This window comes from Eptesicus fuscus, chromosome 13, assembly GCF_027574615.1.
Source record: "Eptesicus fuscus isolate TK198812 chromosome 13, DD_ASM_mEF_20220401, whole genome shotgun sequence".
NCBI classification, from domain to species: Eukaryota; Metazoa; Chordata; class Mammalia; order Chiroptera; family Vespertilionidae; genus Eptesicus; species Eptesicus fuscus.
The window spans coordinates 79,527,215-79,588,162 of record NC_072485.1 but is presented as its reverse complement, the minus strand read 5'-3'; the positions used below and the strand labels follow the sequence as shown (position 1 = coordinate 79,588,162).

Here is a 60,948-nt window from a genome sequence, read left to right as displayed (position 1 = left end):
AGCAGTCCCCCTGGTTCCGGGCCAGCGGGGCGCCTCCTGCACCCTCAGCAGTCCTTCCAGGGCCACCGACAGGAACTGCCTTGTAAGCAAGCGAAGGGCAATGTGCACGCGTCACCACTTCTCCAGCGAGAACCGCGCACAGGCCCCCCCCCCCCCCCCGCCCCGAGCTGCAAGGGAGGATGGGACCCAGCCCGGCTCAGTGGCCACGCGCCCTGTGGCCATGAGATGGCGAAGGAAGGAGGGAGAATGACTTGCCGTCTGTGACCCACCATCTGGTGAAGGACAGCTCCGATAAGCACCTGGCAGGGCTGATGCTGGCAGGTCCACCAGGTGAACTTGAACTTAGGTGACTCATGGGAGACTGTCAGTGCCCAGGGAGAGCAGGTAGCAGAGTAACCGAGCTCTGCTCTGGAGTCGGGGGCTCAGATGCATCCAGGCAAGTTGTGTGATGCGACGTACCAGCTGTGTGGCCCCGGATGCGTTACCTGCTGTCTGAGCGAGGCCACCTCTGTCAGGGTGATTAGAGCGCTCGCTTGTTTTTCTAGGCAGCGAACGGGAAAGGGCAGGGATTCAGGCGTTCAGGTCACTGCGAGGTGGGCCCAGGTTGACCAGGTTGATCTCAGACAGATCAGGACATTAGTGGGTACAAACTCTGCTCAGCTTTATTGCCAGTTACATGAACCCTCAGCCGGTTTTCACGCCCACTCTGCAGGAAATGGCCGGAGAGAAGAAAGCCTGTGCCCTGGGTGGGACCGGGCGAGGCAGACACCCTGCTGCTGGCACCCCCCCTGGGCTGACCCCGGAGGCGAGCTCTGAGTGAGGGGCCGGCGGGGGCAGGGGCAGGACCAAGGAAGCAAGTGGGGTGGTTGGAGTTGGCGAGAGGCCCGGAGCGCAATGCCACTCCCTTCAGCGGCCATTTACCCGGCTGCTCTGAGCACCGGGCTCAGCTGGGAAATGATCAGACGTGCGACCCCTGCCTCGAGGAGCTCCCAGTTTAATGGGGCAGCTGAGAAGTCAACCAGCCACCAGGACAAAGGTAGGGCTGTGGTCAAGGGGGGCAGGGGACCTGCAGACCCCAAAGTCAGCCTGGGGGAGCCGAGGAGGGACCAGGAGACAGAGCTCAGCCCGGGTCTGGGAGCGGCCCAGGCAGAGGGATGATGGAGTCACCCCTTGGCGATGCCGTGTGGGCCGGGAGGGACTAAGCCTTCCAGGCTGGGGGTGATGAGGGCACAGCTTGGTCTGGGGCAGGGCTAGGCTGCTGAGGGAGGAAAGCTGGTGGAGGGAGGTGCCCCATCAGGAGGGGGTGGAGTTTGGGCTGTTCCCTGGAGGGGATGGGAGTCACTGAAGGATGTGGACAGCCTGGAGATGTAAGGGATTTGGGGAGTCAGCGGGGAGAGGTTGGAAAGGAGATGGGGTGGGAGGCGGCTGAGGCGCCGCCCTGGCGTCCCGGGGAGAGTTAGCAGGCGGCGGGGGGATGGGGGGGGGTGGGGGGGGAGGGGGAGCCTAAGAGCTCTTGGAGGGGAGAGTCACAGGTGGGCCGGGCCCAGCACCACTGCTCAGTTGTCTAGGAAGGAATTGGGGCCGGGGGCGGGGCCTGCTCCTCACCACCTCCCCAGCCCCCTCTGCACCTTCCAGGCCCGGAGGTGCCTCCACAGGAAGGCTGAGACTCTCGCATTGAAATCTCAACCTGGTGCTTCAACTCGGCCTCCAGCCTGGGCAGGTGGGTGGCGCTCCGTCCCACCGGGAGCTGCGGGCAGCGCCTGCGCAGCCTCATCCCCACGCGCGGAGGAGGTACTCATAGCTGAGGAAGGTGACGGCGTTGACGGGAAAGGCGCGGGCGCTGTTGATGGTCAGCCCCCGGAAGAAGACCCCCAGGCCTTCCTGCCGGGCGCTGCTCACCATGCAGTCCAGCAGCCCCTGGTACTCCCGCTGCTCCAGCCCGGCCATCTGCATCCGGGACTTGATCACGTCCAAGGGGGTGGCTGTCACCCAGGAGGCGATGCCTGCGAAGCCCCCTGCCACCAGCACTGTGGTTGAGCCTGGGGTCGAGGGAGGGGGGGGCAGGGTCAAACCGAGAAACACCCTCCCCTGCCCTCCTCGCTGGACCAGCTCCCCACCTCACTTACTGGGGTTCTGGCCATCTGGTGTGGATTGGCGACAGAGCCATTCGTAGGTGACGAAGTAGATTCCCAGTGTGGGGGTGTCCCTAAGCGTCAGAGCCCAGGCTCCCCGGAACAGCCCCCGCGGCCCCTCCTCCTGGAAGATGGAGGCCGCACAGTGCACGGGCCCCCGGTACCGGGGTGGGCGGCTCCCCTGCCGTGCCCTTGGCTCTGTCTGGTTTTGTAGCCGAACTTTGATGAGGTCAAAAGGGGCCAAGCAGTAGGCCTGTAGGGAAAGAAGTGTGAAGGCCTGGGCGGGGCCGGCTTGTGCTAAGGAGGAAGAGGAAGGCAGAAAGGGCATCTTCCTACAGCACCTCAGCTTCTCACACTCCAAGCCGGGGGTGGGCCAGGGAATCCTCCCCAAACCCAGCACTGAGCAGTGACTGGGTCTGAAGAAGGGGTGCAGTCCGCGCCCACGCACCAGGGTAAGTAGGTCACCGCGTTAGTGTTGGGGTCTCAGCTTCAGAGAGCCTCCCTCCCCCACCTCCTGTGGACACCTCTCAGGGGGGCAGGCGCTGGGCCCCTCCTGTCACCCAGCTACTGGTGCCCAACAGAACGGGGTGGCTGTGAGATCTGCAGGTCCTAGAGCGCTTACCGCTGGCTCAGGCACCCGGGACTCAGATTCGGGGTGGTATTGGCACCTAGGGCGGCGCTGGGAGGGCATGGAGGGTGGTTGGGGGAGGGGCTGGGGTATGAGTCAGGGAGTCAACCAGGTCGAGATCAGCTGGGAGAGAACTGAGGTCACAGCGGAGGTTAGCGCAGCATTTGGGGGCTCCATAAGATGTGGGGGGGGCGGTGTTGTGGAAGGTGTGAGAGCTCAGTCTCTCAGCCTGGAGATGGCTGGTGGCAGAGGAGACTGGTGTAGGCTCTGGCAGTGACCTTTAGAGGGTGGAGGCCAAGTTGGCCGGCTTCCTCCCCTGAGAGAGGGCAGTGGGCTGGGGATCCTCCCTGTGAGCGGGGCCCTGATGCCACCCTCCCCCCACCCCGAGTTACTGGCAGTGCCAGCTGAGCGCCTCTGCAGGGGGCAGGCTCCGGAGCTGAGGAGATGGCTGGGCCGAAGGTAGGGTGGCAGGTAGGGGCCACCCTCCCCAACCCATGTCGCCGACGGGGACAGCGGAGACATCAGGCTCTGCTGCCCTGGGTGACGGGGTCAGCCTTCGCCAGCCCAGAGCAACTCTTGTGCCCAGCAGAGGTTGGCAGTCTGCCCTGTGCTAACCAGCCTCCTGCCCACCCTCCCGCCCACCTCCACACAAGACACACTTTCTGCTCCAAGACGGAAGTCAGAGGCCCCACAGCAAGCCGGCTCCAGTCGGCCCCTGGATCCAGTCCCCATCACGACCCACAGTCCCCAGGGCTGTTCTCTGTTCTACTTCCAAAGAGCTGGGGGAGGCTGGCTCAGGAGCTGGGCCTGGAGCCTCAGTTTCCTTCCTAGTTTCTGGGGGTGCCAGGTCTCAGGACGTGGGAATATGCAGGCATGCGCCCTGCAAAGAAGGGGCAGGAGAAAAGCAGGCCCTTCTGAGGTCTCATGAATATTAATCACCTCAGGGAGCCAGCTGACTGTTCTTTTACTTGCTCTCTGCGGTGAGTCTGTCAGGAACCTCAGGGCAGAGGCCAACTGGAGGGTGACCTGAGGCGCCTGGCGGGGTGTGGGGCGGAGGCAGGCACACATCCCTCTGCCTCTGTGCGCAGAAGCCCCATTCAGCTGGGGTTCCCCTGGGTGCCTGGAGGCCCCTCTTCCCTCCACCCGACCTCAAAGGCCCAGGTACTTAAGTGCTGAGAACAAAGACCAAAAACAAATGGTTGGGGTTCCTTAATGGTTAATACCTGGGACCCCTCCCAGAGCCTGTGGGGCGAGGCTGAGGCTCCCAACCACCCAGGCTGCAGGCACGGGCTCAGCAGGGCAGGGCTGGGAGAGCCAGGACCACATCAGGATGGGGCTCACCGTGGAGGGCTCCCCACAGCCCTGAGGCTGGCAGACCCCGCAGGCGGGCAAGCCCTGTCCACCTCCGAGCGGGGCATCGGCTACTCTATGGTGTCCTCTCGGCACCATCTCCCTCCCTCCCCACTGAGCTCTCTCTGCTGCTGGCCCCGCTGTTCTCCCCCCTCCAGGCCTGCGGGGGGCGGGGGAGGAAGTGGGGGAAGGCCGCTCAGCCAGGCCGGGCGGTTGGGAGCAGCAGGCGCTGCCCGCGTCCCCTCAGCCTCTCACATTCCGAGGGGGACAGCCATGGTCTGCAGCTGTGGGTCACCAGATGGGGCTGGGAGGGGAAAGACCGAACTGGCCACCTCTGCCCCCGCGTGTGCGTGTGCGTGTGCACGTGCCCCCTGCCGCCCTGACCTGGAGGAAGCCCCCGGTGCAGCCGGCTATGAAGACGTGCGTGTAGCTGGGCGGCTGGAGGCGCCGCTCGTGGTGGGAGGTGGCCGTGAGCACCAGCAGGGCGTTGCTGTAGACCCCGAACAGGACCGAGTTGACCACGGCTATGCTGGCGATGGGGAAGCTCATCCCCTTGAAGAAGCCCAGGATCTGCAGGGGGAGGACGCACGTGGGTGGGTGGGGGGCCTGGGCCTCCCCTTTGCCCTTCCCAGCCCCGGCCCGGCCCCCTCCGGCTGGAAACCACACTGAGCCCGCGGAGGCTCTAAGCTACCGCCCAGCCCCAGACTCGGGTCTGCTCCCTCCCAAGGGCAGAGCCCTGCTGGGAGGAGGAAGCTGGTACTGACGCTCAGCTGCCTCCCACCCCGAAGCCCCACAGAAGCAGGCCACCCACCGACTCGTGGCGGTAGGTCTTGACCATACAGTCGATGATGCCTCGGTATGTGCTCTGGGTCTGCAGCCGCACCTGGACGGAAGGACGGACAGAGCAGGCGGGCGGCGGGCCTGGCAGCCCAGCTCAGGCCTCTGCCCCTGGGGGCAGGACGCCGCGGGGCAGCAGAGGCAGGAAGGAGCCTGTCAGCCGGGCCCTGCCCTCGGGGCGTCCTGCCCTTTGGTTCAGGTGACATCTTTCCTTCCTCGGGCGCCTCCCCACACTCACCTTCACGGTGTCGAAGGGGTGTCCCAGCACCAAGCCCAGCGCTCCTGTGGCGACAAGAAGGTGCGATCAGTGAGGCCCAAGCGCCAGGCCGAGGGAGCAAGTCTGCGCTGAGCGGGAAGAGGGGTTCAGGCAGGAGAGAGGGCAGGGCCTTCCACGGGCTCCACAGACACCCCGCTGGCCCCGTGGGCCCTCCGCACCGGGCGCTGGGCTGGGAAAGGACGGGACCAGGGACAACAGGAGGGAGCCCCAACCTCGCCTGAGGGCACACTTGCAGAAGGGAGAAGCCAACCACAGACATGGGGTCCTCCCTGGGCGCCCACACTCCAGTGTGTGCTGGCTTCTCTAGCCATGACTCTGGAGGGGTCTCCATCGCTCCTGCCTCCCTCCTTTCCTTCCTTCCTCCCTTCCTTCCTTCCTTCCTTCCTTCCTTCCTTCCTTCCTTCCTTCATCCATCAACTCACAACCGCTGTCCAGTCTGGGGCCTTGGTCCAGTCCAGGCCCTGCCCCACTGGCGCTCTGCCCTGTCCGCCTGCAGTGCAGAGCCGGTGTCCTTAGGGGAGTCTCGCTGGCCCCAGGGGCAGAGGGTCCAGCCCCCGGCCACCTCCCCGCCTCCTGGTCTTGCTCTCTGCAGCAGAGCTGGTCCTGGAGCCTTGGGAGAGGTCGCATCCTCGGAGGCAGGCTCAGAAAGTCCCTCTATTTCTCCTAAGAGAAGTGTCCCCAGAAGCTGAGCTGGGCCTGTAGCACAGCAGGCTCAGGGTCCAGGCCTCAGTTCATTGCCAGGTAGGGCACAGGCCGAAAGGGGAACACGGGACAGCAGGTGAGGTCAAAGGTGAACTTTCTGAGCCCCACACTCGGAGAGTGGGGTTCGAGGTGCAGGTGCTGTGGGTGTCTCAGGGAGACGCTCACCTTGGCTCCCCCTCTTGGCAGGTGTCAGGCAGCATGGCCTTGGGACAGCACCTGCCACCTGGGCCTCCCTGTCCTCTTCCCTCGGACCACTCCCAGCAGGCTCTGGGACCGCTGGCCCCGGACCCCCCGGGGAACCAGGACTTTGGCCTCAGCTGCTCCTGTCACCTACCTTCCCCAGGAAGTGACCCACCATTGGGGGGACGTGACAGAAGGAAGATATCTCACCGGAGATCCAGCCGGCCACAAACTCCTCCACAGGCATTGTCCAGCCAGGGGCCGGTGGCTCCCGCAGAGCAGACGTGGTGAAAGTGTAACTACCCTCTCCCTCCCCGAACCCGACTGATAACCTCCCACTAATGTTTAACCCAGCCCTGGGCACCCGGAGAGGGGAGCAAGCCAGCTGGGGTGGCCCTGGCGGCCTGGGAGGTGTGCAGTGTGAAATCTCAGGGGCCCGATGATGGCCCACGCTGACCTGCCAGCCAACGACGGCCTTGAAGTGTGACCAGGACGGGCCCCTCCGGGCTGCCTCGGCCAGCAGTGGTTTAATGAGTCTACTGGGGACAGGGTCCTGCCTGGCCCACACTCCCATTGGTCCCCCACAGCACAGACAGCAGGCCGCCGGCTGAGGAGAGCGAGCACGGCCACCAGGGGCAGGCCTGGGCCCGGGTCCGCCTGGGCCTTGAAGAAACAAGGAGCCGGCAGGGTGGGAATCGCCCCCTGGAGTGACTCACCGGGGCCTGGGGCCTGGAGCCAGGCCTCCGCCCAGGGTTGTTTACCACCCGCTGAGTCACCCACAGCCTCCCGCTCCTCTTCCTGAGCCTCACGGGGGTGGGGGACTGAGTGCGTGAAGGGTGGAGCTCCTCTCTGCTTTGGAGTGTGAGGCTTTGCCTGCCACTTCTCCTTGAACAACTGCAGCCCAAACTGACAGGGCAGGGACCCGAATCCCTCTCCTGCAGGATGAGGGAGCAGAGGGGATGGAGAGGAGGGGGCTCTTCTTTTTTTATCTTCTTTTTAAAAAAAAAAATATATTTGTATTGATTTCAGAGAAGAAGGGAGAGGGAGAGAGAGAGAGAAACACCCATGGTGAGAGAGAATCATTGATTGGCTGCCTCCTGCACATCACGCCCAGGCATGTACCCTGAGGGGGATCGAACTGTGACCTCCTGGTACATAGCTCGATGCTCAACCACTGAGCCACACTGGCCGGGCTAATGTTAGTTATCTTGAAGGCTTAGACAATGTGTGGCACGAAGTAGACACTCAATAAATATTCATGAAAGAACGAATGAGTGGACGAGTCAGGGGCAGCATCAGTGGACAGCCCTGCACCAGCCCTCAGTCCCAGTTCTCTCCCCCCATCTCCAAAGGGCCGCCAAGAATGTGAAGGCCCAACAAGACCCCTCCTGCCCCCCCAGATCTGGTTGCAGCTCTTAGTTTCCCATCAGATGTCCAAGGACCAGTCCTGCTCGCCCTTCTCTCCCTCTGCCAAAGCTGATCCCATCCACCCACTACTTTCTCGTTTGGGGATAGGTTCTAGGAAGCAGGGTTTCATCTCTGACATCCTCCCCCTGGAGCTGCCCGGGGCTCCTTGGGCCGCCCCAAGATCTTCCCGAGCACTGGCCTCTCGCTGGGCTGGGCGGCCATGCTCCTTCTGCTGGTTCTCTCTTGAGTGACGGTGGAAAACCCCTTCTGTGGGCCGCAGAGTGCTTAACGCTTGCAAAAGTAGGGGACCAGCCCGCTGATGGCTGAGTCTAAGGCCTTGGCTCTAAAGGTCAGCGCTCCCCAGCGCCTTGCAGGACTGCCTCCCTGACTAGGTCTTCTCCAGGCCTGCAAGTCCCACCAGGTCAACCGCCTGCCTGGCAGAGCAGAGCTCTGATCTCGTCACTGCCAAACCCACCACACTCCCCCACCCTGGTATCCCCCCCACCCCATAGGGTGCCACCCACTTCCCAGCCTCACCTGCTGCGCTTTGATTGCCCAGCGCTTCCCTGGTGTCCTAACCTTCCCCTGCAGCTCCCACTCCCCGAAATGCCTTCAGGATCTCTGCTCCTCCTTCCTGGGCCTGGGTTTCAGCTTCCTCACCACCACTACTTAACCTTCCTGATTCTGTGTTATCATCATAAAATGGAGATACATATTCAGTGTGTTATAAGGATGAAAGCACTTAGGCTGGGTCTGGCATGGTGTCTATGCTCCACCGATGGCAGCTACTCTTACTCTGATTTCCACTCCCGGGGCCACGAGGAAGCACGGAGGGGGCCTCCCGCACAGGAGATGCTCAGGAATGAGGCGCGTTCCCTTCCTGCTTGCGGCATTTTACATTTTTTAAGGCAATCTTGTCATCTTACGTAGTTTAAAATGTGTTTCAAATTTCACATTGATGCTTCTCCCTCCCCCCTCTCTCCAAAATCAATAAAAAATATATTTTAAAAAATTTTAACACTTTAAAAAATAAATAAACCATAAGCTTCCAAGTCTCACCCAGGCCTCCCGCCCCTGCCCCAGCCCGGGCCCCGCACGCAGTGAGCACTCAGCTGCACTGAACTGTTGCTCCACTTTGCTCCAACAGGTGTAGGGAGGCCCCCGAGCCAGTGTCCTGGTCTGAGGGTCAGAGCTGAGGACCAGGACGGAGATGCCTGTTGCCACTGCGTCCTCTTCTCCAGCTCACATCTGAGCTGCCTGAGTCCTCGGGTCATTCTGGTGAGGAGGACATTGTAATGGGCTCCATTGTGGGGCAGTGTGGGTCCTGAGAGCAGGCCAAGAGCTGTTTCAAACACGAGGAAATGAGGTCCGAGCTAGGAGCTGGGGCTACCTTCTGATGCCAGGGAAGCAGGGCCTGGTGACCCAGTCCTCCCCCGCCCTCCCGCAAACCCCTCTTGGTTCTGCTGATCACCAAGTTCACTGCGGTCACTTGGAACAACCTCTTGTTCCTCTAGTTCCGGAAGGCGCCCCATGGACCTGTTTTTCTCCCTGAGATCCACACCTCGGGCACAAAGCTGGCGTTGCCAGGGCATGTTGGTGACGTGGCCCCGGGGACAGGCGGTTTCACACCTGCTCTTCCAGCCCCAATGCCTTTCCCAGCCTTGGGAAGGCCTCGCGGGCTCTGAGGCTGTGTGTGTAAGATGGCCGGGGCTCGTGGCTGCTCCTGGAAAAACAAGTGTGCCGGCCGGGAAGGTCCTTGGAGGGCACCCTCCTTTCACAGACGAGGAAACAGGCCCGAGGGGAAGGGGCTTGTCCGGGATGACAGGACAGGGACGGTCTCCTGACCACAGCGAAGGGCCCGTCACCCCCCCCCCCCCGGGTGCTGCAGTAAGGCGGCTGCCTGGGTCACCTTTCCCCAGCACCCAGCACAGTGGGAACCCCTGACGCCCCCAGGAGGCATCTCCTTTTCACAGGTGAAGGGAACGGGCTCAAAGTCACTACGCCCAGATCCCCGATTGCCTAGAACCTTCCACACCTTGTTAGAGGCCATCGGTGTGGGGGCCACTCGCCCTTGGTCACAGGGGTTCGCAGCGCGGCCAGCCCAGGGTGTGACCAGACTGACCAAGCGTGTGACCCAGGCGGGCCGGGCCTGCGCATGCGCAGGACCGCGGGCGGCCGTGAACGCGCGGGCACCGGGCAGGGCGCGTGCGTGGCGGTCCCGAACTCCAATTGGCTCCCGCGGGCCGGGGAGGCGGGGCTTGCGGCGCAGCGCTTCCTCTGCCCGGGCTTCCGCGTCGCAGCCCGGGAGCTGGAGCCCGAGGCGGGGAGTCGGAGTCCTGGCGGGCGGTCGACCCGAACCGGAGCCGGGGGTCAGAGTCCAGGCAGCAGCCGGGGCTGAGGCGGCTGGCACTGCGTCCCTGCGAGGTGAGAGCGCGGCGACGTCTGCGCCGGCCCCCTCCGAGGTTGCGCGGTGCCCTCCCTGCCTGGGCTGGCGGCGAGCCGAGCTTCCACCCGCTCCTGACCGTCAGGCCTGACCCCTCCCACCAGCCCTGACCTGGAGCTAGTGAGGACCCCCGTCGCCACCCCTCTCGCTGCACACCAGCGCCTCCGCCACCATTCGCTTTCGCAGATCAGCCCCGGACCCCTTCCTTCCTCAGTGAGAGGCCCCCAACCTTCGACCCCCAGTAACTGCTCTTTCTCTTTCCCTCCGCAGATGGACGGGACAGAAGGCAGTGCCGGGCAGCCCGGCCCCGCTGAGCGGTCCCATCGAAGCAGTGTGTCCTCCGTGGGAGCCCGAGGTGGGTTCCTGTCCCCATCTCCCCGCTATACCTTTCTAGGGCCCCAGCCCCGAGGGAGTGGCCCTGGCTCCTCATCTGTTCCATTAAAGAGAATCTGTGTTAATTAACAAATAAGATATGTTGAGGTGTGGAAGAGTGACCCAAGTCTATCAGAGGTCCTGGGTACTGTTACTAGGCTACAAGTTGGGTACTCTTTTTTTTAAAAAAAAATTTAATTGATTTTTAGAGAGAGAGAGAGAGAGAGAGACATTGATTCGTTGTTCCACGTATTGATGCATTCATTGTATGTGCCCTGACCCGGATCAAACCCACAACCATGGCATATCAGGATGCCACTCTAACCAACTCTGCTCCTCGGCCCTGGCTGGTACTCTTCTTGAATCTCCCTTCCCTCATTTGTAAAATGAGCTTGTCACACGTAGCTGTGCAATTCAAAAGTCTTATGAATGAAAAGTGACACATTCACTTTCTTTGTTGGATTTCTTTTACACAAACACCCTTTTGAAAGGGATCATTATTTTCATCTCATAGGAAGGAAATTGGGCCTTGGAGAGGTTGTGTCAAGGATACCAGACCTTCAGTGCCTTGTTTTCCCTGCCTGAAAAGTGGCTCTGAATCTCGGCCTCCTGGGGATTATTTTATGATCTCCCAAGAAAGTAGCTGCTGCCTCCAGCGAGGCTCGGTGGTTGAGCGTTGACCTATGAACCAGGAGGTGACAGTTCAATTCCTGGTCAGGGCACATGCCCGGGTTTCGGGCTTGATCCCCAGTAGAGGGGGTGCAGGAGGCAGCTGGATCAATGATTCTCTCTCATCATCGATGTTTCTCTCTCTCCCTCTCCCTTCCCTCTGAAATCAATAAAAATACATTTTTAGAAAAAGAAAGTAGCTGTAGGGGAACAGACTGGGTATCTAAAAAGCACCTTCCCTTGTATTAATGATAAACTACGCCCTCGCCTTCCCCTCATTTGGTTCACAGCCACTCTGTGAGGGAGGGGTGTTAGCCCTGCTTTACGGGTGAGGCAGCCTAACTCACACTGACCTGCTGAGGTCAGCCAGCTAGCCAGGAGCGGGCCGAGGACTGGAACCGGGATATACTGGCCTCCACGCTCAGTGCTCCTTCAGGGTAGCTGCGGTTCCAGGGTTGGGGGTTTGAATCTGGCTGCTCTTCCAAGGGTCTCCCTGTGGCTCTGGGCTCCAAATAGGAATCCCAGAGGCTGTCACAAGGGAAGGCTCAGCTTGTTCTTCCCCTGGCCTATCCTGAAAGCCATGGTATTGCGTTCTGAGGCTTGAGTTCAAAGGAAGCTGAGCCCTGGATCTTGCTTTGCCCTGGGGTGTCCTTGAATCCTCAGTTGTCATCTTAGCCTGGGCCAGAGAGAGAGACAGCAACTTGCCCTAGGACAGTGGTCGGCAAACTCATTAGTCAACAGAGCCAAATATCAACAGTACAACGATTGAAATTTCTTTTGAGAGCCAAATTTTTTAAACTTAAACTTCTTCTAACGCCACTTCTTCAAAATAGACTCGCCCAGGCCGTGGTATTTTGTGGAAGAGCCACACTCAAGGGGCCAAAGAGCCGCATGTGGCTCTCGAGCCGCAGTTTGCTGACCACGGCCCTAGGATAATAGTGGGTCCCCAGCTCTCCCCCTCCCAACCTGATACACCAACTGCTGTAACCTGATGGATTGAGCCTATCTGCCTTCATCCCCACCGATGGAATGTTCTCCTTCATGGAAGAAGCACAGAACAGTCCTTGGGGCCGCCAGGGGAGTGTGTGGCCAGCCCTAATTTGAACCTTTGGGGGTTAGGGACAGTCCCTGGGGCGGAGTTGCTGGATTTCTGGGTGGCTTGAGCATCTTGAGTAAGTCCTAACAGACAGCATCTTCACAGGGTCCTTCAGGGACTCTCTCGAATGTAGCCTAGGCCCCCCATGGGTGTGGAGTGGGGGCTCCCGCCCCAGCGGGACGTGCCTGTGCCTGCGCGCTGGCCCAGCTGACCCTGCCTGGCTTCCGTTGCAGCAGCTGATGTGCTGGTGTATCTGGCGGATGACACCGTGGTGCCCCTGGCCGTGGAGAGCCTGCCGTCCCTCAGTGCCCACGAGCTGCACCGCGCCCTCCGCGAGGTCCTGCAGCTCCCGGACATTGCCCTGGAGGTCTTCGCACTCTGGCTGGTCTCCCCTCTGCTGGGTAAGGCTTGGCAGCGAGAAGCCCAGGCGGGAGGGTTGGAAGGTTGCTGATCAGCTTCCAGAACCTGTGGCCGCTGTCCGTCAGGGAAAGGCGGGACTTGTGTGGGTCCTGGAGCTGTCTGCCCACCCTTTTGAGGACCCAGAGCCCTGAGGGCATGCCTGGCTCCTCTGCCCCATCTCCTTTCTGCGGGTGGCAGAGGCGGGGCCGAGCTGCCAGCAGCCTCAGCAGTCTGGAGCCTGGGGCAGGAGACGGGAGACAGGGAGGGAAGGGTCTGCATGCGCCGAGCACGTGGTCTGTGCCGCCACCTGAGCTGGCATTTCCTGAGCAGAGTTTCACCTTATCCTCATGGCCCAGCCCTGACTTGCAGATGTCGAAATTGAGGTTTGGGGTGGTGGGACCAGCGAGAGGTAGGACAACGTCAGAGCAGAAGCCTGGGTGGCCCCCAGCTGACCTCTTTGAACTGCATCTGCTCTTGAGGGCAGGGAGCAGGGTGGTCATCAGCCCGGGAAGCTGCCACCGCTGACGAGACTTTTCCTGAGGCTGGGAAGGCAGGACGAGTGGGGACTGACTGCCCTGCCGCCGGGCCTCTGGCCGGCCTGGGTTCTGGCCTGTGACCACCAGTGTCCTGCCCTTTCAGGCTGAGGTTCCCAAGACGGGGATGTTGCGGGATTGAGGGCAGTGGCTCTCCAGACCTCAGGCCTGGGAGGGGAGGGCTGGGGTTCCCTGGGCCTCTGAATAGGGCCTCCAGCCTCCTGGCTTGGACAGGGGGAGGGCCCGGGGAAGGAAGCACCCCACCTGGAGCCAGGGCCAGGCATGTTTTCTGAGCTTAAACTTTCTCTTTCCTTGTAGAGGAATAGGGACAAGAAGGGGGTGACTGGTGGGAGTGGGTGGGGGGACACATATGTAATACCTTAATCAATTAAAAAAAAAAAGGGGGTGACTGGTCCCAGGGGCCCCTAGTGGCTGGGGTTTGTGCCTCTACCCTGGTGGGGGTTATCAGCTAGCTTGGTGGGAGAGTGGGTGCCTGTCCCTCCCACACCCTGCCCAGCAGTTGGAGCTTCCTGCCCAGCTGCTGCTCTCGCCCACCCTCTTCCTGCTGACCATTCTCCTCCGGCTGCTCCCCACCCGGCTCAGCTGCCCCTCCTTCGCCCTCCAGGCTGCTGGGCAGGACTGTGGGCCCCTGGGCTTGTGTCTTTGAAAAGCTGGGGGGGGGGGGGTTCCGTGACCGGCCCTGCCCCGGGCTCCTGGCCCTACAGCTGGACAAGGCTTGTTCCCTCCTCCCACTTCCTCCGCCCCCTCCTTCCCCATCACATTCCTGCTCCCCCTCATGGAAGTGAATGGCCCGCCTGTGTGGCCCTGTGGCCTGGTCGCCCTGGGGACCTGCCTCGTCCAGGAGGAGGGCGGCTAGAGGCCCCAGCACGAAGTCAGTGCCCACTTTGTTCCCTCGCTGGGCTCAGGGAGGCTGAAAGGCCACTTCAGCTTTGACTCGGCCCCTCAGAACTTTGCCCCACCCCCACCCCCAGAGCGGGTGAGCACTCACGGATGCCCAGGGCTGTGAGGCAGGGAGGGGGTGCCGTCTGCCAAAGCTGCTCTTCCTTTGAGCTGGATGTTTGGAAGAGTTTGGCCTTCTCAATGCCATTGTCACTCTCCATGGAACAGGGCTCCAGGGACAGTCTGTCTGTCTGGGTGACAGTTTCCAGGCAGAAGGGCCCCGTCTGGAAGTGGGTCAGACCACGGGTCAGCATAGTCCTGTTCTGAGAATGGACGTTCTCTGAGCTGCTGGGCCTGGAGTTTAAGGCTGGTCGGGGCTGGGCCATAGGCGGAAGGAAGCACCCTTGCCTCAGGTCCTCGCCTCCAGTGTGTCCAGGGGGCGCAGCTGGTCAGTTACCTCATTCATCTCACAGGTGCGTGCAGCGCCCACCCCTCGTCTGGACAGCCATCTAGAGGCTGGGATTACAGTGGGGAACAGGGTCAGAGGTGTGCCTGCTCCCAGGGAACCTGCAGTCTGAAGTGAGGGGCAGCTAGCCGGTGTGGCTCAGGGGATAGAGCATCAGCCTGCGGACTGAAGGGTCCCAGGTTCTATTCCGTTCAAGGGCACATGCCCTGGTTGTGGGCTCGATCCCCAGTAGGGGGCATGCAGGAGGCAGTTGATCAGTGATTCTCACTTATCATTGATGTTTCTATCTCTTCCCTCTCCTTTCCTCTCTGAAATCAATAAAAATATATTTAAATAAATAAATAAAAATGTGGAGCAGGAGGCTCAGTGGGCAGAGCTCTGTTCTGGTTCAGCCACTAACTCTGATGGCCTTGGGCAGGCCCTGTCCCTCTGGGCTTCAGTGAGTGTGCTCAGAGGGTCCGGCCGAGCGTGTGGGGTTGAGGGAGCCCTTCCTGGAGGGAGGGGGTGCTGCTGCACGTGGCATGTTCCCCTGGGGAGTGGTGGGGCACGGGGGGGTTACACGTGGGTGTAGCCAAGGATCTAGGTTGGAAACGAGGGCCTTGGAGCACCAGGAAATCTGGACCAGAGAAGTCATGGGCGAAGAAAGGGATGTCAAGAAGCTGAGTGCAGCTTGGCTGGTGTGGCTCAGTGGTTGAGCGTCGACCTGTGAACCAAGAGGTCCCGGCACATGCCAGGTTGCCGGCTCAATCCCCAGTAGGGGGCTTGCAGGGGGCAGGCGATTGTTGTTTTTCTCTCTCCCTCTCCCTCTCTGTCGCCTTTTCCTTCTCCCTCTCCCTTCCTCTCTCTCTCTAAAAATCAATTTTAAAAAATTAAAGTGGCAATTATAAAAAAGAAGCTAAGTGTAGGGGTTGGGTAGAAGGCTGTAGGCAGGGAGGGAGGCCACTTTCGAGGCTGTGGCTACTGTTTTGCATTAGGATGAGGATCCAGATGGAAGTCCGGGGAACAGAGACAAGGACCCTTGTCAACAGGCTGGCAGGACAAGGCGCCCGGCCCTGTGGTGGGAGGGGCGAAGGAGGAAGATAAGGGTCAGGAGGCAGGGGTAGCTAGTTGATGGAGTGCATATTGCCATCCCCCCGCCCCCTGGCAGTCATCCTCAGTCATTACCAGATGGTCTTGAAAATGGCCTCAGACTTCTCCCAGGCTGCGCGCTACGTGTACAGATGAAACTGCTGTGTCATTCCTGGACTGAGCTGTTGAGTCCTGGGCCGGCTGACAGTTGGGGTTGAGGGGCGTGTGGTGAGGGCCCCTGGTGGCCAGGGGTACAGCAGTGACCGGACAGGGCGCTCCTGCCCTCAGGGCACTCAGGCTCGGGGAGCACCGACAGTGCGGTGATGTCAGCTAGTGCTGACCACTGTAAAGTCAACCAAGTGGGGTGCAGTTGGTGTGATAGGTGACGGAGGGGCTGCCTTAGTTGAGGGCCCAGGGAGGTGACACTTGAACTGAGACCCAAGCCAACCAGCCATGTGAGGTCCTGGGGGAAGGGTATGAGGCAGGAGGAACAGCAAGTGCAAAGGCCTCAGATGAGCTGGGAATGTTCGAGTGAGTGAAGGAGGCCGGAGTGGGAGAGGGAGCAAGAGAAGGGGAGGGGGGGGGGGAGCGGGTGGCCTGGCATCTGTGGGCATGGAGGCCAGGAGTGTGCAGGTCGGAAGGTCAGCTGGAGCTCCCCGGGGAGAGGCTGGAGGTGGGGGCTGGTGAGGGGGAGACCCAGGCTTTGCCAGGGCCAGGGGAGGGCAGCCCCTGATTCTCAGTTACCAGCTTCGGGCTCTGCTTCCTAATGGCAGTGCCGGCTGCACCTGTACCGCCACCCCACACCCGCCCTCCGCGCAGCCTCGGCTCCGGCCTACCCTGGCGCAGTAGAGAACAGTCAAAGGCTGCCTCTGCTGTGTGACTTGGAACAAGCAACCTAACCTCTCTGAGCCTCGTTTTCTCTCTGGATGCAGTGAGGATGGGGCATTGCAGGGTGTACCCCTAAATGGTTCTGGACTTTTCGTGCCTGCTGGGTTGACATTGACCATGACTCCGTCATGTTGCGGAGGGGCGGGTGGCAGTTGCGCTTGAGTGTGCCTCGGGCCGTGCACTCGCTGTTCCTCCCGCCGCCCTGGCAGAGGCTGCATGGCCGCTTCCCTCTCGCCTGCAGAGGTGCAGCTGAAGCCCAAGCACCAGCCCTACAAGCTGGGCCGCCAGTGGCCAGAACTGCTGCTGCGCTTCACCGACGCCCCGGACGATGACGTGGCCACAGGTGAGGTGCTCCTGCGGCCCCATCTCGGGGCCACCTGGGCTGGGGCACTGGCTCCCTGGCCCCGTCAGCCTCTCCTGGCAGGGGAGCCGGGGACCTGGGGGGAGCCCAGGAGAGGATGGGCTGGGAGGTCAGCGAGCTTGTCGAGATAACCACACCCCCCACTCCGCACAGCCCTCAGGCTTTCTCAGTCATGGTTGGTGAGCCTGGGGGTCGGGGACTGGCCAGTCGGGAGAGGGCTGGGCAGTGACCCCAGCCTCTCCCCCCAGATGAGCCTTCCCTGCAGTTCCGAAGGAACGTGTTTTTCCCAAAGCGGAGGGAGCTCCAGGTGAGGCCGCGAACCCCAGGCAGGTCTGGTGCCCTGTGTTCAGCCTCCCCTTGTCCCTAGATCCCTGGCCTCTGGTGCCCTGACCTAGCTGAGCAGCCCCTCCCTGCCACACAGGTCCACGACGCGGAGGTCCTGCGGCTGCTCTACGAGGAGGCCAAGGGCAACGTGCTGGCGGCGCGGTACCCCTGCGACGTGGAGGACTGCGAGGCCCTGGGCGCCCTGGTGTGCCGCGTGCAGCTCGGGCCCTTCCAGCCGGGCCAGCCCACGGCCTGCACCTTGAGGTGAAGGCCAGCGTGGCTGAGGCAGGGGTGCAGGGTGGGAGGGTTGCCCCAGAATCCTCCTTGCAATTGGTCTTAGGTCTTGCAGGGTCCCGGCGTCAGGAGGCCTCCGCCCGAGGGCTGGCCCTGACAGTGACTGTGGGTGAGGCCTCCCCTCTCTGAGCCTCCTTTTCCTCGTCTGCCCTGGGCTGAGGGGCCCGTCGGGGAGGCGGGTGAAGTACGTCTGTGGGCGCCCCCAGCCCGAGGAGCCCTAGGTGTGCCTGAGGAGCCAGCCTCCACCTGAGGTCGGGAGGGAGCTGGGCTTGCTTATTGTGGTCACAGTTAGGGACTGTGTGGGGGCACCCATGATGACAATGCCCACGGAGACCCCCCTCACGCCGCCCTGCTGCTGGGCCTCTCCTCCCCCTCCCTTCCCCATGGCCGGGCTGTGTGGTCCTCCGGAAGCCAGCAGGGACCGCCCCTCTGTCAGAAACAGCTGCAGGGATACTTGTTGGACACACGCTGTGCCCTTCCGTGGGTGTAGACACCAGTGTCCTTAGGTTACACGTGGGAGGCCGAGGCTCGGCGAGGGCGCTCAGCGCTCCAAGACCGAGGCCAGCTGTGGCCTATGCAGAACCCCGGTGTGCGGCCTGGAGTCCCGGGCTGCCCGGTGGGCGGGACAGTCACGCCCAGGCTCTTCCCTCCTCTGTGTGAGTGAAGTGCCCTCTTGCACGAACCTGCACCCGTGGACTGTAGGGTGGTGTTTGCTTACACCCTGTTGGGCAGAATAAAACATTGGTAGCTCTGGGCCACTCGTACCATTTTTGGTTGTGAAAGTCCCACTAGTTCAGGGATCCACATCTCCCTTACTCACCACCTGATGTTGCTGTGGAACTCTCCAGCCACAGCCTGGTCCCGGGGCGGGCCTGGCTTGGGCTCTTCTCTCCATCTCCCGACTTTCCCTTCAGGCCTCTCTCCCGTCAGGTGTGCTGTTGAGATGGCAGCAGTGGGATCCCTTGGCAGCTCATGTCTGCCCCCGCCCCCCACCCCCGCCCCCGTGAGCGTGTCCGAACCTAAGGACCTTGGCATGTCAGCCACGGAGCCTCATGCTGAGCCTCATCTTCCTCCCTCCACAGGGAGAAGCTGGACTCCTTCCTCCCTGCCCACCTGTGTAAGCGAGGCCACGGGCTCTTTGCTGCCCTCCGGGGCCGTGGGGCCAAGGCTGGGAGCAGCGAGCAGGGCCTGCTCAGCGCCTACCGCAAGGTGAAGGAAGTGGTCAGCAGCGACAGCGAGCCTGAGGCATCCCTGAGGCCCCACTACCAGGCCTACCTCACCAAGTGCCACGAGCTTCCCTACTATGGGTGAGCACCGTCCCAGGCAGCCGCGGCCCTGGGGGCTCCTCTGTCCCTGAGACGCTCGCTAGATACCCAGGTGGCTGTTCCGAGTAGGCGTTTTGGTTTCTGGGTCTAGAGTTCGGTGGTAACTGGTGAGTCATCAGCACGTGGATGGTGTTTGAAAGCAGGGACCCAAAGGGACGGTCAAGGAGGTGCGTGTGGACGGAAAGAGGACCCCAGCCAGCCAGGCGGGAGGGTCTCTGCAAGCCAAGCAAAGGGAGGTGTCAGGGAGGGAGTGACCAAGCATCCCATGCTGCTGCTTCACGGTCAAGTTCGACATGTCCTGTGTGGCTGACGGTTGCTCTGGCTCCAGCATCGTGGAGGAGGCAGCGGGTGGAGGAGAAAGAAGAACTTGGAGGCAGTGAGTGTAGCCAGCTTTCCCAAGGAGCCATGCTGCGGAATGAGCAGCGTGTGGGTGCGGTGGGGACAGAAGGTTTTTAATTCAGTGACAGGCACAGTGTGTGCTGATCGGGGTGGCCCAGTAGAGTGACAGCTTGAGATGAGGGTGGCGAGTGGCCCTTCTGGTTGCTTCAGTTTCCCCAGCCCTCGGCCAAGCCTGTGACGTCTCCCCGGCGTGGCACTGCGGGCGGTGATGGAGGCTGCGCTCAGTAATTGCAGGTGGTGAGCGCTTGTCTTCAGTCCTGCCCACTGCGCCGGTGCAGGCAGTGACAGAGGTGGGACTACCTAGGACTCTGGCTTAGCCAAGGGCAAGGCGGGAGGGCCAGGGCAGCCACAGGAGCGGAGAGGACACGGCCAGGCAGGAGGGAGAGGCTGGCAGCTCAGTGGGTGGCATCCTAAGGCCACTCACCCTTTCTCCTTCTCTGTGCCAACCCCTGAAGCTGCTTCCCTGGGCAGTTCCTGCCCCTCCTGGGCCCCAAGCAGGTGCGGCCTTGACCCCCTCTCTGCTGCTGAAGGCAGGGGCTCTCCCGGCCCTGACACGGCCTGGCCACCTCCAGCAGCTCAGCCCTAGTTCTCGGGCTCCTGGTGGCTCTGTCCACACCTGGATTCATGCTCTTCCCTCTGTCTGTGGTGGCCCCTCTGTGTGCCGCTCAGTTCCACCTCCTGTCCTGTTCAAACCCTCCTGTCCTGCACACCAGCTCCGATGCCACCACCTCCAAGCCTTCTCCCTCCCCTGGGGCGCGTTTCCCTTTAGCCTCCAGTCACCCGAAGGGCCTGGCAGAGCACTCGCTGGAGGATGAACCACAATGCTGAGCCGTCTGCCTGGTGCTGAGGGACCGGCTGACCCCAGCTCCCCCTGCCCAGGTGTGCCTTCTTCCACGGCGAGGTTGACAAGCCGGCCCAGAGCTTTTTGCACCGGGGCGGACGGAAGCCGGTGACGGTCGCCATCAGTCTGGAGGGTGTGCATGTCATCGACAACAGGGAGAAGGTACCTCCAGCTCCTCCATGATGGGACCTGGGGGTCTCAGTGGAGAGGAGGGGAGTGGGGTCCTTACCCAGGCCTTCCGGGTTTCCCTGGGCCTGCGGTTGACCTTGGGGCAGGGTGGGTGGCCTGTCCGAGAGGACCCCTCCCTCCCTCGGATGTCCCTGGGCTTCACTGTCATCCTGCGGGCTTCTCTGGGTCTGCTCTGGGTCAGCCCAGTGTGCTGGGCAGTGGCTGCCCGGGCAGGGAGGCTGCGGCTGGGAGGAGGCCTCTGACTAGAGCGACCCTGACAGGCCTGGCTGTTCTGCCCTCCGATGGCGGGAGACCAGCTGCTGGTTTTCCAGAAATGCCCAGGACCAGGAGCCCTCCTGGGCGGCCCGCGTCCTGCTTCTCACCTGCATTGGCTGCCTGTGGTGAAGGTGGTGTTGGCAGCCGCCCTGTGGGCAGCGTCTCTGCACCTGCTCAGGCGCCCCTCCGCAGCCAGCAGAACAGTTTGCTCAACTCCTGGTCTCCCCTCCCCACTTGCCTCTTCCCGCACGTGACTACCCTGTTGGGCTTGACCCGCTGGTGAGACGCACTGTGGTTAGGGTGTCTCATCCTCCCCGGACCCCGCCCCCTTCCAGGGTCTGATGGGAGCAGGGACCCCTCTCCCTGGAGAAACTCACGAATTCAGACTCAGCCTTGGAGTTAAACAGCCAGGAGTCCCCTTCTGCTGGCGCCGAGCCAGGTGGGGCAGGGGAGCAGAGCTCTGCCCAGGGGTCAAGCTCTGCCTCCTGCGGACCAGCACGTCCTGCTGGGCCTGCGTTTCCAGGAGCTGTCCTGGGACCACACGTCCCCCGAGGAGGAGGAGTCTGTCCTGTGGCTGGAGTTCGATGGCAGCAATGAGGGCACGCCCGTCAACAAGCTGCTCAAGATCTACTCCAAGCAGGTAGTGGGGTGGCCGCACTGGGGTGGGGCTGGGGGGGATAGGCTCAAGGGGGCCCAGCCTGTTGGAGGCTCCAGGCTGGCAAGGAGGTGAAAGGGCCGTTGAGGTCCAGGGGACCGGGGCGCTGGCTTCTACAGCCTGAGCCACCCTCGCGAGTTAGCTGGGCCTGGCCTGAGTGTCACACACACCGGTGGCGGCTGTGTTGAGGGCTTCCCAGTGCTGTGCGACCACCCACACCAGCTCCCTCTGTCCTTGAGGCCCCCTGAGAGCTGGCTGCTCTGAGACACGGGGCAGGCACAGAAGGGTTAGGGCCCCTCTGCACCTGTGCCACCATTGACTGTCCAGTTCATTCAGCACCAGGTCTTCCACCCCACCCCAGCCTGCCCCTCTCCCCTCATCATGGAGAGCCGCCCCTCCCACAGGGCCAGTCAGCATGGTCTTCCTCTCCTGTCCTCTCAGCCCTCTGCAGGTAACAGCGCCCCAGGGACTCTCTCTGAAAGCACACATCCCCGGCCCTCCTGCCCCGCCTGGGGCCCTAGACCTTGCACACATCCCACGGCTTTCCACTCCGTGCCTCCCTTCCCGTCCCTCACTCCTTTGCAGCCAGCCTGCTCCCTGCCCTCCCCCTGCGCCCTGCCCTCCCCCTGCACCCTGCCCTCCCCCTGCTCCCTGCCCTCCCCCTGTACCCTGCCCTCCCCCTGCTCCCTGCCCTCCCCCTGCACCCTGCCCTCCCCCTGCACCCTGCCCTCCCCCTGCTCCCTGCCCTCCCCCTGCTCCCTACCCTCCCCCTGTGCCCTGCCCTCCCCCTGCACCCTGCCCTCCCCCTGCTCCCTGCCCTCCCCCTGCACTCCCCTGCTCTAAGCCCAGCAGACTGCCTTGCCTGCATGGTGCACATGTGTCTGTCTTCCTTCTCTCTCTCAGCTTGACTCTGTGCTCCTGGAGACCCCTCTCTGTCTCCTGCTGTGGCTCCCTGACCTCTGACCTCTCTGTCTCCTGCTGCGGCTCCCTGACCTCTGACCTCTCTGTCTCCTGCTGCGGCTCCCGACCTCTGGCCTGTCCCCTGCTGGCCCTCCTTTCCGGGGCCTCTCCAGGGACTTCTCTCCCTGCTTATGTCCAGGAGCTCTTCCCTCTCACGGCTTTGACTACTCCGTTATCCCCATCTTTATTCTGATGACCATAAATGTTACATTACTACTTTAGACCTCTTTTTTAAGTAAATGTTGTATCGAATTATAATATACAGAAAAGTACCCAAATCCTAAGTGTGTAACTCAGTAGATTTTCCCAAAACAAACCCATGTGCCACCTTTCAGATTAGGAAGGAGAGCCAGGACCCTAGGAGACCCCTCAGGCACCCTTCCAGCCCTTCCCCACTGAAGAACCCCCCCACACACGCTCCTGACTTAGATCACGCCAGAGTCATTCTGTCTGCCTGCGAACCTTCTAGCAGCGGTTCCCCCAGTGTGTCCCTGTGGCTGGTTTCTCGCTCAGCATTGAGTCCGTGAGCTCCTCCTTGACTCCTCCATTGTGTCGCTGATGGACCCTGGTTTCTCGTTTGGGGCGGTTGCAGGCAGTGCTGCTTATCTGGTCCACACAGGAGTGCAGTGGCTGCGTCACAGTGGGCCGCGCTCAGCTTTTGTGGACACTGCCAGTTTCCGAAGCGGATGTGCCAGTCTGCACGCTGCAGGGGTAGATGAGAGTTGATGAAACAAGCTCCAGCACCTACTGTTACCAGTCTGTGGGGGGGGTTGTTTTGTTTTGTTTTAAATTTTTATTGATTTTAGAGAGTGAGGAAGTGGGAGAGAGAGAGAAAAACGATGTGAGAGCTAAACATTGATCAGCTGTCTCCTGCTCACGCCTTAACCAGGGATCGAACCACAACTTGGGCATATGCCCTGGCCAGGCATTGAACCAACAACCTTTCAGTGCCCAGGGCAGCACCCAACTGAGCCATGTGGGCCAAGGCAATCAGTCTTTTTGTGGTCATTTTAGCCACTCTGGTGGGTGAGTAGCAGTATCTCCTTATAATTATTTTCTTTTGTTTTTTATTCAACTTCATTGAGGCATAATTTACAATAAAATGCATCCATTTTAAGAGTGAGTTTTGACAACTACCACCACCACAGACAAGCTGTTTGTATCTTCCTTGAGGTGAAATGCCTATTCACATTTTTTTTTTTAAGAGAAAGCAAGAGAGAGAGAGAGAGAGAGAAGAGAGAAACATTGATTGGTTGCCTCCTGCACAAGCCCCAACTGTGGATTGAACCTGAAACCTGGGTGTGTGCCCTGACCAGGAATTGAACCCGCCACCTTTCCGTGTGTGGGATGACACTCGAACCAACTGGGCCGCACCAGCCATTCACATCTTTTGCCCATTTTTTATTGGCATTATTTCTGTCGCCACGTGGGGTGGATTGCTGGGTTATATGATAGACATGTGACTGGCTTTGCTGGACACTCTCAGACTGTTTCCTAAGTGACTGTCCTATTTGTGTTTGCACCCGTGTCTGGTGGTTCTGGTCCCTCTGCGTCCTTGTCAGCACTTGGTACTGTCAGTTTCATTTGCTTGTTTGTCATTCTCATTACTTTGTAATAGTGATATGTCATGTGTGTGGGGTTTTGTGTGTGTGTGTGTGTGTGTTTGTTAATCGTAACCCAGGGATATTTTTCCATTGATTTTTAGAGAGAGTGGAAGGGAGGGAGAGAGAAAAACATCGATGTGAGAGAGACGCATTGTGGTTTTAATTGGCATTTTCCTAACAGCTAATGATGTGACCATCTTTTCATGTATTTATTTGCTGTCCATACATCTCTTTTGATGGAGTGTCTGTTCAAATGGTTTGTCCTTTGTCTATTGAGTTATTTGTTTTCTTATTGAGTAGTGAGCTTGTTACATAGTCTGCATACCAGTCCCTTCACAGATGCGGGTTTGCAGGAGTGTTCTTTCGGTCTGTGTCTTGACTTCTCGTTTTCCTAACAATGTCTTTTCAGAAATATTTTTAAGTCATCCAGTTCATTTGTTTGCCTTGTCTCCATTTATTGGTCTTTGATTTATTTCACTAATAAGTTTTTGGCATATAAATCTTATACATCTTCTATTAGATTTATCCCTAAGTATTTCTTTTTTCTTTTTTTTCTTTTTGGTGCTATGCAGCTTTTTGAAACTGTATAGTAGGTGGTATGTTTTAAGCTTCAATAACTTCAATTTCCAGGTGTTGATTGTGGTATATAGAAATGCAGTTGCTTCTGTTATCCACACGTCGTTATGTCCCTTAAGCTTGTTAAACTCACTCACTAGTTCTAGTAGTTTTTTGTAGATTTTCTCTGTTGACAGTTTTGTCATCTGTGAATAGGGACAGGTGTATCTGACTTCCCAATCTGCATGCCTCTTGTCTTGCCTGATGGCAGTCACTCGGGCCTCCAGTAGAGTTGAGTCCCTGCGAGCAGACGTCCTTGAGTTGCTGCTGATCTTAAGAGCGTTCAGTCCCGCTCTCATACGTGTGATGTTAGCTGTGGGTTTTTCATAGATGAAAAGGAAGTGCCCTTCTGTTCCTGGCTTGGTGAGTTTTATCGTGAATGGGTATTAAATTGTGTTGAATGTGGCTGTTGTAATGGCTGTGCTCAGGAGCGTCACGCTGTGCTAGAGGAACTTGGAGGGCTTTCCTTTGTGCTTGCAGCTCAGGGCCCTCTGTCCCGCCTGCCCAGCCCAGCCCACTGTCCACTCTCCCTTGGTGGGGAAAAGGAGGCAGGTCTGGAGAACAGGACGCTGGCTCTTCCTTCTGGACCATGCAGGGTTTGGGCCCAGGGTGGGTAGGCAGGTCTGGACCACATCTGTCACCAGGGGGCCACCCCACTCCCCACAGTGGGTTCTCTTCTTAGGAGTCCCTGCTGTATCTCACTGCCTACAGCAGTGCCTGGCACAAGGTGGGCCCCCAGTAAACGTGTTGCTTGACAGGAACACCCCTCACCGACATCTGAGCACTTTTTCTTTTATATCAACACTAATGGCCCGGTGCACGGATTCGTGCACATTGAAAGGAAATTAATTAGAAGAAATGTTTTAATATCGCTATTCGCCCTTTATAATAGAAGTGTCAACCAAATTCACGATCGACAGTGACAGATCAAAACACACATGTGCGATTGGCGCCAGCGAGAGCTTTATATGTATCGCGCATGCGTGAGTCAACTTAGCCTTTTATATATATAGAATAAACTTAATTAGACCTGCTTTCTGATGTAGCTAAACTTTTTCCAGCCCAGTGAAGCACCCCAACTTCTCTTTCAGGTAATTGTCAGCAACACAGCAGTAAATATCAACACAAAGCAGATTATTGTAGATCACGCAGGGTGAAATATTTAACTGCAGCAGTGTTTGACTATATTCTGCACAGTGAGAAAATCTGAAGGTATTTTCAAGGTCCACCATTTCTTACTTCTTTTAAACTTTATAAATCTTCATTTTCTGGCTAATGAAAAGAAAATAGGATTCCACCAAGTCTGCTATCTACCTACTCCAGGACTTCTGTGAGGGTCAAAAGAGATGAGGCACGGGAAAACGCTTACTTCACAGACATTTGGTAAAGTGTAAAGTGTTGGCACCTGGCTATAAAGCAAGTCATATTCTTGGGCTGAAGAAACTCCAAGGAGGCTAGTTGCTAGGGAGAGGAAGCCAGGCGTTGCTACGTGACATCATTACCCGGCACCCACAGCGACCGTTTCTGGGCTGGCTGGGCTGGGCTGAGCTGGGCTGGGCTGTGGGCCACATTTTGCGCCATGGGGTCTCGGCAGTGTTGGCTGCAATTTGATGGGCTGTTGTTTCAGGGTGGTGGCGGGGCCTGTGTCCCACTTGGGGGAAGCTGAGTGTTGCTTTGTTGGCGTCAGGTCTGCAGTGCTGTTTCTTTGTAAATGGCCAGTGTGTCAAGGCAGCTCCTGCTTTGAGCGTCTCCTCCCTGGTGGTCAGTGTGCATCATAGCGACTGGTTGGATGGTTGGAGGGACACTTAGCATATTGGCCTTTTATATATATAGACTAGAGGCCTGGTGCACGAAAATTCATGCACTCTGGGGGGGATCCCTCAGCCCAGCCTTTGCCCTTTCTGTGCAGCCTGGGAGCCCTTGGGGGATGTCCCACTGATGGCTTAGCCGCAGTCTGGCCTCCCTCTGTGGGAGGTGACTGGTGGGCCAATTGGGGGATGGCACCGACTGGCGAGCAGCCGGCCCCACCCCCCATCGCCCTGCCGCCACCACCAGTGACCTCCTCTGCGGAAGGCGACCTGCAGGGCGATCGGGGGATGAGCAGCCGCCCCCACCCCATTGTCCCTCTGTCACCGCTGGTTGCTGCTGCCCCCCAGTTGCCATCCCCTCCCTCTGCCTTCTGGCACCTGTCTTGGCTGGCCTGGCACCTCCTGCTCACTGGCCCTGCTCCCCACCGATCATCATTCCACCATTCGATCGATTTGCATATTAGGCTTTCATTATGTCGGATGTGTTGTTTCACATTTGTTGAGAAGGCTTCACTTTTGAAGAATGTGCTCAGTGGGAGCCGCCCACCCCTCCCCCATGACCTCACTGCCGCCTTCCTCCCCTCATGGGCCTGCAGGCTCTTTCCGGCCAACACGCATGCAGTTCCTTCAGCGCAAAGGCCTGCCTGGCCCCGTCTTCTACGCCTCTCATCCTCTCCATAGCAGCGGCCCGCTGCCTTCCCAGCCTGTGCCTCCGAAGTAGAATGTTCTCTTTCCCACCCACCTCCCAGACCTGGACCCCTACTCACCCACCAGGACAGACCCCTAACATCACCTCAGGTGGGACGCCTGCCCTGCCCGCTGGCCCGCAGAGCGCCTGCCCCCACTTGCTTTCTTGTGTGAATGGTATTTGTTTCCTCATGTGCCTCCCCCACCAGAGAGGGGCAGGGACGTCCATCTGGTTCCTCTCGCTCTGCAGGGGCTGAAAGGCCGGGCCTGGCCCTGGCTCCCCCTCAGTCCTCACGCTGGCCTCTCCCCTCCCCAGGCTGAACTGATGAGCAGCCTCATCGAGTACTGCATCGAGCTGAGCCAGGCCTCAGAGCCCGCTGCCCCCCAGGAGGGTGCCTCCGGTCCCTCCTCCGCCCCCGGCTCCTTGCCACCTCCCACTCAGCGCCCCCAGCTACGCAGACAGGGCAGCGTGGTGTGCAGCCGGATCCAGCACCTCGCCACCATCGACTATGTGGAGGAGGGTGAGTGACCTCTTCATGGTAAAACATGCCGGCCACGGGGAGCTCGAGGGGAGGGCGGGCTGAGAGCCTCTGGCTGAGAGGAGAGCTGGGTGTGAGCGGCACAGCTGCGCTCTGTGATCCCAACAGAGGCCTCTGGGGTCCTGGCGGTAAGAGTCCTGCTCTGCCCCTTCTCACTGCTGCGTCCACAGACGTGGCCACTCGGGACTGTCCCGACGTGAAGACTAGAAACTCCCAGTGTCTGCACTGTGGGTCCTGGAGCAGGTCCTGGATCAGAGGACACTGGAGGGACTGGTGAAGTCTGCATTGCCACTCACAGAGGAGGCCCGTCGTTTCTGCACCACCGGGCATGCGGACACTGGGAGTTTGTAGTCTCACAGCTGAGAGGCAGTGAGTGTTACTGTCCAGGGCAGGCGTCCTCAAGCTACGGCCCGCGGGCCACATGCGGGTGTTTTTGCCGTTTTGTTTTTTTACTTCAAAATAAGATATGTGCAGTGTGCATAGGAATTTGTTCGTAGTTCTTTTTAAACTATAGTCCGGCCCTCCAACGGTCTGAGGGACAGTGAACTGGCCCCCTGTTTAAAAAGTTTGAGGACCCCTGGTCCAGGGAGAGATGCGCGGGTTGCTGTTTGAATTCTAGTGAAATTGGACCATTTTTATGTGCATGATCATTTATGTTTTCTTCATGAATTACTGTTCACTTATGTTGCCTGTTTTTCTTTTTTTGCTTGATTTTTTAAAATTAACATCTATTAACATGGCATATATATTGTAATTAATGAACCAATATTGATATCGTTTTTGGGTTTTTTTATTGATTTCAGAGAGGAAGGGAGAGGGAGAGAGAGATAGAAACATCAATGATGAGAGAGAATCATTGATCGGCTGCCTCCTGCACACCCCACACTGGGGATCAAGCCTGCAACCCAGGCATATGCCCTGACTGGAATCGAACCCGGACCTTTCAGTCCGCAGGCTGACACTCTATCCACTGAGCCACACCAGCGAGGGCTGGTTCTCGTATTATTAACTGAAGTCCTTAGTGTAGCCTCATGTCTCTTTAGTCCATGAACCATGTGGACCCCAGAGTGCTCAGTTGTCACGTGTCCTTGGGCTCCTCTGGGCTGTGACCGTTTCTGACTTTCCTGTTGATGACCTTGGCAGCTGGGGCGGGCAGGGGGGCTGGTCAGGGACATTGTAGGGGCCCCTTCACTGGAGTTGGATGTTTTTCTCAGGATTAGACTGGGCTTCCGGCTTGGGGGGAGGAGGATCACAGAGGGGGAGTGCCACTTTTGTGTTGACCTTGGTCACCTGCTTGAAGCTGGGAACTTGTAAGCGTTCTTACCCTTGCTGAGCTCACCTTCAGCCGTCCTGTAGGTTCAGGTACTTTGTTTCTTTGGTCTGTTCTGGAATAGGTTTTAGCAAAAGCTCCTCAGGCACCACGCTGGCCCAGCATCAAACTCAAACACTGATTTGCCTCTGGTTGGGGCTGGTAACACGCCCACCCACCACCCGTCACTGGTGGGAGAGTTGGGTGGGAGAGTGAGGCCAGAAAGTGGGCAGGTGTGGAGAGGGGAGCTCAGCCCTGGGGGCTGGGCCTCCCCAGGAAGCCCTGTCCTCAGTGCGGTCCTCGCTCCCCGACAGGCGAGCAGATCAGGCCGGTGAAACCGAAGCGCACCACGTCCTTCTTCAGCCGGCAGCTCTCCCTGGGCCAGGGGAGCTACACCGTGGTGCAGCCCAGCGAGCGCCCGGAGCAGAGCTGAGACCCTGGCGCCAGTGCCGGCAGGAGGAGGGCGCAGGGAGGGCAGGGCCGGGTGTGGCCCTCGAGTTGGAAGAAGGCTACCTCGACGTGTGGAGCAGGGACTTCTGTGCTTGGGATGGTGCCAGGCTGTGCCCCGCTGGCTCAGGGATCCCCCCGGTCCCTCTCGCAGCCTGCCCTTCCGCACTGTGGGCCCCGCTGCCATCTCAGGACCATCTGGTCAGGCCCCAGTCTCCCCCTTTCACCCAGGGACTCGCCTGTGTGCCCCTCTCAAGATGGACAGCGTTTCCTGCTCTGAAGCCCCCACTGGCGGCTCCCACGGCAGGAGGTCAAGGACTAGGGCTTGGGACCTGCAGGTCCAGCGTGTGTCTTTGGTCCATTCCCTGGACTTTGGTGACCACATCCCCGCAGTTCGTTGGCCGGCATTCCACGTGTCCTGCCAGGCGGGCCGTCCCTGGCGGGGCGGGCCGGGGCCTCCAGAGCTGAACCACGGCTGGTGGCAGGACCGGGAGGAGAGGCCCGCACTCATGCCCTCCCTGGATGGATGGAACTGGAGGGAGCTGGGCAGGGCCCAGTTCAGCAGGGGGCACCCTGTGCCCTTCACTCAGGCCTCTGTGGGCAGGAGACACTGGCCAGAAAGTGCCTCTTTGCTAGTTTTGGTGACATCACTGTGCTGGAGGGCTGTCCGGGACCAGCAGGCCCACCAGACCCCCACGCCCCACTCGGAGAAGCTCCCAAACCCCCGGGCTTCAGGTTTGTTTTAGTTTTTACTCATCAGCTTTGGTTCCTTGAAGCCAGTAAACTCTGGGGCAACTCAAGAGAACGCCACCCCCTCAGAGCCCGGCTCCCCCGCAGCGGTGGCGTGTGCTTCCCATCAGGGGGCCGGCCATGCGGGAAGCCCCATCCCAACAGCCGGTCTCCTCTTTCTTGGGAACAAATGGCCGAGGTGAATGTGGCGCTGGAGGCCAGCCCAGGAGCTCCTCCCCGGCCCTGGGGCTCCTCTGTGGGGGGCCTGGCTCGGCTTCCTGGGACTTTCCGCAGGGAAGAGGCGCCTGCTCAGCCAGCTCAGGGCTCGCTTTGTCTCCCCTTCTTGGCGGGACGTGGGCGAGGAAACGCCAACCGCCTGTCTCCAAATGCCAGAGCCACCTCCTCCCTTGGTGACATTGGAACTCTCCAGGTGTTTGAGGTGGGCTTGCCTCGGGCAGCAGGGATCCTTATTTGTCATAATAAAAGGTGTCCCAGCCTGGAGTCACCGGCTGCCCAGCCCCTCTGGCTCCCAGCCCTCTGGCCTTCTAGTCCACTCACTGTTTTGATGCCAAGTGAGTTCTTATCTGATGGGCCCAGGGGGCCTGTGGGTGTGGCGGGCGTGTGTGGACACAAATTACTTGTTTTTACTCTTGTCTTTCTCCTGTTTTCTAAGCATCCATTGTGTCTTAACCTTTTCTGCCTGTCCTTTGGGACAAAGCCTTTTGCTAAATGTCCTTTGAAGATTCTGATTGTTTTGTACCATGTGACTTATTAATAATAAAATCTGTTTCCAGAACTGGTGTTTGTGAGTGAGTAATGGGAGTGTTGGTCACAGCCTGGGAGCTGGTCACAGCCGGGTGTCGGCTCTGTATTCGCTGTGCGCCAAGGGGTGCAGCCCTCGGGCTCCCGTGCTGAAACACGGAGCAGCCGGTGAAGTTTTCCCATCTTGGTGGTTGGTCAGAGGAAGAAGGTCCAAGAGGGGTTTGGGGGTTCATGGTGGGAACCAAGGCCGGGGTTCTGTGGAGGGGCAGGGGAACAGGAAGGGAAAGAAGGCTGCTGGGCCTTTGTCCCTGTCCTGTGACCCTGAGCCACCTGTCACCAGGTGCCTCCTCACACGGGATGGGGCCCAGGGCAGTGTCTCGGGAGATGGCAGAGAACCCAGGAGGTCTGGGCGATTCTCGAGCCCTCCCTGTGGGCTCCCCATGCCCAGGGCCAGGGCAGGGGGCAGTTGGTTTCCCACAGATCCTGTTGGGCAAGGACAGCGTCAGGCCAGCCCTGGGAGCGCTGTGGACCCCACAGGAAGCTGCGCGGCAGTGATGGCCATGGCGTTGTTCCTGTGGGTGAGCATCGGCTGGAGGGTGGGAAGTCCTGTGCCCAGAAAACTGGAAAGGAGAACGGGACTCACCTGAGAGGCCAGGGCCTGCCGATGGCACAGACACCCATCTTGGTGGTTCAGGGCGCACCTTCCTCTACCCAGGCCTCTGCCCTCTCCACGCAGGTTAGTTTCCTGTGGCTGCTGTAACCAACGACCACAACCTTGGTGGCTTAAACAGCACACTCACTATCCCAGTTCTGGAGGTCGGAAGTCTGAAGGGAACTCACCGGGCTGAGATGAGGGTGTGGGCAGGGCTGCATTCCGTGCTCTGGCGAGAACCTGTTTACTGTTCCAGCTTCCAGAGGCCACCTGCGCTCCTTGGCTGGGGCCCCTCCCTCCATCTTCAAGCCAGGGAGGGAGACCGGGGTCCTCAGCCCGCACTCTGTTCCTCCTCACACCTCTTTCTGCGACTCCTCTGCCTTCCACATCCAGGTTTAAGGACCCTTGTGATTCTTACTACTCTGGGCCAAGGTGGAGAGTCCATGTCTTCTCCCTACAGTCAGCTGATTAGCCACTTAATTCCTCTTTGCTGGGAAACTTACAGCCTGGGAGCTGCTCGCAGCTGTGTGTTGGCTTTATTAACTACTAGTGGCCCGGTGCACAGATTGGTGCACATTGAAAGGAAATTAATTAGAAGAAATATTTTAATATTGCTATTTGCCCTTTCCCTATAATAGAAGTGTCAACCAAATTCACAATCGACAATGACAGATCAAAACACACAATTGTGCGATTGGCGCCAGCGAGAGCTTTGTATGTATTGTGCATGTGTGAGTCAACTTAGCCTTTTATATATATATACTAGCGTTCCCGTTGCAGGAAAAATCCTGCAATAGGGTTTCCTGCTGCACTCTACCCCGCCCCGCCTCCGCTCCTCCCTTGTCCCCCGGCCCGCCTTCTCCGCCAGCCCGCCCCACTCTCCTTCCTTCTCCCCCGGCCCCGCCTCCGCTCCTCCCTTCTCCTCCCCCCAGCTTGCTTGCTTCTCCGCAGCTTTGCTCCCTTCAGCATCTCTTGGCTTCTTTCTATGCTGTCTTGATATGCAAATTAGCCGCCATCTTTGTTGGGGTAATTTGCATACTCGTCCTGATTGGCTGGTGGGCATGGCTTGGGCATAGCGAAGGTGTGGTCAATTTGCATATTTGTCTATTATTAGGTAGGCTAGAATAAACTGGCTTAATTAGACCTGCTTTCTGATGTAGCTAAACTTTCTCCAGCCCAGTGAAGCACCCCAACTTTTCTTTCAGGTAATTGTCAGCAACACAGCAGTAAATATCAACACAAAGCAGATCATTATTGTAGATCACGCAGGGAGAACAAAGGGTGAAATATTTCACTGCAGCAGTGTTTGACTCTATTCTGTGCAGTGAGAAAACCTGAAGGTATTTTCAAGGTCCACCATTTCTTCTTTTCAGTCAGGTCAAGTTTCTAAACTTTCTAAATCTTTGTTTTCTGGCTAGTGAAAAGAAAATAGGATTCCGTGAGGACCAAATGAGATGAGGCACAGGAAAATGCTTCACAGACATTTGGTTACAGTGTAAAGTGTTTCCACCTGGCTATAAAGCAAGTCCTGTTCCTGGGCTGAAGAAACTGCAAGGAGGCTAGTGGTCGCTAGGAAGAGGAAGCCGGGTGTTGCTTCGTGACAGCATTACCCGGACAGACACTTAGCATATTAGCCTTTTCTATAGAGAGAAGATGCACCAAGGAATGCAGCCCTCGGGCTCGGGCTCCCGTACTGGATGGCAGAGTGAAGTTTTCCAATCTTGATGGATGGTCAGGGTAAGAAGGCCCAAGAGGATCCTTAATTTCTCTCTGCCTGTAAATTCTGATTCACATGCTCCAGGGATTAGGACCCAGGCATCTTGGGAGCCTGACTTCTGCCTACTGCACACCGCATTCACTGCGGCCCTCCCTGCTTTGTGCTCACTTACCTCCTCTCCGCCCATCTCTGACCAGGCATCTTGGTCCTCGCACCCCCTGCGCTAGTGGCCAGGTTAGCCGAGTGGCTGCGTGTATGTGTGAAGGCTCAGGCTGACTGGGGGACCCCCTCCCGACACCATGGAGGGGCTCCTGCTCCCAACATACCCTTTCTGTCTGTGGCTCACTCTGCCCAGGCCTCCTCCCTGGACCACAGCCCAGTCTCCACCCCAGTCTCCACTGATACCCAGTTGTTTTTTTGGGCATAAGTTCAGAAGGTGTCTGCGCATGCCAGCTGACCCCTGGAAACCACCCAGTGTGGCCTGTAGAGGGAGCCAGCAGGTAGGGGGGAGAGGCTGGGTGCTGGGGGAGGCCTCTCAGTTTGGGATCCCAATTCCAGGCACCTTGAGGTGGCCAAAGGGAAAGGGAGCCCAACTGGGAACAGTCCCTGTGGGGAGCCCAGCTCTTCCTGTCAGGCGGCTGCCGAAGGCTCCCCTGGGAGTCACTTCCTGGTCTCTGACGCGCTCTGCCTGCTCTCATACCGAGTGTGCCGCCTGCACTGTGGGCGCCCGAGGTTGGGCCCTGGTTTACGAATCCCCACAAGGCGGCACCAGCTGAAATCCAGGCTCCGAGCAGGTGTTGGGCAACGTGAACTCTAGGATGCCCACCCACCCACCCACCCAGCCCGTCCCCAGCCCTCGGCGCAGAGACTGAGTCACCTGGGATGAGGACCAGCCTCAGGGCCCCCCCCCCCCCTCGCAGGGCCCCTGCCGAGGCGCTGGAAGGCCTTGGCACTGCGTTCCGTGGTTTTGTAGAATTTGCAAAAGTAGAATTTAAAATTTTTTCTTACAGAGGACCCCTAACATTGAAGTCCTGGATTAGTCCTCGCCCACAACATACTGGCTCCACTTGTTTCTGGAACACACCCTGCAATCTTTACCTCTGGCACTCCTCAACCCCCTCCCCGGCTTGGCTGCCCAACGTCGCACCTGTCCTCATTCCCTTCACCTGTCGCATGGACGGCTGTCCCGGGAACAGACTGGTCTCTCCTGGAGGGCCAGGACCTGCTCATTGTATAGCTTTCCTCTCTGCTCTGTAGCCTTAAGCAAGTCCTGTCACCTGCCTGGCTTCCCTCTCCTCTTCTCTAAAATGAGGATGGTCTCCCCTGCTGGCCGGTGTGGTTCAGTGGTTGAGCATCAGCCTGTGAACCAGGAGGTCACAGTCCGATTCCCAGTCGGGCACATACCCGGGTTGTGGGCTCCATTCCTAGTGTGGGGCGGATCCTGCAGGAGGCAGCAGATCAATGATTTTCATCATTGATGTTTCTATCTCTCCCTTCTTCTCTGACATAAAAATACAGTTTAAAAAATACATAAATAAAATAGGGATGGCGTAATACCTGCTTCTTCGGGTTTGGGGGAGGAGGATGCCTGTCCAATCTCGCCACGCCCCAGGGGCAGAGTGCCGTGTTCACACACATCTGTAACCGTTTGCAGAGGCGGGAGGTGGCTGGCAGGTGCTCCTGATTGTGGAATCAAAAACCGGCTCTCCGAGCCCCGGTTTCTTCATCTGTGAGTGGGGACACTGAGTGACAGATGTAAAAGGTAACATTGAGTGACAGATGTAAAAGCATCTCCGGCCTGCAACAGCGGCATCTGTCTGTGTTATGTCAGGTTCATGCTTCCACTCATCCCACTGGATGGTCCGGAGTTCATTTCATGCCCCTTTGCTCCCCTGCACGGTTCCTGGAGCTGCCTCTACAGGTTCTACAGATGAGGGCGGTGCTTAAACAACAGAAATGTATTGTCTCCGTTCAGGAGGCTGGAAGTCTGCAAGGCGGAGGCAGCCGCAGGGGGTCCCTCCTGCCTCTCCCAGCCTCTGGGGTTCCGCTGGCAGTCTATGGTGCTCGTCATCACGTGGCTCCCCCCTGTGTGTGTCTGTCCTACATCCTCGTGAGGACCCAGTCATAGCGGACGAGGGACCCACTCCGCTTCATCCTGACTACACCTGCAATGACCCTTTTCCCCGCTAAGGTCACATTCTGATGCTGAGGGTTAGGGCTTCAACATACTGTACTGGGGGTCACACAGTTCAACCCATAATACCACCCTGATGGTTTGTTATTTTGGTCTTCTTGGGGCTTTTACAAAATATCAACTGACAGCCAGGTAGCTCAGTTGGTTGGAACATCGTCCCATATACCAAAAGGTTGCAGGTTCAGTTCCCGGTCAGGACACAGACCTAGGTTGTGGGTTCAAACCTGGTTGGGGCTTGTGTGGGAGGCAACCAATCAATGTTGCTCACATCAGCGCTTCTGTCTCTTCCTCTTCCCTCTCCCTTCCTCTCTCTCTAAAATCAATAATAATAATAAAACATATCCTCAGGTGAGGATTAAAAAGAAATCTTTAAAAAAGTAAAATAAGTAAATGCAAAATGCATCTAAGGTTGTTTTAAAATACCAGCTGCCTTGTTGCCTGGAGAAGCAGGCGTGGTTACCCCCACTAGCCTGGCAGCTTGGCCTGGCTCGGCCAGCACCAGGCTCTGGAGGCCCCTAGAGCAGAGGAGGCACCTAGAGATTGCCGATGGGGTCAGTGCAGGGGGACAGGGTCTTCGTGGCTCCCAGACACCCCTTAGCTCCTCAGGTAACAGGTCACTGAACAATCAACACAGGGAGTCCCATTGTCTCCTGAGGCCGGGCACTTCTAGGTCATTCTCCACCACTCACAGCACCTGGGAGCCGCCTGGCACTTGCTCTCCGTCCAAACCAGCCCCCCGTTCCAGAGAAGGCAGGCAGATTACCCAGCCTCATCCGGAACAGGTGGCAGGGCAGGCCGGGGTCACAACTTCAATTTAAAAAAAGTCCAGTGCCCCGCCCTACCCAGTTTGGCTCAGTGGATAGAGTGTCAGCCTGCAGACTGAAGAGTCCCGGGTTCGATTTCGGTCAAGGGCACATGTCTGGGTTGCCGGCTTAATCCCCAATAGGGGGTGTGCAGGAGGCAGCCAATCAATGATTCTCATCATTGATGTTTCTATCTCTCCCTCGCCCATCCTCTCTGAAATCAATAAATATATATTTAAAATAATAATAAAAGTCTGGTGCCCCATGGTTGGCTGCTTTTGGTGCCCTGACCCAGCTGCACGGGGTCCGGGTGGGGGGCTGGCCCCGAGGGTCCGCCACAGTCCTTGCCTGCAGGTTGCTTCTCCCACTTCGGCCAGCAGGGGGCAGCTGAGCCCGTCCTTTCCTCCAGTTCAGCGGCAGAGGCTGCGAGATGGCACCGCCTACCCGACCTACGCAGCTGGAAAAACCCGGGGCTTGGGTCTGGCCCGGCTTGCTGCCCACATCCTCGCTGAGCAGGCGCCCTGGGGTTTCTTCCCATCCATGATGGGGGAGTCCCTGACCCCTGACCTCCAAGAGTACCAGATACAGGGGGTTCCCCTAGGTTCCTCATTTGGTGAGGGGACTCACATTATTCAAAGATCAGGATCCGTGTCCTGAAAACAGACTCTGCTTTGGAATTTTTAAAAATTTCCTACGAGATTTTCCTATTTAAAAACTAGGGTTATTTGGGGGAGTCCAGGGTGTGGGTGGGCACACCCTGAAACTACTCATCTCCCTCCTGCTTCACCCTGTGCCCACAGGAGCTGACCGCCCAGGTCCTCCCCCTTCCCAGCTGTCCAGGCCGGGCTCTCAGCGCCCCCCTCCCCCACCCATACTGAGCCCTCGAGCTATTTTAAACTCGTCACAAGCAATGAAGTCCCAGCTCTTCCCTAGGACTTCTGTCTCCTGCCCACTTGACCTTGGCATTTGGCGGAGGGGGTGGTGGTGACTGTTGATTTTCTGGGCCAGTGAGAGCACAGGGCTCCCTCCGTGTCAAGGTCAGCAGCCTCAGGGGAACCTTCCAGAGGGTTTCGCTCTCCCTCCCCGTGAAAGCCCTGGCACCACGCACACCTCACCCACCAATGCCCCTCAGGTGGGCCAAGGGGACCCGAGCAGAACCTCCTTCCGAGGTTCAAGGATAGTCTGAGCCAAGGCTCAGACCTGAGACTGGCCCAGCAGAGGCGGGAGGCCCTGGCAGTGGGGGCTGCAGGCGGGCGCCGGAGCAGGCGGGGGCTTCTGGGGGCTGTGCGAACCTAGGGGTGGAAGATGGTGGGTTGTCAGCACCCGTGCAGCTCCCTGCCCAGAGGAGCTGTCCACAGGGGTCCTGGTGGGCACGGCTTGGGGAGAGGCTGGCAAGGTGGGCACAGGCCCAAAGCTGGGCCTTGCTTAGTTGGCAACAGGGGACCTAGGAGGCTGGGGCCACTGGAGGAACACCACAGTGGTGGAGGGAGGCAAGGCTTGGGGAACCAGGTTCCTCTTCCACAGCCTTCCCTCGGCTGGAGGCTGGGGAGCAAGGACACGGGTGCTTGGCTTGGGGGCCAGGGGGTCTGGTGAGCTGGTAGGAGCAGGGCTGCAGGACACAGGGAGGTGACCGGGAGCCCGTGGAGGAGCTGGCAGGGGAAGGGCAGAGCTGGCTCCAGGCAGGCGGCCAGCGTGGGCAGGGCTCAGGGAAGTGAAGGGAGGAGGGTCAGTAGGGCTGGGGCACTGAAGGCCGAGGCACAGGAGTTGGGGGGTGTATGTGGCAGGGAATCTGGAGATCTGGATGCGGGGGGACTGACACCATCCCATTTCCTGGAGGCCTGGCCTTAGGAGGCGAGTGGACCCCGATTGGATCTGCCCTGGCAGTGACCACACAGGCCCTGTGACCCCCAGAGGAGACATGGGTCAACTGTGTGAGAAGTCCTCTGCTCACTGAGGATGCCCTCCCAGCTCCCCTGCCCGTGTCTGGCCCACGTGGGACAAGACAATGGAAGCATGGCATGCAGGTGGGCTGGCTGCCTCCTCCTCTGCCTAGTAGGCCAGGGTCTGGGGAGGTCAGCCCCCCACACCCTCTCCCTCAAGCTTCTTCCGGCTTTGGTTCCCTTGCCCACCCCAGGCATTCCTGTGAGCTCCTGGCCGGCCCACAGGGAGCGCCCCATCCTGTGTCCTTGTCTGCTGACCTGGGAGCCCAGTGCTGGACAGACCCCAGGCGTTTGTGGGGCTGATGCTCAGTCAGACCACAAATGCTCACTGGGAGCCTCACGGGGGGCAGAGTGGCCTTTACAGAACACAGACTGTTTGCTCAACACAGTTACCGAGGTCCACTTGGTGCCGGGAACACACCAGGGCCTCCAGGGCGCCGAGATCCAGGAGGACAAAAACCCTTCCTGAAGGAGCCCAGGTCCGGTGGGGGGGCGCCCCGGAAAGTGACCTCGGGCCGAGGCCTGAAGGAGCTGAGAGAGGGCTGGGCCAGGAGCCCCGAGTGAAGAGCCTCCTCCGGGCAGAACACACTCAGGATGAGGAAGAGGGAAAGAGGAAGGAAAGCAGGGGTGGAGGGTGGAGGGTGGAGGGTGTGCTCAGGGTCAGGCTGCCGGGAGGTGGGGGCCAACTGGCTGCAGCCCAGCTCCCCGTCAGGCAGGAGAGGCGCTGGGGGCTGCTGTGGGCGCAGGTGGCTGTTCTGCGTGAGCTGCTGTGAGGCAAGCAGGCTGGAAGGGCTGGCCGGCAGCCAGCACGCGTGACTGTGCAGTTTCCTCCCTCAGGGCTCAGGGCCTGGGGCTCGGAGGGGCCTCAGGGTTCAGAGGAGGCAGCCCAGCTGAGGGTCCCTGTGAGGAGAGCGCCCGGGGCCCTGGGCCACAGCGCCGGGACTGGACCCACGGGGGGCGGGGTAGGGTTCTACACTGTCCTTGACCTGCCCTTGGTGTGAAGCGGCACTACCACCCTCTCCCACCCGCTCCTCTCCTTTTCCAGGGCCGCCTAGGAACTCGGGGCCCTTCCTGGGCTGGTGTGTGCTGGAAACAACAGAGCTGGGCTGACTTCAGAACAAGATGGGGAGGGGAGGCGGCCGTGGCCGTGGGGAAGGACGGAGCCTGAGCGCTGACCCCGAAATCGGACGTTGCCCAAGGGGCCCCTCCCTGTTCTTTCCCTTCCAGCCTGAGCCCCTAAGTGGGGTGCCGGGAAGGCGCGGCCTTTGCCCTGAGGGCGAGGGCGGCCCCCCCCCCCCCCCCAGCCCCACCGCACCCAAGGCCTGTTTACTGCGGTTTCCCGGAACAGCTTGTTTTGATCTAGAGAAATCTGCTGACACACTCCCGCCCTGCCCTCCCCGCCTCCCCCGACGGGCGGAGGGGCCTTTGGCCTTATTTGTAGAGAAAGGGGCCGATGTTTGATGCGGGTCCAGCACTGCCTGCCTGCCGCCCTCCCCCCAGGGCAGGACAGAGAGTCCCTGGGCGGTTCCATCCTCATTTCGTCTCAGACACATTCCTTTCCCGAAAGAAGGCCGGCCTTGCCCAACTGGGCGGCGAGGGGAGCTTCTCCACAGGGTCCTCTGAAGCCGCCGATTTGTCCTTGGAAATGGGTGGCGGGCGGCTCCAGCACGGGCACAAAGGAGGGTCCTGGTCCCTTTAAGATGGAGTTCTAAGCGCTGTAGAATGCTAATGCTTTGTGTGAGGCTAATTCCACCTCCTGCTCTTTTTAAAAAACATATTTTATTGATTTTTTACAGAGAGGAAGGGAGAGGAGAGAGAGTTAGAAACATCGATGAGAGAGAAACATCGATCAGCTGCCTCCTGCACACCCCCCACTGGGGATGTGCCCGCAACCAAGGTACATGCCCTTGACCGGAATCAAACCTGGGACCCTTGTGTCCTCAGGCCGACGCTCTATCCACTGAACCAAACCGGTTAGGGCTCCTCCTGCTCTTTTGAAAAATAAAATCTAAGACGGTTTCCGGGACTTGGGAATGAAGTGGGGATTTTTAGAGCTGAGGTGGAGAAAGCTGAGGCATCCGGTGGGCCCAGGCAGCTGCCACAGCAGTGACTACCGCCTCTCCGGCGCCTGGTAGGTAAATAAAGGGCTGACTCCCCAGCCTGGGACTGTGACACAGCAGGGAAGGCAGGCACTTGCTTGGCATTACACATACCTCCCAGCTTTCCAGAACATTCTGACAGGCAATTCCCTCCTTCCACACTGTTCTTTCAAGCCCCGTCTCCCCAGCCCACCCGTGAACATGCTGCCAGGACAAGACCTTGGCGCAGGGTGAACTGCCGGAATCTCCCTGGCAGAGAGCCTGGCTGAGAGCAGGGAGAGCAGGCCTGGGCTTGCTGCACTCAACCTTCTGGGTCAAGGTCACAGGATAGTCATCAGTTTTCCGAGAACCACTGGGCGGGCGCAGCAGGGGGGCCCAGCCCTGCCTGCAGATGCCATTTTGCAGAGACAAGGGGTGGGGGTGGGGATGGGGGTGGGGGTGGGAATCTGCCCCAGATTCCTCCTGGTTGCCAAGGGGCTTGTTGTCAGAGGCGGTTTTGTTTGGGGTGTGGCTGGTTCCTCTGGAGGAGACTTCCTGGCAGTTGGCCCAGAGGACATTCTCAGTTCTGGTTATTCTGATCGCTGTCCTTTTTCCACCCTATACTTCAGGGGCCAGACCTGGGCCACATGGGGGTCCCAGGCTGTGGTTCCTCCTCCTCCCTTTGGCCCCACAGGGGTAGCTGGCGCTCAGGAGGTGCCAAACTACCCTTTCCAAAATCCTCACCACTCCCTCAGGACCTGCCTAGCCTCGGGGAGGGGGCAGAGCTCACCCCCTTTCTTTGTGCCTCTGCTTTAGGAGACCCAGGCTGGGGGCCTGCTCCATGTGGGCGGCCAGCGGGCAGTGGCCCAGGTGGGCACCAAACCGGCTCCCTGAGGTCCACCACAGGCTGTAAACTGCCCTGGACACATTAGGGTGTGTGTTTTTTTTTAATTTTCCTTTTCTCCCACCTCCCAATCCAGAAATAAATTGGGTTGAATTACCCTTTTGGTCTTGTTGCCACGCAATTACTACAGATACTGCTTTGTGCCCCAACGAGCTCTTACTTTTTATTCCTTTGCACCTGGCATTTTCCACTTAAAACATAATAAGTATTCTACCCAGGCAGGAAGAGCTTGTCTTGTGAAACACTCCAAACTTCCAGGCCCCTGGTAACAGCATAGCAAAACCATGACGCACGCCTCTCAAGCTACTGTGGCAACTGGGGCTGAACTTCCAGACCTACTTGCTCCCAACCATTTATTTTTCCTTGTTTCTTTTTTAATTAAATGTAGCCTAACCATTTAAAAAATAAAATCACAACTGGGTTTCTTAACCGGGGACACCAGTTAGCACGGCTGTGGGTGCGGCTCTCCAAGGGGTGGCGGGCTGCCAGCACCCCCACCTCTCTCGGAGGGCTCCGCCCCGCCCCCACCCAGCCGCAGCGCTGACGTCAGCGGCGCTCACGAGGCCCGGCCGCCGCCCGCGGAGTCACGCGCTGCCGCCTCCCGAGTGATGCGTCCTCTGCAGAGATCCCTCCGCCGCCTCCTGGAATTTTCCAGACCCTTGGCCGGCCCTTCTTTCGGGCTTCTTCGGGGCGGGGTGACCTGAGGCGACCCGGTAGAGCAGACACCCCCCACCCCGCGCCTCTCACGCCCCCTCCTCTCTCGGGGGACGGTGGCTGGGACCCCCACCACCTCTAGGGAAAAGGGGACTCACCCCCATGCAACCCGCCCCCCAGGTGTGACCTTGACATGTGCTGGTCACGGCAGAGGGCGGTGGCCGCCCGGAGGCCGAGCACGCGGGCCGGGCGGGGTGGGGGGGGGGCAGGGGCGGACTTTTTTTCGGGTGGCGGTGGAGGAATCGTCCCGCTGCGCGGTGCTCGGTGACGCGGCAGGGCTATAAAAGCACAAAGGTTGTGGCCTGTCCGGCAGGAGGTAGCCGCAGGGAGGGCCGCGCTGGGGCTAGTGGTGCGGGACGGAGCGGCCAGCTTAGGGCCTCAGGGGAGCCTCGGGGGGCAGATGAGGGCGATGGCAGAGTTAGACGAGGCTGGAACCTGGGGGTCCCAGGAGGAGGAAGGTGGAGGGGGAGAGTAGATCTTGGGGAAAGCTTCGTTGAAAGGAGCCGCAGCCACCGAGGAGGCCGGCAGCGCCCCGTCCAGGCCTCGCTGCTGCCTGTGGGCGGAGGGGCCCGGCCTCCGGGAGGGAGATGCTCCCGCGTGGGCTGAGAGCCGCAGGGCCTGGCTGGGAGGAGGCAGACGGGGGGTGGAGGAGACGGTCCCGCCACCCCGCTGGAGACCCGGGGCAGTTGGGTAGTGGAGGCCCTGAGTGATTGGGAAGGAAGGAAGGCAGTGGGTGCCGGGTCGGGAGGGCTGACCTTGACCTCGTCACACCAGCAGCCCCTTTTCTTCCAGACCAAGGGGTGTGAACTCGCCCGGGGAGGAGATGAGGCCTGGTCTGGTGGAAATTGAAGTTAGCTTCGCGGGGCTGACGGCTCAGGCCCAGGGTGGTATGTAATTGGGGCTCGGCCCGGGAGAGGGCCCGGCCAGGCCCCGGCTGGCAGAGCCCAGACCCTGGTCGGCAGTGAGGGTGGCGTAAGGAGTGAGTGACGGAGGAGGTAAGGTGCCACCCTCAGGTTACTGGTGCGGCGCCTCACGTGTCGGAAGCGGGGCTGCTGAGCAGGGGCAGGTGTGTGCGGACAACACTGACCCCCGCTTTATCTTCCAGGTGGCAGTGCTCCCCTTTGGACTTTTCCTCTAGGTTCGGTGCTAGCCTCTCCTGTGAGCTCACTGCCCCTCCTCCTCCCTTTAACTCTCTCGAGGTTATCCCTTCACTTAAGCCTTGCTTCTGGTAACCTGGTAAGCCCGGGAAGGCGCTCACGTCCCTGTTGGAGTCGGTATTGCTGGTAACCTTGACGGAGAGGCTCGGGGTGGGGCGGGTTGGCGTTGCTGGCCGGTGAGAGGGTGGGATTGAATGGGCACCCTTTTCTGGGCCCGCAGCGATGGTACCGGCTGAAAGTCACCAAAGGGCCTCATGGACCGTGGTTTGTTACCATAGTGTTCGTCACCGCGACCAGATGGCACCAGCAGACATGGAGCCCTGGCCAGTGTGAGGCGTAGCAGAGCAGCAGGGAGACCCTGGAGGAGAGAGCGCGCCTAAATTGATGGCTGCAGATTGAATTTCCAGAGTCTTGGGAGGAGGAAGTTCTCCAGTGGCGTGGTTCCAGGGCTCGCTCAGGAAGCCCTGTGTGCAGGAGCCCATCCTTTAAGGTTTTCAGATGAGCTTCTGAGGGGGGCAATCTTAAAGTCCGAGTCAGATGCATCCGGGCCACCAGCAGATGTGTTTATTTGAATGTTGATCTTGGAGCACCAACCTCCGGGCACGTGAATGCCAGCAGGCACCCCTCCTTTTTTGGGGGTGGAGGTTTTCAGATGCTGCATCTTCTATATTGAGCCTCCTTGTCATGCTAGTTCTCCGCCACGAACCTTGCTTCCAGAAGATTCTTAAGCTGTAGAACATTTTAACGTTGATGTCGCAACGCAGAGTGATGCCTTGTAGATGGAACTTGCAGATGGAGCCCAGTGATCCTCTCACCTACCCACCCGCCCACCCGCCTGTGCTTTGGTCGGAGGAATTCTGAGTGTGATGCTGGAACTGTGGGAAATGTTCAAGTTTGAAGTGCCTTAGGCAAAGGCTGGGATGAAGCACGTTGGGGTGGGGATGATTGGAGTGTGCTGCAGTCTGGTGGGGTACAGTTGGTCATGCCCAAATTCTGTTAGAAATGGCAGGTGTAGTTTGGGCATTTCCATTGCATCTCAGGGTACAAAGGGGAATGGGTGGGTACTGGTGGTGGTTTTTGGTTCATCTTGATGTTTTTTAACTTGAATTCTACTTGATTGGGTTTCAAAATAATCTTGGTATTCAAATGGGAGGAGCCTGAGGAGAGGGTTGTAAGGGAAAGGACACAGCTTGACACTGGTATTGGGGAGGGGGGGATGAAGAAAGGGAAGAGGGGTTATTAGCTCTGTGGCAGAGGGTGGGGCTGGCTGTAGGGAATATGGGGGAAGGGAATTCTCTGGGGGAAGGGAGGGCAGGCTTGGTACTGCGAGGGGTGGGCTGGAAAAAAGGGAGAGGGGTGGGTATATTGCAGAGGGTGAGGGTGGTAGGGAATGTGGGTTGAGGGGGATTTTCTGGAGAAAACATCAGTGGGGAGGGCTCTGGAGAACTTAATAGCTCATGGGTAAAGAAAATACTACTTAATATTAGTAAATTGTTCATGTTGGTTGAATTGTTGCTTGGAAAGCACAAAAGTTCATTGGGAACTTTCTAAAGCACTTCGAACTCAGTGCAGAGGAAAAAGCAAAATTGTTTTGCATTGCTGCAAGGTGGGCAAGGCCCAAGACCCGGGTCAGTCACTCAAAGGTGGGTGTCAGAACCTTGCAGCAGGGTATTACCTCCTTCACTGCTAAGTGGTTTCTCTGGAGCTGTGAGGGTGAGTCTGAGAAAAGACTTCCAGTGCTCAAATTGTGGGCTTTTAAAATATTTAAATTTGGGGGAAAAAAATTCTTGAGATTTTGGTGTACACTTGAGATTAGATGTACGCTTTTGGGGTTACTCTTCTGGGTTTGTAACTCGATTTTCTGATAGAAAATTCTGAGCAAAGTGAAAAATGATTTCTAAAGGAATTTTGTATGTTAACATTGTACCTAAAAGTTTTTGCTTACTATTATCTTGACATAGTCATTGTAATGAGAACCAAATAACCTTTTGTGGTCACTGTAAAATTACTCTAATTTTTGGTAACAATTCATGTACCAAGGTTAGGTAATCTAGCATATCTTTAGTTTGAAAGTTTGTGCTTTTTAAATGACCCAGTACTACCGGGGAAACTATCAGCGAAAACCACTTTGGGGAGCAAGAACAAAAATGAGGCGGGAGGCTTCGCTAGGTGTGGTACATCACTTGTTTGAGATGCATCTGTTGGTAAAGTATACCAGTGGCTTTTTGTTATGTCTCTCTTCCCCTTAAATTTCACCTTAGAAATTTTAAATCCCCAGTACTTTTGCCTTTGGGATTCTGTGTCTTCTGGATTTAAAAAAGTGTTTAAAAATCTGTTGGCGTGATAGTTTCGTTCTTAACCAGAGACTTGAGCATGACCCCGTTACTGACTGTCCTTGGAATTAAAGAGTTTCATGCATGTGTGGGGAAATAAGTTGGGTAAGATTTAGTACTGTTGCCTCATGTATGTGACTAATCATTTTTCTTCCCCATTTCAGCACAAATAAAGGTTTGAGCTCTAAACTCATTAGAATCGTTGTATTGCTATATTTTTTTACCTTTATCTTTTCTGTAAATCAAGTTGCCTTCACAATCAATTTGAATGTATCTTCATATTGTAGATTTAGGCTTAAATTCACTTTTCAACAGCTCCAAGTAATTGGGGTCATTCGATAGAATATGGTAACCTCAATAGAACTGTGTCCTGATGGGTGGGTCTGCAGCCTGGTGGGCGGGGCGGGGCTCTGCTCACTTGGGGGTGTGTAATGGAATGGTTTTGAAAAACGTGCCAACCACTCAATGAAGGTCAGTGTCAGGGTCGGGGGGAGTACTTGGTAATACCCTGGAATTTTACCTGGTTAGATTTCCCAATGCTGTGGTCAGCAAGAGGGCCTATTTTTCCATTTGCTTACGGGAAACGGGCTAAGAATAGAATGGACGTGTACTCTGTGTTTTCCATATTTGGGTCTTTGGGAGACTGGATTGCATCTGGGATTTGGATCTAAGCACATACATTCTTCTCATTTTACTGAAGAGTTTGGCTTTGGCTTATATTTTTTTCTCTTGGTGAATGACAAGAGTTTGGGCTTAGTTGTGTAAGTGCTGTTACTGAACAGCTGACTATACAAGGTGTGGTTAGAAGCTGATTGTGGATCCTGGGTGGGGAGTGGCAGCAGCATTTCATCTTGGGAGCGAATTCCTTGTACTGCTGTGCTGTGACCAAAACAGGTGGCGGGATTCCAGAGCAGCAATGGGACTGGCTGCTGTCCCTGCTCAGTGTCTTGTTTGCCTGCCTCCTCCGTCCTTGTGACCCCTCCTGTGTATGCCACTGTGCCCACCTATCCAGGGCTCCGCTCTGTCAAGAGTTACCCCATAGTGGGCAGGTTCAAGGGTCCTTTCCCTGCTCACCACCCCATCCATTCCTGTTAGCCCAGGACAGTCTAGGCCTCCTTTCCCCCTCTCCCCTTTGTTTTCCTTTACCCTAGCCCTCCTCCACCTGCTCTGCCCTCTTTCCAGAATATGTTTGTCCTCTTGTACTTTATAGGATGATTACAAAACTTGCTGCCAACCTTAAAGGGTAACTGCTGTAAATACCTCTGTGTAAATAGTGCTGTTACTTAGCAACTGGCGGGCTGATGATATCTCCATCGGGTATCAATGTTTGGCCTTGGGAGAGGTTTGAAGTGGGGAGGCTGTGCTGATGTCCTCTGGCCTCCCCCCAACCCAGGGGGTTTGGACTTATGAGCTTCCTACCTGTTTTGCCCTCGGTTCCCCTCGGCTCAGGCGGGAGGGGCACAGGTGTGGACAGTGTTGCATCCTGGGCATCGGTCTGATTCCAGCCTTGCCTCTGAGCGCCCAGAGGCGGTGGGTAGAAGAAAATGGTGACCTGGAACGAATTAGGAGTCATGGGGCCTCAGCAAAAGTTGAACTTGGAAGTTCTAAACAGGGAAACAGCCTAAGTTGTTTGAGGTTCCTCTGTCCCCAGGTTGGACACTAAACCGCAGGAATGGTATGTGTTACAGGGTCATCACTGCCCCCACCCACCCTGGGGGAGCCCGTGGTTTTTCTTACTGACCACGCCATTAAGGGACTTCATGCTGGCGGCGAACCTCTGCACCTGTCTCTGGAGGGAGCGCTGGCCCCTGGCTTTGAGCAGTGCTTGTCATTGCAAACGAAATGCCAAACAGGCTTACAGATACGTGCGTGTGTTCTGAGTGTTTATATTTCATGCACAAGAATACCCTGCTGCAGCCTGGAAAGGCTCGAGGAAGGTGCCCTGGACCTCCTTGGGAGGGGGCGCCTGCTCCACCCACCCCCTTACCTCTCCCCTGCTGCCTACGGGGCCTCCGCTCCGCAGCTCTGTACCGCCTTCACTTTCTTTTAAGTAACTCTTAATTCAGCTCTCGTGGGTAAAAATAGTTTATTGTAAGGTTTACAAGTAAGAAGACTGAAAAGCAGTAATCTTCCATTAACAATTGGCATTGGCATATTTGCGTCTAGTTTTTCCTATGCTAGAATATAATCCTTTTCCTACAGAAGGGTATGCTGTAAGTTCTGTTCTGCTGCCTTTGCCATGTAATATAAGTGGACTTTGGTCATTTTGAAGCATCTTTTGTAACGGTGACAGAAGGTTCCATTGTATGGCTATCAATTTAAACACTCCTTTAGAGGACATGCATGGCATCTTTCAGAGTTTTTTTCTCAGGGAGTTATGCTGTGATTGACCTTCCCTGTAGCTCAAACTTACTACATTCGATGTTATTTCCTTGGGTGACATGAATGCATTCCTGCCTGTGAAATGCCTGTGTCATGTCAGGCTTTAGGTTCCTGTTGCTAGTTCACCATCTAGGGAGGGATTTTCCAAATTAGCCATCTCACCAGTGAGGTACCTGTTTTTCTCAGAACATGTATCATATTAAACCCTTCACTCTGCCTGGCCAGTATAGTTCAGTGGTTGAGTGTGGACTCGTGCACCAAGAGATCACTGGTTTGATCCCCGTCAGGGCATATGCCCAGGTTTCAGTCTCGTGCCCTGGAGGCAGCTGGTCAATGTTTCTATATCCCTCTCCCTTCATTTCTTTAAAAATCAATAAGAAAATATTGAAAAAGACAAAACCTCTGCTCATTGTGTGCTGGGTTTCAATAGGGTGGGTGTGAGCACTGCTTTGCTGCCAATGAGGCTGAACATCTGCGCTTCGATTGGCCATTGGCAATTGTGTGTATACGTGACTCCACCTCTTCATCACTCATTTCTTCATTGTTCAGCAAAAGCAATTACATTAAGAATATTAATAATCCTGTTATATTGATGCAAATACTTTTCCTAGTTTGTATATTGCCTTTTCAATGTGTCTCAGACACAAAAATTAGTTTTTTCTGAGGTTAATATGTCATTCTTTCTGGTTTCTTCACTTGGCGTAACACTTAGGAACCGAACTATAATTTCTGCGGCACTCATGGTTTCATGTTTACATTTAAATGTGTGATCCATTTGGAGTTAAGTCTGTTCATGTGTTGGGTGCGGGGTCAGCAGGCCTGCCACCCTCTCAGAGCCCCCAGAGCTTCTCCCTCCCACTGATGCCTCCCTGTGGCTAGATGGAGTGGCAGAGTCCCGGCAGCCACGAGGCTGTCTCAGCGGGACAGTTCACTGGAGACCTCTGGGCAGGTGGGTGTTCTCTCCTAGTGGGGTCCTGGTTGTTTCTCCTCCATGGCTTCCTACTCCCCTAACTGGTTTGGACCTGTGGCAACTGGGATGGGAGGTGTCAAAAACAGGTACAGACACGAACTGGTTCTACTCCCTAATTGCCACTTGCAGCTTTAAGACGGAGCAAGTACTTACCTCCGAGCCTGTTTTCCTGGTCTGCGACGTGGGGTCATGAATGTGCGTGGGCACAGCCACTCCTCACTGGCTTATAGTGACTTCCTCCCAGTTATTGCCCAGCCTCAGATCTGGGCCCTCCTCCTGGTTCCCTCTTCCGTCCTCCCCCGCCGCCTTGCTCCGAGCCTTTAGTGGTAATCAGGGTGCACATTCTGGCCTATTCATAGGGTTTTACATTTAATTTTGTTTCGATTAACATTTCCCTGTAGCAGCAGAGTCCACAAACACGTCGGAAGTGGCCTTTTCTCCGGGTTAGGTCTTACACGAGAATTCCACGGCTGGTTTCTAGCGGCCTGTGAATGCTCTGAAACCATGTTGTTCTGTGGCAAGCACAATCTCACCGAAGGGCCTGTGACCCCGAGAGAGGTCGTGCGTAGATGGCTGCATTGCTCCATCCCACTGAGCTTGTGCACAGTGTCTGTCAGTGTTAGGCTGTAAGCAGGAAGTTTGTGGTAAAAGACAATAAAATGTACCATTAACTATTGTAAGTGTACAGTTCAGTGTGTCAAGTATATTTTCATTGTTGGGGATATAACCAAGCTCCAGAACTTTTTCCTGGTAAAACTGAAATTCGGTGCCCATTAAAGCCCATTCCCTTCGCCCACCCCCCCACCCCCCGCGGCTGGTGCACACCATTCTCCTTTGTTTCTGAGTTTGACTTCTCCAGGTACCTCACATTAAAGAGAAATCATACAGCGTTTGCCCTTTGTGACTGGCTTATCTTAGCATAATGTTCTCCTATGTTCATCTATGTTGTAGCCTGTCAGATTTCTTACTTTTTAAAGAGCTGACTAATCCATTGTGTATCTATACCACTCGTTTGTCATTGATCACTTGATTCACTCGTCATTGAATGCTTGGGTTGCTTCCGCCTCTTGGTTATTGTGCCTAATGCTGCTATGGCCATGGGTCTACAAACAGCTTACTGAGACTGCTCTCAGTTATTCTGGATTGTACCCAGAAGTGGAATGCTGGGTCACGTGGTGTTCTATGTGTAAGTTTTGAGGACTTGTCACACTGTTTTCCATAGCAGCTGCGCTGTTTTATACTGCCAGCAGTTTTCAGGGGTTCTGATTCTCTACATCCTCACCAATACTTGTTATTTCCTGTTGCTTTTTTAATATCAGCCATGCTAAAGGGAGTGAGGTGATATTTCATTGTGGTTTTTATTTGCATTTCCCTAATGATTTGTGATTTACGCATCTTTTCATATGCTTGTTGGCCATTTGTATATTTTTGGAGAAATGTCTTTTCAAATCCTTTGACCATGTTTTAAATAGAGTTATTTGTGTGTTTTGTTGATTTGTTGGAATTCTTTATATATTCTGGATGTTAACCTCTTAACAGATGCACAATTTACCAATATTTCCTCTCATTCTGTATGTTCCCTTTTCACTCTGTTGATTTGATGCCCAGAAGTTTTACTTTTCATGTCCAGTTTATCTATTTTTACTTTTGTTACCTGTGCTTTTGGTGTCATGTTCAAGAACTCTTTGCCAAATTTGATGTTATGAGTAGTTGTTGCTACTTTTAAAAGTACTTGAGTAATCATAATTTGCATTTCTGTAATTACTGGCTCGTCTGATTTTACTACTTGATTTACAATCTTGATTTTGCTACTTGATTTTACTACTTGATTTTGCCTCTTTAACCACTTACCACATGAAATTTCCATATTGATTTTTTATAATGATCATACATTTTTCGTAGAGTTGGGAAGGTAAGTGTTTGCCAGTGAGATTGTCAAACTTACTCTCATTTTTTATTGCTGGAGCAAAAGGTATCTATTATACAAGGGCTTTTAAGAAATTAATAATAACAATAAATGTGTTGGGTTTTGATTACTTTCTTTAGTAGCTAAGCATGTATATACTACCACAGTCAATACTCTCCATTTAAGGAGTAATGTGAATCTAACCCAGGAGTGGATCTAAGTTATTTATACTCATAAAGTTGAAATATCAGAGTTTTACTGAGTAAATACTGTTTTTTGCTCTTTTACTCCAGGTCTTAAAATTATCTGCCTTAATCTATTTCTGGAATTTTTGTCTATAGTTTTTGTTATTTTCAATCAAATGCAGTGAATTGGAATGACGGTCATTGTCCATTATGTTTTAAAATCTAGTAAGTTGAAGCTATGATACTCTTCTCAAGGCAAGAATATTCTCTCCTTGTTGGAACTTGAGTACACAGAACTGGGTTAATCTTTGGTTCATGATATAACATGCTCTCTTTTATTTGCTTCCTTGATGTTTGTACTAGTGTGGTAAGCATTTCTGAACCTAATATTCAATATAAAAACTAGAACTTTTAACAGTAAATTCCTCTACCTCCCTGCCTCCCTCTGGCCAAGGCCATCCTCCTCAATACTGGTTCCTTTTACTTGCTTCTTTTCACTTGACTTTAAGAAAATTCTTATCTAAATGCGTTTTGTAAAGTACATATTTTAGTTGTAGTTGTTTTTAACTTTATAGAAAAGGTATTAATGTTGTACATAATCTTCTGGACTTTTCCCCATTTAATATAAGGTTCATACCTTGCCCTGTGTGTATGTAGTTCATTCGGTTTGTTCGCTGGATAGAATCCATCATGTGACTCTACCACAGTTAATTTGTTGACTTTCCCATTGCTTCTCTGACTCCACTGAGCACAATTATACAGGTGATAGGTGGTTGCTGTATACAGAATTAAAACTGGACCAACAAGGTAGGCACTACCCACTCCCAACAGTGACCAGTGTCGCCCATTGGCTGTGTTTTCTGCCACACCTTTAATCATTTCGATCCACATCTAAATGCGATTGTGTTCTTTTTCTTTTCTATATAAGTGGGAAAATATTGTGTATTGTATATAATTATTGACTTATTTTTTCCATTTAACAGTAGGGAGACTCACTTGATCTGCTGTGTAGTATTTCTTAACATGACTACTATGAGTTACTTAGCCATTCTGATACTGACGGACATTGTCAATCTCTTGATGTTTCAAACAATACTGCGCTGTCGTCACCAGCCACACCCGCCAGTGCACAGGCTTGAGTGCTTCTCAGGGCGGGTACGAGGAGGTGGAATTCCTGGGTCCTAGGACGTGGGTGACAGTGTCCTGTTCTGCCCTGTCCCGCCCTCCAGAAAAATGTACCAATTCCCACACCCGAGTATGCGATTATCTGCTCATATGCTCAGCACCCTGTAGAGCAAACCGCAATTTCTGCCAGTTGCCTTCTTTGATTTGTCATGTCTTCACGGTGACTCGGAGACTGTAGTGGGTACAATGGATTCTTGGCGTCTGCGAGCTGAACATTGTGGGCTAAATGCTGATGGGAGTCACCAGGTTCAGGACACCATACTTTTCTTGAAGTGTAATGTTTTCAGGTACTCGTGTCAGGCTGAGGACACCCGACCTTAACTCCGTGTCCATGTCACACTGTGGCTTTGTTCTCTGCTTATCTTTGCATTTCAGCAACTCTTCTGAAGGGACCAAAATTTTGCAGTTTTAGGTAAGGCCATGGCTAATGTTACCGTATTGTGTACTGTTGTATGGATGGGGACGTGGTGAGTGTGTGGCATAATTTATTTTAATCCCTTTATAAATGACTGGTCTTGTATTTAAAAGTCAAGCACTACAGAAAGACACAGCGCAGAAGATGCAAATCCCTCTATACTTTCTCCCAAGGTAACTGCTGATGACAATTTATATTCCCTCAGACTTCTTTCCTCCATGGACATACTACACTGTACCGTTATTATCTGCTCTAAAATGGAACCATACAACTACTTTATTATTTTCCTGGCTCCGGAATGTTTAATCTTGCACATGGTACACAGTACTATACTCATCATTATCTTAGTGACTCTGTACTTACTAAGTTTGCCATGGTATACCAGCGGCAGCCTCACACATCTGCGTTTACCACATCTCTTGATTGCACCATGTTCTCTGCTTTCAGTCTCTTGTTTTATAAACGGAGTGGAGCCTGAGAGTACAGTGTGTATAAAGTCCACAGTGGTGGACAGAAGGCCCTAGGCCTTCACACCCCCCCCCCTCACTCACGACTCGCCCAGAGCAACCTCCAGTCCTGCAGGCTCCCTTCCCGGTAAGAGCCCTGCAGAGGCGCACCGTTTTTATCTTTTATGCCGTATTCACTATCTTTTCTGTGTTTACATCTACAAGTGGTTACCACGGTGTTACAGTTGCCCACAGGATGCAGTACCGTGCCATGTGGACAGGTTGGGCCTGGGAGCAGCAGGCTGGGCCGTGGAGCCTCGCTGTGCAGTAGCTAGACCGGCTGGGCTGTGCCCTCCGGTGTTCCCACAGCCAGGAGGTCCCCTCACCGCTCCGTTCGCAGAATGCGCCCCCCTCGTCATTAAGCAACACCTGGCGAGGGAGAAGCTGCCGGCATCCTCTCCTGCTCTGTCCCTGCTCCTTCCTTCCCTCCCCGCCTCCCTCGTGCTCTTGGGGTCTTGGGCTCAGTCTGCGGGGGTGGGGTGTGGGTGGGGGGGGTGTTGAGAGTTCCTGCTGCGCAAGTAGAGAAAGGCTGGCCGCCTGAAGTGCCGCGGAGCAGTTGAGACCGTTGGGTTGCGCTTGTCCCCACCGGAACTGGGCATGAGCTGTCTGACTTGTTCAGCACAAAGCGAGCCTCAGTCTGCTTCCTGGTGTGCTTTCCCGAGAAGGTTGGAAGACAAACTGTTCTAGGAAAGCGGTTGTAACGTTTGCAGCGAAATGCCATAATTAGACCTTGTGTTTGGTCTGTTGAAATCCCACCCGGTAGCCGCGTAAGCGTGTCCAGTCCTGAGTGGAAGCGTGCGGGGCGGGGGGCGCGCAGTCTGCCCCTGCCTGCCCCTCTCAGCACAGCCCTGCTGCTTTCTGCCTTCAGTGCCGCTCCCTCCTCCCAGAGGCCACCAAATGCCGGAGCCCAGTGTGAGCCCCCCTGTCTCTTACTCAGCTCAAGGTCAGGGGAGCTTAACGCCAGGGCCGAGGATCCGCCCCCAAGTCCTCTCCCCTCGGCCTCTGGGTGCTCGGTGTACTGTCCCTTACTCTTCTGTCGGTGTGACAACTGGGGACCCACCGTCTGTGTCAAGCAAGGTCCTGTCTCTGCCTCATGCTGACCCCAGGGCAGAGGCTCTGCTGATTTTCGTCCAACTTATTTAACTTAAAGGCGTAGAACGTGTTCAAAGGAACACCTACACCTGTTAAATTCAAAGCCTGTGGAGGTACAGGCTCATCTCTCTGACCCTGGCCCCCTTCCCAGAGGCGGCTGTTGCTGGAGTCTTTCTGGAGAACTGTGCATGTTTAAACCCATAGTGGCTCCGCTGTGCACTTTGAATTACCCGTTAACACATATCTAGGCGCTCACAGCATATCTGTATTTATGGTTGGCTTTAGGCTTTTCCACATTGGTGTTGTAACCCATGTTTTAATTATCCATTTCTCTTTTGGTGAGCAATTAGGTGGTTTCCAGCAATTTTTACTGTATATAAGGCTCTACTGGGTATTTGTATGTGTGTATTTTTAAATATATTTTTATTGATTTCAGAGAGGGAGAGGGAGAAAGAGATAGAAACATCAATGATAAGAGAATCATTGATCGGCTGCCTCCTGCACACCAATACTGGGGATCAGGCCCACAACCCAGGCATGTGCCCCTGACCGGACTTGAACCCAGGACCCCTCAGTCCTCAGGCTGATGCTCTATCCACTGAGCCAAACCGGCCAGGGCTGTCGGTATGTGTTTTTAGGTACGGGGGCAACCATAGCTACGGGAGGCAGCTTCCTGTCGGGCATTCGCAGCCCCCGTGCCTTTCTGAGTATGCGGGTGGCCCAGGCTGCATGCACTTCAGGGAAGTGGTTGGCGTTGACATTTCCCTATGTCTTACCGACACCGACACGTGCTCTTGGACTAGACAGTTTGTCAGTGTGAGAAGTGAAAATACATTTCATCGTTTTTTGCATCTCTGTTGGATTGTGTACTTCCTTACTTTAAAGAGAGCTCTTTATATATTAAATAGATTAGCCCGGTCAAATACTTTCCTGTTGGTCTTGACTTTTAAATGTTATGCTAAAATTTTGCTGTTCAGAATTTTAAATATACAAATACTCATCAATATTTTCTTTTATGGCTTCGGGATTTTATGAGTTCAGAAAGGCTAATCTCTCAAGATTACTTGTTGTTAAACCCCATGTTTCATCCTGTTTTAAAATTGGAATCTGGGATCGTCTGGACTGCATCTGGTGTAACGAGTGACGGAAGGACGGTTAGCCTGTTGGCTCCACACTGTTCACTGACTAATACCTCTGTGACCATTGATCTGTCTGTTCATGTGCCGGCTTCAGTTTCAAATCCTGCAGTTCTGTGCTTCAGCATGTGGTGCGTACGGATAGCCATGCCTCGGTAATTTACTTCTCCTTAAGATGTCTTCGTGCTACTGTCTTCCTGTGCAAGAAGCAGGTATGTCTTTGCATTTACTCATGGATGATCGCCTTGGCTTTGCACTTGATGGGAGGGTGTGGGCGGTGGTCTTGGTCCGTTACGGTGTCTAGTGACGGTCACCGTCACAGAAGACTCTTCTGGGTTTCGCTAGCCTCAGAGTTACTTGTTGCTGTTGAACTGGCAGTGTCCAGTTCCGTGGACTTGCTGATGAAATGCTTCTGAACACTGTCCTGTCACCTTGCCGCCATGTTTGCCCAGCTGGGGAATGGATTGGGCCTGTTCTAGGATGCTTGCATTTCCCCCAGTTTTATTGAGATGTGACTGATGAGCAGGGTTTGCATGCTGACCCTCTGCCATGTGGCTGACTCCTGTTGTGGGAAGTTCTGTGTGCCCGGATGTCTGAACAGAGGCCTGTTCTGGCGCCCAGCGCCTGACCCCTGCTCAACCCTGACCCGCCTCTCCTGTGCACGCCTTCTGGAACTGCTGACAGATGCGCTGCGTGCTCTCCTCCGTGTCAGAGGTCACGCAGACCAGGATCTGCTGGCTCCAGGTTCTCGAGGCCGCCGTCGTGAGCACCCTGTCCTGTCTGGAACACGGTGGTTCTTGGGGGGCTACCAGGTGGAGCTAGCTCGTCCCCTCACTGACTGCCTTCTGGTTAGGGCCGAGTCAGGGTCAGCCCGCCCCCCCTTTCCTGGGCTCATTGTGCGGCAGCGGAGAACTGACGGGGCCCGGGAGCCAGACCACCGCCAAGCCTTTCCGTCGGTGATTCCTTTTCTGCACAGAAGTCAGGCCCGAGCCCGCTTCAGAAGGCACGCCCGGGGCTGGTTTCCGTCAAGCACTGCTCTGCGTCCTGGTGATGCTATCTGACCTCCTGTTGAAATTGGATGGGATGCTTTTCCTGTTTTCTAAGACGTTGCTGCGCATGAGTTGATTATTTCCTTAAGAGGATTCCTTAGGCTCAGGGTGTGACCAGCATGAAGGCTTTGGACTCGGGTTGCCAGGTGCCCCCGAAGGTGGCACAGCTCGGCTCTCCCAGCCCACCCACAGCAGCAGCCCCCAGCCCTGCTCGTGCCGGTTTGTTTTCATCTTTGCTGATTGGAAGGCAAAACGGTGTCGGCCTTTTCATTTGCACGTCTGATGGTGTGAGGCTGTGTTCACGTTTTGTGTTTGTTAGCTGACCATCTGCTTTGCGCTTCATTTAAACTCCACTTCCCAGGACCTCTGTTGAGGACGCCTCCCCTTCACATACCACAAAAAGTTTTCACGTTTGAAGTTTGCCTTTTAAATTTGCATGTTGGATCTTGCTGACGGTTTTAGGTTTTGTAATCAAATCTATTTTCTTACTATGGTTTCATACTTGGGTATTATGCTTATTTTCTTCTGGTTCCCTTGTGGTTTCAGCTTTGACATTTAACTCTTTAATCCGTCTAGAAGTTAATTTGCTGTACAGTATGAGGTAAGAATCTAATTCCGTTCTTTCAAAATGGCCAACCACAGTTCCCAGCACCATTTACTGAGTAATTCTTTCTCTATCAATTTGAAACGCCCCTACTTCATTATTAAGTTCTGTTTCTGAGCTTTCTAGTCTGTTCCACTGACCTGTCTTTCTGTGGGCCAACCCAATGTTTGAATTATTTTAGCTTCATAATAAAATAGATTTTATTGGAATTGCATTATCAGTATAAACATACTACAATACTGAGAGTTCCCATTTAGAAACTGGCCTCCCTGTGCATTCAAGATAGGATGATTTTCATCAGGCAATTTAGACTGAGGACTTCTCTTATACAAGTTATGCACATTTATGACGTTCTTAGAACTGTTATTCTGTATCATGGTTGGATCTGTTTTTCAATTAAAATTTCAGATGAGTGTTGCACATTGGCAGCGTCGTAGCCAATGAGGTTTATCCGAAGTACAATTATTGCCCATAAAAGAAAAAAATTCAGATGATGGTAACATATGGTAAGGTGTGTGTGTGTGTGTGTAGTAGATTATGCTGAACTTCAATATTAGGGCCAAATAGAGGTAATGCAGCATCTTGGCTAAAATTGTAAGCTTCCGAATCCGATCACCTGCTCTCACACTGGACCCGCCTCTGTCATGACCAGTTTCCTCAAACTGTCATATTATTTACTAAGAATATGATGAGGGTTAGGTAAGCATTGTGCTTACTCGGTGCGCTCCTGGAGTGGAGTGGGTACTGTTCTTGGGGTGTCCAAGTACGTAGCACGTCATCTTCAATACGTATATTATCGCGTGATTAACTCCATTTTCCATGCTCCTCTCACCTGTCTAATTCCCAATGACTGTGAGTGTCCTGGCCTTGTTCCGCCTGACCCTCTACTGGGATCTGTCAGCAAACAAAAGGGGGTGGCTGAGGGGTGATTGTCCTGCCGGTGGTCCTCAGGACAAGCTGGGTGGCCTGCTGACAGACACTTTAAATTCTAATATTTCTGTATTTGTATTGTATTTATATAACATGTATTTGAAAAATCACTGGTTTTCTATTTATGGTGGTAATAGAAAGTTTCCTTTTAAAATAAATTTATTTTTCCTTTTTTAAGTTGAAATACCATAACATGCATGCTCTTAAACTGTGCAAGTGAGTGGGTTTTAGCATTTCACCATGTTGTGCAGCCATCACCAATATTCATTTCCAGAACTTTTTCATCACCCCAAACAGAAGCTCTGCACCCACTGAACAAGAACTTCCCATCCCTTCCTCCCCTAGTCCCTGGTGACTTCGTGTTCCTGTGAATTTGCCTATTCTTGGTATCTCACACAAGTGAAATCATGTTTGCCCTTTGTGTCCGTCTTATTCCACTCAGCATAAAGTATTCAAGGGTCATCCGTATTGTGGCATTTAGCATCACTTCATCTCCTTTATGACTGAATTATGTCCTGTTGTACAGAGAGACCGCGTTTGGTTTATCAAATGTCAGTTGGACATTGGGTTGTTCCCACTTCTTTAGCTATTATAATAACCCTGCTATAAACATTTGTGGGAAAATTTTTGTATGAACATAAGTTTCAAATTCTCTTTGATTTGCTATCTACTTGGGAGAGGAATTACTGGGCCATATAATAACTCTGTGTTTAACTTTCGGAGAACTGCCAAACCTTTGCAATGTCGCTGTACCGTTTTACATTTTCACCAGTAATCCGTGAGGGTTCCAATTTCTCCATTCTCGCCAACACTTGTTCGAACCTGATTTTATTGTCACCATCGTGATGGCACGGGAAAGCGGCATCGCGTGTAATCCTGATTTGCATTTCTCCAGTTGCTGATGCTGTCGGGCGCCTTTTCATGTGTTCGTCAGCCATGTGTATATCGTCTTCAGAAAAGTGTCTACACTGATCCTTTGACCACTTTTAAATTGGGTGTTTGTCTTTTCATCACTGAGTTATGAGAGCTCTTCATGTAGTTTGGATACGAGACCTCCATCGGATATGTGATTTGCAGATACTTTCTCCCATTCGGGAATCTGTGATTCCATTTTCTTGATAAGTTCCTTTGACATAAAATAAATTTACATTTTAAAAGTGAATGGAAAGAGCAACCAAAGGACTTGTGTGCATGCAGATGAGCATAACCCAGGACACACAGTAGGGCGGTGAGGGCATGTGCTGGGGGGTGGGAGCGGCTGGGGAGAGGACAGTGGGGGGAAAAGGAGACTTCTGTAATATTTAAACAATAAAGAATTTAAATTTCAAAAAAAAAGAAAAGAAAAAAAGGGAGTTGATACAATGGGGGCGGGGGGACTGCTGTACTCAGATGTGGCAAAACGTCTCCCAGTGTGTGCGAACGAGGGAGGTTTGGGAGGGTGCCCGTGAGCCCGCAGGCTCCGGAGGCCGGAAGAGGAGTGCGGTCCTCCACCGGGAATGGGTGAGAGCGCTGCCCGGTGCGTCCCTTCACGGGCCGTGTCCCCTGGCCTCGCCGCCGGGTGTGCTGGAATCGGGGTTGCTCAGTGTTTGTTTTTTTCCTCAGGAACAGACGTTGGGTTTATTAAAATGTCTTTCCTGCGTTTTTGAGATGAGCCTCAGGTTTTACTCCTTTCATTTTCTAATGATTAATTCTTAATGGAATATTAACGTTTGTATTAATAGGAATGGAATAGTATGCCGTCCTGTGATTTCGGAAACAAACCATCCCTGGCCTGGAGCTGTGTCTCATCGCCACGGAGCCCAGCCAGAGGCCGGCTGGCGCGGGGCCGGCAGGCGGGGCTGCTGGCGCATCGGGAGGCGGCCCAGCGCAGGCCGGGCAGGCAGGCCGCTAGTCCCGCTCTGTCACTGCACGGAATGGGACTTCGGCCACCTTTCTCCATTTCTTGAAGTCGGTTTCCTCAGTGATAAAATGAGGACAAAAGCAGTCTTAGGACCTATCTCTTGGCCTGAGTGAAGCTGGTCATGTGGCGTGGACACGGAGTGAGTGAGGGGCACAGCTGCTCCTGTGTCAGGAGAGAAACACTGTACGGAGGCAGGTCCCAGCCTCCCGGCGCAGGGGAGCCCTGGCACGGGTGGGAGCCCTGGCACGGGTGGGAGCCCTGGCACAGGGGGAAGCCCTGCCCCGGCTGCCGCCACCCCTCAGAGGGTCACTGGTTCTTGGGAAACCTTTTCAGTTTCTTTCTGAGTTACTGTGCTAGTCAGTATTTCTATTTCATCATAAGTTAATTTTTCAAAAAAAAGGTTAATTTTTCAAAGTAATATTTTCTAAGGAAATTACCTTTTTCATAAGTATTAGTGTAAAATATGCTTTTACATTTTAATATTCTTTGAGTAGTTTTCTCATTTTATTCTGATTCCTGGTTTTTCTTTATCTTTTTTTTTCTTTATCTTTAGTAGACTTTCAAGAAATGCATTTTATTGGCCTTTTCAAAGAAACAGCTTTAGATAAAATAAGCAGTTCTGCTTTCATTTTGCAATTTATTAATTTCTCCTTTTATTGCATTAGTTCCTGCTTTCCTTGGAGTTGTCACTCTTCTTCTAGTCGCCATTTTGTTCAGACCCACCTGCTTTTAACGGCAGGGAGGGAGGAGCAGCACAGGGAGAGGCCCTGGCGCAAGGCAGCCCCGCTCCAGCCCGCGGCCGCCACCTGCGTCCGGACAGGCCTCAGCTGCTGAGGGTGCCGCCCGCGAGGATGTGGGGATCCTGCTGGTGGGCAGGGTCCCGCAGGCACGGGGGGGCCTCCGGCAAAGGGAACAGAACTGTTGTCTCCTTCCAGTGTCCGTTTCTGGCAGTCCCTCCACTGACGCCCTCCGTGGCAGACACCGAGCTGGTCCCACAGACATAGGCAAACAAGACTGGCCCTGCCTTCATGGCGCCCCCATTCTCACGGGGGACAGGCCTGAGGTGGTCACTACACAGACTGCAGGTGAGCGCAGTTGTAACAGCCACAAAGGAGGGAAGTGCAGCCTGAAGCCCTGGCAGGTAGCTCAGCGGTTAGAGCGTCGTCCCAGTCAAGGTTGTGGGTTTGATCCCCAGTCAGGGCACACGGGCGAACCAGCCAGTGAGCGCGTGAGTAAGTGGAGTGACAAACGGATGCTTCTCTCCCTCTGCCTCCCTCCGCCTCCCTTCTCTCCCTCTCAAAATAAAGAATTACATTTTAAGAGTGTAGCCTGAGAGTAAAGACAAACGCTCACCCGGAGGAGGGGCCTGGGAGCGCCCCTTTGGGATGGGCGGGTCTGTCTGTGAGGAAGAGCCTTCTTGAGATTCGGTGTGACTCCGGGCCGGGAGGCCCCCCAGCTGTGCTTGGGGAAGGATTTGCTCTCCTCACGTCCTATGTGCTTTGTGGTTTCAGCTCTGCCATATAATTTGACCAGTTATTGAAAAGCATGCTTTAGAATGTAAGTGTTTGGGAAATGTTACTTTTTAACTCTTGTCATCTATTTCCAGTTTAATGAATGGCTGGGTACCTGAGCAAACAGCCTGTTCAGTTTCTGCTTCTTTGAATCTGTGGTTCCCTTTTTCATGGCTTCAGGTATGACAGATACACAGGCTTTCGGTGTTGTTGTTAATCCTCACCCGAAGATCCT

General features: G+C 55.6%; 2 protein-coding genes and 3 long non-coding RNA genes across 8 annotated transcripts; 4 read left to right on the top strand and 1 right to left on the bottom strand.

Annotated features, from left to right (window-relative positions):
* Positions 1 to 1,560: 1,560 nt before the first annotated feature.
* On the bottom strand, positions 1,561 to 6,393 carry SLC25A45 (solute carrier family 25 member 45). Its single transcript, XM_008161440.3, has 6 exons — positions 6,317 to 6,393; positions 5,186 to 5,229; positions 4,922 to 4,993; positions 4,495 to 4,680; positions 2,127 to 2,385; positions 1,561 to 2,039 (listed from the first exon to the last, which is right to left on the bottom strand). The coding sequence occupies exons 1-6, from the start codon at positions 6,351 to 6,353 to the stop codon at positions 1,771 to 1,773; spliced, it is 867 nt and encodes a 288-aa protein (XP_008159662.2). The 5' UTR covers positions 6,354 to 6,393; the 3' UTR covers positions 1,561 to 1,770.
* A 3,390-nt stretch (positions 6,394 to 9,783) lies between these two features.
* On the top strand, positions 9,784 to 30,484 carry FRMD8 (FERM domain containing 8). Of its 2 annotated transcripts, none has more exons than XM_054724872.1 (11): positions 9,784 to 9,937; positions 10,227 to 10,311; positions 12,330 to 12,494; positions 16,589 to 16,690; positions 16,957 to 17,015; positions 17,130 to 17,296; positions 18,409 to 18,633; positions 19,930 to 20,053; positions 20,832 to 20,975; positions 26,981 to 27,185; positions 28,827 to 30,484. In XM_054724872.1, exons 2-11 carry the CDS (start codon positions 10,227 to 10,229, stop codon positions 28,943 to 28,945), a joined length of 1,395 nt encoding a protein of 464 aa, XP_054580847.1. In that variant the 5' UTR covers positions 9,784 to 9,937; the 3' UTR covers positions 28,946 to 30,484. The 2 variants fall into 2 exon arrangements, with proteins under 2 accessions (XP_054580847.1, XP_008159664.1); XM_008161442.3 differs by having other exon boundaries at positions 12,327 to 12,494.
* A 71-nt stretch (positions 30,485 to 30,555) lies between these two features.
* On the top strand, positions 30,556 to 34,373 carry LOC129151096 (uncharacterized). 2 transcript variants are annotated; one of them, XR_008557899.1, is made up of 2 exons: positions 30,556 to 31,028; positions 33,830 to 34,373. It is a non-coding gene; the product is annotated as an uncharacterized LOC129151096 (long non-coding RNA). The 2 variants fall into 2 exon arrangements; XR_008557898.1 differs by lacking the exon at positions 30,556 to 31,028 and adding an exon at positions 32,676 to 32,839.
* A 3,182-nt stretch (positions 34,374 to 37,555) lies between these two features.
* Positions 37,556 to 39,004, top strand: LOC129151280 (uncharacterized). The gene is made up of 3 exons (XR_008558010.1): positions 37,556 to 37,840; positions 38,146 to 38,235; positions 38,802 to 39,004. It is a non-coding gene; the product is annotated as an uncharacterized LOC129151280 (long non-coding RNA).
* Positions 39,005 to 41,690: 2,686 nt separating this feature from the next.
* Positions 41,691 to 43,278, top strand: LOC129151066 (uncharacterized). Of its 2 annotated transcripts, none has more exons than XR_008557873.1 (2): positions 41,691 to 41,768; positions 42,245 to 43,278. It is a non-coding gene; the product is annotated as an uncharacterized LOC129151066 (long non-coding RNA). The 2 variants fall into 2 exon arrangements; XR_008557872.1 differs by having other exon boundaries at positions 41,762 to 41,801.
* The last annotated feature ends 17,670 nt before the right edge of the window (positions 43,279 to 60,948 follow it).

Bases quoted from the DNA above. Each gene is read 5' to 3' on its own strand.
- SLC25A45 (XM_008161440.3), bottom strand. From the start codon at position 6,353: ATGCCTGTGGAGGAGTTTGTGGCCGGCTGGATCTCCG. The intron at 4,994-5,185 runs GTGAGTGTGGGG...CCTTCCGTCCAG, and splicing joins ACCCCTTCGACACCGTGAAG to GTGCGGCTGCAGACCCAGAG. The intron at 2,040-2,126 runs GTAAGTGAGGTG...CCTCGACCCCAG, and splicing joins ACCAGATGGCCAGAACCCCA to GCTCAACCACAGTGCTGGTG.
- FRMD8 (XM_008161442.3), top strand. From the start codon at position 10,227: ATGGACGGGACAGAAGGCAGTGCCGGGCAGCCCGGCCCCGCTGAGCGG. The intron at 17,016-17,129 runs GTGAGGCCGCGA...CCTGCCACACAG, and splicing joins CAAAGCGGAGGGAGCTCCAG to GTCCACGACGCGGAGGTCCT. The intron at 27,186-28,826 runs GTGAGTGACCTC...GCTCCCCGACAG, and splicing joins CATCGACTATGTGGAGGAGG to GCGAGCAGATCAGGCCGGTG.